The following is a 72,089-nucleotide window of genomic DNA, read 5'->3' as shown; positions in this document are numbered from 1 at the left end:
TGAAAACGAATTTATAATTGATAATGTTTCCTTCTTTTGTGCGACTAAATTGATCTTCCGTACTTCCCCCGCATGGGCAGCATTTGAGATGTTTCACCTCATTTTAACCCCTTGTGTCCCGTTCTGTCTGATTTTGCTGCTCAATGTTCTGACTGTCAGGCGCATTTTAATGTCCAGTCGAGTCCGCAGGGGACTCCGGGGCTGCAGCAATGGAGAGAATCAGAGTGATCCAGAGATGGAGAACCGAAAGAAATCCATCATTTTACTCTTCAGTATATCGGGCAGTTTTATACTGTTGTGGCTGACATGGGTTGTCTTTTACATTTATGTGCGAATTGCAGACATTCGGTATTATTACTCCTACACTGACCCTGTTTTGCTCACAGAACACACAGCAAAGTTGCTGCAGCTTCTAAGTTCCTGCACAAACACGTGTATTTATGTCCTGACTCAGACTAAATTCAGAGAGGAGCTGAAGAACGCGGTGAAATACCCATTCAATTTAATTGTTAAATTAGTGAAATCATAGAACGAGCTGAAGGGTTTCAAGCACTCGAACTAAATCCCATTTCATACTCCGTCCCCGACACTTCCTGGTGAATTGAAAGTACATTTTATATTAGCAGCACAGAATCACGAAATGATCATAAATCAGATTCTGATATATTTTATTGACAATCTTTCTTATTGAGCCAGGATTTACTCTGCAGACGACACATGAATTGTTGCTCGAAATGGCGGCTCTAAAGAGCTCAGCTGGACTTCAACCAATTGGCCCCCGGGCAAATTTTGAAAAGCTGGTAACAAAAGTAGCTGCTGTGGGCCTGATCAGAATGGATACAGTCCACATAAATGGAAAAGGAGAGAGCGAGAGAGAGAGAGGGAGAGAGAGAAAAAAAATGACAGAGATTTAGAGAAAGAGGGAGAAAGAGACATAGGTGGGGGAGAGAAAGAGAGGGAGAGGGAGAGCGAGACAGGGGAGGGAGAGACACACACACAAACAGCGGGAGAGAGAAACAGAGAGAAGGGGGAAAAAGAGAGCGATTTAGACAGACGGGGAGAGAATACAGGGACAAAAGAAATATAATGATTAAAAAAGCGCAGAAAAATTTCAGACAGATTCACATAAAAGCGAGGGGGTGTGTGTGTGATAGAGAGAGAGAGACACAGAGAGAGAGAGAAACATAGAGGGAGAAAGACAGAGCTACTCGGCAAAGGAGAGATATAAAGACAGTTTGTAAGAAAGGAGAGAAAAATAAAGAGTGAAAGAAATCATCTATATAATGAGAGAGAGCAAGCAGACATGGATGGAAGGACAGAGAGAGACTGACAAAAAGTTACAAAGTGATGGAAGTGGAAGTGGAAATAATAAGATAGAAAAACAGGCAGAAAATAAACAGAGACAAACGACATAAACAGAGAACAGATACATTGAAAGACGGACAAACACATAAAGAGATAGGAGGGTAGAGACAGGAGTGAGAATAGAACACAGAAAGCATTAAATAACCAAACAAACTGTGTAATCAGCCTGGAGTGTGTGAAAGTGCTGACCAGCAGAACAGCAGCAGATGAAGCAGGCCAGACAGTTCATGTTTGTTCTGGGGTAACACTCTTGTGGATTTAATTTTGACATTTGTAAAGGTGATGCTTGGAGGCTGCACAATAAAGTCACTCAGCCTTGTGTACCTGACCCTGACCATTACTTACTGGAGGAGTTTCCCAGCTGCTCTGTGTAGTATAAAATCATCTGATAAACGAAAGCCTGAGAATAAATCGGCTTCAGCATGTCATTCGGAAAAGGACTCTTCAAAGGTGGAAGGTGTGTAAAAAGGATTGTTAATGACGTATTGTAAAAGATCACACAGCAGAGGATAGATCACCATAGCAATAAGAACGATTCCAGGAGGGCGAGAGCTGGTTTGAACATCTGCCGACTTAACTCGGTTACGTTGTGGACACTGTGAGAAAACAAGTGAAATGTCAATCAATCGTGGGTTGTATTTTTATGAACCTTTTGTTGATAAGTCACCGTCCCAGAGATGTGATTCTGTGTTAAAAATCTGTTTAAAAGCTGGGCAGAAGTTGAGTGGAGAGAGACACAGATCCACCATAACTGTTCCAACCTCACCTTTCGCTTCCTGGCAGCACCACCTCACCTGGAATTTTCCTGACGACCCGCTGCCTCCCAGCTTGTTGCCATGATGCAGGTTTACAGATTGCCTGTGAAGCGGATGACCTGGATACAAGAGAAAGCCTCGCTACATTACACCTGTATCCATCAAAATACCTGGAATCTTCCTGGCAGGCTTGAGCCAACCATGAGGATATAACTTTCATTATGGGCTTATTCTAAGATAGACATTTGATTTCCAAACGGTGATGCATTTTAGGAATTCAGAATGTGTTGTTTTATTGGTGCTAAAGCAATTCTAAATCAGATATAAACCCAAGGTGCTGTTTAAATTTTAATGCCAATTTTTCCAGTGTATTAATAATAATAAATGATTGTTTTCTTTATGAAGCCATGGTTTGTGCCTGAAGTTTCTTTAAGAAAAAGAGCTCATCAAGTTAAATGTAAAATTAAATTTCGTGGAGATAAAAAGTCATTGCCCCAAATTAAAGTGTAAAATCACTTTGCACCTTTTTGCTCCTCCATCTGCACCATGTGTAACTTTCCCAGTGAGCTGCTGGATTCTGTAATAAATCACATTGTACTCTTACCCCTTCTGCTGTGTTACTAAACTGGACAGGGTCCTGCAGCACTCTCCTGATCTGTTATTGTTACAAATACTGTTACTGTTTCAGATTAAAGAAAAATATGAACAAAGGAGAAATTAACCAAATCCCAGATCAGAACTACATTCAGATTGAGTCCAATTTTACTCTGATTTATTCAATAGAAGCTCGAATTACATTTTCGACACAAAATGGCTAATTGGACCTTCCCTCCAAATGTCTGGTCTCTCCTTCTCCAAAGCATTACGTCCAAATAACCAAATGCTAATCCAATTTTTGCTGAAATTCACTTTTTGGTGTTTAATTCCCTCACTGCACCGCTGTCTTTGTGTTAAACACCAGCCAATGCGAGTTTCACACAGTTTGTATCTTTAACTATAGTGCAACAGTGATATAACAGCAACAGCAAATGAACCCCCTCCGTCTCTCTCAACACAACAAGCTCCACCTTGCCCCTCACCCTGACTGCTGCCCATTTTACTTCCGGTACAATGCAGCCATTTTGAATGAACTTCATGGCCGCCATTTTGCTGACGATGCCCTCCTTGTCCCTCACTAAGATGGCCGCCCCTCCCGTCATGAAGATGGCTGCCTTACTGGAGGCCATTTACTTTTAGGTTCAGGGCAGCCATTTTGTTTAAGCTTCAGGGCAGCCATTTTGTTTAACATGGTTACCTTGACCCCAATAAGATGGCCACCTTGGCTCCAATTATGATATCCAGCTTGCCCCTCAGTATGATGTCTGCCGTAGAGGCGGCTATCTTGTTTCCTGTCCCAGACTTTGAAGTTGTTGTTCATGGTATCATAGTGGGTTCAACGCAGGAGAAGGCCATTCGGCCCACTGTGCCTGCGCTAACTCTTTGAATGGGTGATCTCATTTCCCTCTCAGCTCTCTCCCCACAACCCTTATCTGGGCCATGTAGTAGTGGTAATGTGTAAATATATATATTTATATATCCAAGTTGTTGTTGTAGTTGCTGTAATATATAAATACAAGTTGTTATGTCTATAAAGATTGTCTCTCAATCTTTACATTTATCTACTTTATAAACTGGGCTTTGTTTCTCTGTAAATGAATGTTGCTGAGAGATTGTCCCTGTAACTGAGTGAGGGATCTTGCTGTCTATTTGGTTTTTTTTAAGTTCTTTGCTTCAGCTGTTTTAAATGATATGAATTCATTTGAACACTTTGGCAAATTGAAAAAGTCACAAATTGTGAGTTGACCACAAACTACAGGCTTTTTATCCACTGCTAATTAAAACAAGAGAAAAGAGCAAAGGGAAAGTTCGTTCACCTTTTTGTTCCCTGTTCCAGGAACAGAAGAGAAAACGAACTCGGGGTAGTTTGGATCCTGCAGCAAATATTGACCAGGACAAAGAGTCAGACCGGCACCTTTTAGGGGGAATGAGTGAGTGGCAAAGCAGGAGAGAAAACCCTGAAAACTTGTATTGGAGAAAGAGTGAAACAACATGCGCTCTTCAGTCTGTCCCGAGTCTCTCTCTCTCCCAACATTCCTCTCTTCTCTTTCGAGTCTCAGATTTGTAACTGGGGATTTTATCAATGGTGTTTGCTGAGAGATTGCCTGTGGAACGGAATGAATATGAGTGAGTGTGAGTGTGAGTGTGAGGGAGCTCTGGGCTCTCGCTGTGCTTTTTTCATCTCTTGCTTTGTTTTTAATCAATTCCTTATTTATCTCTCTCTGGTGGATTATTTTTGTGGAAATGCCGTAACATGAAGATGTCGAAAGAGAAATTTTGGGAGGAGGGGCTCACGTGAGTTGTGTCTGGGTTACTGTGGGATCACTGGGAGCACAGTGTGATCACTGTGCGAACTCTGTGGGGTATTGAGCGATCACTTGGTCACTGTGATCACTGGGTCACTGTGGGATCATTGGGTCACTGTGGTGTCACTGGGTCATTGTGGGATCATTGGGTCACTGTGGGGTCACTGGGTCACTGTGGGATCATTGGGTCACTGTGGGGTCACTGGGTCACTGTGGGATCATTGGGTCACTGTGGTGTCACTGGGTCATTGTGGGATCATTGGGTCACTGTGGGGTCACTGTGCGATCTCTGTGGGGCATTGAGGGATTACTTGGTCACTGTGATCACTGGGTCACTGTGGGATCATTGTGTCACTGTGGGGTCACTGTGCGATCTCTGTGGGGCATTGCAGGATTACTTGGTCACTGTGATCACTGGGTCACTGTGTGATCATTGGGTCACTGTGGTGTCACTGGGTCATTGTGGGATTATTGGGTCACTGTGGTGTCACTGGGTCATTGTGGGATCATTGGGTCACTGTGGGATCACTGGGTCACTGTGGGATCATTGGGTCACTGTGGTGTCACTGTGCGATCTCTGTGGGGTATTGTGGGATCATTGGGTCACTGTGGTGTCACTGGGTCATTGTGGGATCATTGTGGGACACTGTGGGATCACTGGGATCACTGTAGGTTCACAGTGAGATCATTGGGTCACCGTGGGATGACTGTGTTTTTGAGGAATCACTGTGGGTCACAGCGGGATCACTGGGACACCATGGGATCACTGGGGCTCAATGGTATCACTGGGTCATTGTGGGATACTGTGGGATCACTGGGAAACTGTGCGATCCCTGGGACATTGTGCGATCACTGGGACATTGTGGGATCAGTGGGTCGCTGTGAGATCTCTGTCGAGCATTGAGGGTTCACTGGCCTCACTGAGTCACTGTGGCCTCCTCCTGTTCCTGTGTAAAAGTGTTGAGGGGCTGAATGGCCACCTCCTGTTCCTACTTAACCGGCTCGAGGCGCTGAATGGACTCGACTTTCAAGTGCATTTGGCTCGAGGGGCTGAATGGCCTTCGGTTCCGGTATAACACGCTGGAGGGGCTGAATGGCCTCCTGTTGCGAGCGAACAAGCTGAGTGGCTAATTGGGCTCAGCCTACTCCAGTGTAACAGGCCCAAGGTGCTGAATGGCTTCCCCCTGTTCTTATGCGACAGGCTCGAGGGGCTAAATGGCCTCCTCCTGATCCTACATAACAGGATCGAGAGGTTGAATGGGCCTCGCCGTTCTACAGTCTAATATTCGCGAGGGCCTGAATGGCCGCCTCCGATTCCGATCTAACAGGCTTGAGGGGCAAAATGGCCTCCTCCTGTTCCTACGCGACATGCTCGAGGGGCTGAATGGCCTCCTCCTGCTCCTATGCGACAGGGTTGAGGGGCTGAATGGCCTCCTCCAATTCCCGTGTAACTGGCTCGAGGGCTGAAGGGTCTCCTGCTGTTCCTGTGAAACAGCCTTGAGGGGATGAATGGCCTCCTCCTGTTCATTTGTAACAGCCTTAAGCGGTCGAATGGCCTCCCCCTTTTCCTATGTAACAGGCTTGAGGGACTGATTGACCTCCTGTTCCTGTGTAACAGCCTTGAGAGGCAGAATGGCCTCCTCCAAGTAACTGTGTTAAAGCCTTGAGGGGCTCAATGTCCTCCTCCTGATCCTACATGATAGGCACGTGCAGCTGAACGGCCTTGTCCTTTTGAAGTGCAATTGGCACGAGGGGCTGAATGGCCTTCAGTTCATGTATAACAGGCTCGAGGGGCTGAATGGCCTCCTCCTGTTCCTGTGTAACAGACCCTATGGGATGAATGCTCTTCACCTGTTCCTGTGTAACAGTTTTGTGGGGTTGAGTGGCCTCATCCTGCTGCTGTGTAACAGGCCCTAGGGGCTGAATGGTCTCCTCAAGTTCCTATGTGACTGTATCGAGGGACTGAATGACCTCCTCCTGTTCCTGTGTAACAGGCTCGAGGGGCTGAATGCCCTCCTCCTAATCCTACATAACAGGATCAAGGGTCTGAATGGCCTCATTCTTTGCCAGTGTAATAGGGTCCGAATTGCTTTCAATTCCCACATGACAGACTCGAGGGGCTGAATGGCCGCCTAATGTTCCTATCTAACAGGTTTGAGGGGCTGATTGCCCTCATCCTGCTCCTGTGTTACAGGCTCCAGGGGCTGAATGGCCGAGTCCTGCCCCTGTGTAACAGGCTCCAGGGGCTGAATGGCCGAGTCCTGCCCCTGTGTAACAGGCCCTAGGGGCTGAATGGACTCCACCTGTTCCTATGTGACAGGCTTATGCGGTTGAATGGCCTCCTCCAGGTCCTGTGTAACAGGCTCGAGGGGCTGAATGGCCTCCTCCTGTTCCTATGTAACAGGCTTGAGGTGCTGAATGGCCTCCTCCTGTTCCAATGTAAAAGGTTTCAAGGGCTGATTGGCCAACTCTTCCTGCATAACAGCCTTGAGGGGCTGAATGGCCTCCTCCTGTTTGTGCTTAACAGGGTCGAGAGGCTGAATGGGCCTCGTCCTTTTCCAGTGTAATAGGCTCGATGGGCTGAATGGCCTTCAATTCCTGTATAGCAGGCTTGACGGGCTGTATGGCCTCCTCCTGTTCCGATCTTACAGGCTTGAGGGGCTGTATGGCCTCCTCCTGTTCCCGTGAAACAGCTTTGAGGGGCTGAATGGCCTCCTCCTGTTCCTGTGTAACAGATTTGAGGGGCTGATCGGCCTCCTCCTCTTCCTGTGTAACAGGCCTTCGGGGCTGCATGGCCTCCTCCTGTACCTACGTGACAGGCTCGAGGGGCTGAATGGCCTCCTCCTGTTCCTATGTAACAGGCTCGTGGGGCTGAAGGACCTCCTCCTGTTCCGATGTACCAGCCTAGAGGGGTTGAATGGCCTCCTCCTGTTCCTATGTAACAGGCTTGAGGGGCTGAATGGCCTCCTCCTGTTCCTACATAACTGGTTCGAGGCGCTGAATGGCCTCGTCCTGCTCCTGTGTAACTGCCTTGAGGGGTTGAATGGCCTCCTCTTGTTGCAGTGTAACACGCACTAGGGGCTAAATGGTCTCCAACTGTTCCTAAGTATTAGCGTTGAGGGGCTGAATGGCCTCCTGCTGTTCCTGTGTAACAGCCTTGAGGGGCTCAATTGCCTCCTCCTGATCCTACATAACAGGCTCAAGGGGCTGAATGGTCTCGTCCTTTTCCAGTGTAATAGGCTCGAGGGGCTGAATGGCCTTCAGTTCCTGTATAACAGGCACGAGGGGCTAAATGACCTTGTCCTGTTCCTGGGTAACAGGCCCTTGGGGCTAAATGGCCTTATCCTTTTCCTGTGTAACAGACTCGAGAGGCTGAATGGCCTCCTCCTGTTCCTGTCTAACAGCCACGAGAGGCTGAATGGCCTCCTCCTTTTCCTGTGTAACAGGCTCGAGAGGCTTAATGGCCTCCTCCTGTTCCTGTGTGACAGCCACGAGGGGCTGAATGGCCTCCTCCTTTTCCTGTGTAACAGCCACGAGGGGCTGAATGGCCTCCTCCTGTTAAAATGTAACAGGCTTGAGTGGCTTATTGGCTTTCTGTTCCTGCGCAACAGCCTCGATGGGCTAATGGCATCCTCCTGTACCTCTGTAATAGGCTCTAAGGGCTGAATGGCCTTCTTTTCCTGTGTAACTAGTTCGAGGGTTGAATGACCTCCTCCTGTTCCGATGCCAATGCCTCGAGGGGATTAATGGCCGGCTTCTGCTCATAAGTACATAAGAAATTGCAGCAGCAGTTGGCCCTCAAGCCTGCTCCGCCATTCAATATGTTCATGGCTGATCTTCAATCTCAACTCCACTTTCCCGCCCAATCCCCATATCCCTTGATTCCCCTCGAGTGCAAAAATCGTTCGGTCTCAGCCTTGAATATAGTCAATGACTCAGCATCCACAGCCCAATGGGGTAGAGAATTCCAAATATTCTCGACCCTCTGAGTGAAGAAATTCTACCTCATCTCAGCCCCAAATTGCCGACTCGTTATCCTGAGACTATGCCCCCTTGTTCTAGACTATCCAGCCCTGTCAAGCCCCCTCAGAATCTTATATGTTTCAATGAGATCACCTCTCATTCTTCTAAACTCCAGAGAGTATAGGCCCATTCTACTCAATCACTCCTCATAGGATATAAGAACATAAGACATAGGAGCAGGAGTCGGCCATCCGACCCCTCGAGCCTGCTCCGCCATTCAACTGAATTCCACTGATCTTCTACCTCAACGCCATTTTCCTGCATTATCCCCAAATCCCTTGTTGCCTTTAATATCTAGAAATCTATCGATCTCTGTTTTGAATGGACAACCCTCTCATCCCAGGAATTAATCTCGTTAACCTTCGTTGCACTGCCTCCAAGGCAAGTACATCCTTCCTTCGATAAGGGGACCAAAACTGTCCGCAGTACTCCAGGTGAGTTCTCACCAAAGCCCTGGACAATTGCAGAAATACTTCTTTAGTCTTGTACTCCAACCGTCTTGCAGTAAAGGCCAACATTACATTTGCCTTCCTAATTGCTTGCTTTGCTTGTATGCCAACTTTCTGTATTTCATGTACGAGCTTTACTCTGTATCAAACCCGTGCTGTAACTGCCCTGGGAGTGTTTAACAGGACAGTGTAGAGGGAGCTTTAGTCTGTATCGAACCCGTGCTGTAACTGCCCTGGGAGTGTTTGACAGGACAGTGTCGAGGGAGCTTTACTCTGTATCTAATCCATGCGGTAACTGCCCTGGGAGTGTTTGACAGGACAGTGTGGAGGGAGCTTTACTCTGCATCTAACCCATGTTGAGGGAATAGTTTATCGTGCCCTTAACAGTTGTTGTAGTGTTGGACAGAGTATAAATCAGGAAATTAGAGGAGCATGCAATAAGGGTAATGCAATAATCGTGGGGTTCTTTAATCTTCATATAGACTGGGCAAACCAAATTGGCAAAAGTAGTTTGGAGGACGAGTTCATGGAATACATTCGAGACAGTTTTCTCGAACAATTTGTCGAGGAACCGACATGGGAACAGGTTATTTTAGATCTAATATCCTGAAATGATAGTGTTTACTGGTTAATTGAAATGCTCAGTCGTCGAACATATTCAAGGCTGAGATTGATAGATTTTTGGCCACTGAGGGAATCAAGGGATATGGGGATCGGGCGGGAAAGTGGAGCGGAGGTAGAAGTTCAGCCCTGATCTTATTGAATGGGGAACAGGCTCGAGGGACCGTATGGCCTACTCCTGCCCCTATCACTTACGTTCTTATGCACCTGCCCAGGAAGTGTTTGATGGGACAATGTGGAGGGAGCTTTACTCTGCATCTAACCGATGCTGTATCTGCCCTGGGTGTGTTTGATGGGACAATGTAGAGGGAGCTTTAGTCTGTATCTAACCCGTGCTGTATCTGCCCTTGGAGTGTTTGACGGGACAGTTGTATTGGGAGCCTTTCTCTGCATGTAACCCATGTTGCACCTGCCCTGGGAGTGTTTGATGGGACATATAGAGGGAACTTTATTCTGTATCTCAGACGCACTGTACCTGCCCTGGGAGTGTTTGATGGGACAGTGCAGAGGGAGCTTTATTCTGTATCTCACACGTACTGTACCTGCCTTGATGGGATGGTGTAGAGAGAGACTTACTCTGCATCATACCCGTGCTGTGGGATTAGTTTATAGTGCTCCTAACAGTTGTTGTAGGATTTGAAAGTTTAAATCAGGAAATTCGAGGGGAATGTAACAAAGGCAATGCAGTAATCGTGAGGCAATTTAATCTTCATATAGAATGGGCAAACCAAATTGTCAAAAGTAGTTTGGAGGACGATTTCATGGAATACATTCGAGATAGTTCTTTAGAACAATATTTCGAGGAACCGACTAGGGAACAGGTTATTTTCGATCTAATATTGTGTAATGTCAAGGTTAATTAGTAATCTCAGAGTTAAGGATCCTCTGGGACACAGTGATCATAATATGATGGGATTTCATATTGAGTTTGAGAGTGATGTAGTTATATCCAAAACTTGGGTCTCAAATTTAATCAAACCCAATTACTTTGTTACGAGGGGCGAGTTGGCTAAGGTAGATTGGGAAATTAGATTAAAAGATATGACAGTAGATAATCAATGGCCAACATTACAAGAAATAATTCATAATTCCCAATGAATATACATTCCCTTGAGGAATAACAACTCGATGGGAAAAAAATATTCAACCTTGGCTAACTGGAGAAGTTCAGTTTAAAGAAGAGACATACAATGTTGCCAAAAAGAGTAGTAAGCCTGTGGATTGGGAGAGATTTGGAAATCAGCGAAGTATGACCAAGAAATTGATAAAGAGGGAGAAAATTGAATATGCAAGTAACTTGCAGGAAATATAAAAAACAGATTGTAAAAGCTTCTGCAAGACTGGAGAAAGGAAGAGATAAGCGAAGGTAAACGTTGGTCCCTTAGAGGCTGAGACAGGAGAAATTATAATGGGGAATAATTTCAAAATTTGCAGATCACACAAAGCTTGCAAGTATACTAAACAGTGAGGAGGATAGTAATAGACTTCAAGAGGACATAGACAGGCTGGTGAAATGGGCGGACACATGGAACATGAAATTTAACGCAGAGAAGTGATACATTTTGGCAGGAAGAATGAGGAGAGGCAATGTAAACTAAATGGTACAATTCTAAAGGGGGTGCAGGAACAGATAGACCTGGGGGTGTATGCACACAAATCTGTGAAGGTTGCAGAACAGGTTGAGAAACCGGTTTAAAATTATAGAGGCATAGAGTATAAAAACAAGGAGGTTGTTGACATAGGAACAGGAGGAGGCCGTTCAGCCTCTCGAACATGTTACGCAGTAACAGCAGGAGACCATTCAGCCCCTCAAGCCCATTACACAGGAGCAGGAGTAGCCGTTCAACCCCTCGAGCCTGTTACACAGGAACAGGAGGAGGCCATTCAGTCCATCGAGTCTGTTACACAGGAACATGAGGAGGCCATTCAGCCCCTCGAGTCTGTTACAGAGGAGTAGGAGGAGGCCATTCAGCCCCTCGAGCTGCTGACACAGAACAGGAAGTGGCCTTTCAGCCCCTCGAGCATGTTATACAGGAAGAGGAGAAGGCAATTCAGCGACTGTATTATGATTTGTAGAAACAGGAGGAGGCCATTAAGACCATCGGGCCTGTAACACAGGAACAGAAAAAGGCCATTCAGTGCGTCGAGCCTGTCACACTGTAACAGCAGGGGACCATTCAGTCTCTTGAACCTTGAACTCAAGAACAGAAGCACACCATTCATCCCCTGGAGTCTGTTACACAGGAACAGGAGGAGGCCATTCATCCCCTGGAGTCTGTTACACCGGAACAGGAGGAGGCCATTCATCCCCTGGAGTCTGTTACATAGGAACAGGAGGAGGCCATTCATCCCCTGGAGTCTGTTACATAGGAACAGGAGGAGGCCATTCATCCCCTGGAGTCTGTTACATAGGAACAGGAGGAGGCCATTCATCCCCTGGAGTCTGTTACACAGGAACAGGAGCAGGCCATTCAGCCCCTGGAGTCTGTTACACAGGAACAGGAGGCCATTCATCCCCTGGAGACTGTGACATTGGAACAGGAGGTGGCCATTCAGCCCATGGAGTCTGTTACACAGGAACAGGAGGAGGCCATTCAGCCCCTCGAGCCTGTTACATAGGAACATAAGGAGATCATTCGGCCCCTCGAGTCTGTTATACAGGAACAGGAGGAGGCCAGTCAGCCCCTGGAAAGTTTTACTTAGGAACAGGAGGAGGTCATTCAGCCCCACGTGCCTGTTACATGGTAACAGTTGGAGGCCATTCCTCCCCTGGAACATGTTGCACAGAAACAGGAGGAGGCCATTCTGCCTCTGGAGGCTGTTACGTAGGAACAGGAGGAGGCAATTCAGCCCCTCGAGGAAATGATTTTAAATAAGACGAGGTCATTCAAACCTTTGAGCGTGTTACACGTCAGAAGCAGACTTCAGGAGGACATAGACAGATTGTTGAAATGGGCAGACACAAGACAGATGCAATTTTACACGGATAAGTATGAAGTGATGCACTTTGGGTGGAACAACATGGAGAGACAGTATAATCTAAATGGTATTTTGAGGGAGGTGGAAGAACAGAGGGACCTGGGGGCGCATATTCACAAATCTTTGAAGGTGACAGGGCAAGTTGGTAATGCGGTTAAGAAAGCGCCTGGGATAATTGGCTTCGTAAATAGGGACATTGAATACAAAAACAAGGAAGCCATGCCAAACCTTTACAAATCATTGTTTCGGCCCCAGCTGGAGTATTGTGTACAATTCTGGGCACCACACTTGAGGAAGGATGTCAAGGCCTTGAAGAGGGTGCACAGGAGATTTACCAGGATGATATCAGGGGTGGTGGACTTCAGTTATGTGGCGAGATTGGAGAAGCTGGGATTGTTCTCTTTCGAGCAGAGAAGGTTATGGGCAGATCTAATTGAGGTGTTCAAAATTACGAGGGGTGTTGACAGAGCAAATAGTGAGAAACTGTTTCCTTTGGCAACTTGGTCAGTGACCAGAGGTCATCGATTTAAAATAATTTCAAACGAACTGGAGGGGAAATGAGGAGAAATCCTTTCACACAGATATTTTTGAAGATCTGGAACGCGCTTGCTGAAAGGAACTTTCAAATGGTAATGGATCATGCATTGGAAGAGAATTAGTTTTCAGGGTGATGGGGATAAAAGTGTCAGTAATAGTGTTATTAATAAACACTGTACATTAGTATTAGTATCAGTAATAGTGTTATTGATAAGCACTCTATATTATTAATGGTATCAGTAATAGTGTTATTAATAATCACTGGGGATTTACATTGATTCCTGTTATTCCGCTCTCTCTGATCCCCAACAAATGGGATGTCCGTCTTACAGATTCTTGCACCAAGGATCTCTCCTCCGCTTTCAGTACAAACCGGTCACTGACGGATCTGAACCTGGCTATTAATAAACTGGGAGATTCAGGAGTGAAACTATTGTCTGCGGCTCTGAGGAACCCGAACTGTAAAATACAGAAACTGCAGTAAGTGTCAGACTGTGTGAGATAGTGTTTGTAATAACTGGATGACGAACACAGTACATTATTATTAGTATCAGTAAGAGTGTTATTAATAAGCATTGCACATTATTATCAGTATCAGTAATAGTGTTATTAATAAATTCCGTTCACTATTATTAGTATCAGTAATAGTGTAATTAATAAGCACTGTACATTATTATTAGTATCAGTAATGGTGTTATTAATAAACACTGTACATTATTATTAATATCAGTAATAGTGTTATTAATAAACACTGTACATTATGATTAGTATCAGTGATAGTGTTATTAATAAACACTGGGGATTTACATTGATTCCTGCTATTTCGCTTTCTCTGATCCCCAGCAAATGGGATGTCGGTCTTACAGATTCTTGCGCCAAGGATCTCTCCTCCGCTCTCAGTACAAACCGGTCACTGACGGATCTGAACCTCGATATTAATAAACTGGGAGATTCAGGAGTGAAACTATTGTCCGCGGCTCTGAGGAACCCGGATTGTAAAGTACAGAAACTGGGGTAAGTATCAGACTGTTTGAGATTGTGTTTACAATAACTGGATATCTGACACTGTATATTATTATTAATATCAGTAATAGTGTTATTAATAAACACTGTACATTATTATTAATATCAGTAATAGTGTTATTAATAAACACTGTATATTGTTATTAGATCAGAAATAGTAATATTAAACAGTGTACATTATTATTAGTATCAGTAATAGCGTTATTAATAAGCATTGCACATTATTATTATTATCAGTAATAGTGTAATTAATAAGCACTGTACATTATTATTAGTATCAGTAATGGTGTTATTAACAAATTATATTCATTATTATTAGTATCAGTAATAGTGCTACTAATAAACTACGTTATTGTTAGTATCCGTAACAGTGTTATTAATAAACACTGTACATAATTGTTAGGATCAGTAATAGTGCTACTAATAATCGACATTATTATTAGTATCAGATATAGTGTTATTAATAAACACTGTACATTATTATTAATATCAGTAATAGTGTTATTAATAAACAGTATATATAATTATTAGTATCAGTAATAGTCTGATTAAACGGTGTACATTATTATTAGTATCAGTAATAGTGTTATTAATGAACTCTGTGCATTAATATCAGTCATAGTGTTCTTAATATACACTGTTCATTATTGTTAGTATCAATAAGTGTTATTAAAAAACAGTGTACATTATTAGTATCAGTAATAGTGTTATTATTAAACACTGTACATTATTATCAGTATCAGTAATAGTGTTATTAATAAACATTGTACATTTTTATTAGTATCAGTAACAGTGTTCTTAATAAACAGTGTACATTATTATAAATATGAGTACTAGTGTTATTAATACGCACTGTACATTATTATTAGTATCAGTAATAGTGTTATTAATAAACACTGTATATTATTATTAGTATCAATTAGTGTTATTAAAAACAGTATACATTATTATTAGTATCAATAAGTATTCTTAAAAACAGTGTACATTATTAGTATCAGTAGTAGTGTTATTATTAAACAATGTACATTATTATTAGTATTTTTTTTTTATTCGTTCACGGGATGTGGGCGTCGCTGGCAAGGCCGGCATTTATTGCCCATCCCTAATTGCCCTCGAGAAGGTGGTGGTGAGCCGCCTTCTTGAACCGCTGCAGTCCGTGTGGTGACGGTTCTCCCACAATGCTGTTAGGAAGGGAGCTCCAGGATTTTGACCCAGCGACAATGAAGGAACGGCGATATATTTCCAAGTCGGGATGGTGTGTGACTTGGAGGGGAACGTGCAGGTGGTGTTATTCCCATGCGCCTGCTGCCCTTGTCCTTCTAGGTGGTAGAGTTCGCGGGTTTGGGAGGTGCTGTCGAAGAAGCCTTGGCGAGTTGCTGCAGTGCATCCTGTGGATGGTGCACACTGCAGCCACAGTGCCCCGGTGGTGAAGGGAGTGAATGTTTAGGGTGGTGGATGGGGTGCCAATCAAGCGGGCTGCTTTATCTTGGATGGTGTCGAGCTTCTTGAGTGTTGTTGGAGCTGCACTCATCCAGGCAAGTGGAGAGTATTCCATCACACTCCTGACTTGTGCCTTGTCGATAGTGGAAAGGCTTTGGGGAGTCAGGAGGTGAGTCACTCGCCGCAGAATACCCAGCCTCTGACCTGCTCTCGTAGCCACAGTATTTATGTGGCTGGTCCAGTTAAGTTTCTGGTCAATGGTGACCCCCAGGATGTTGATGGTGGTGGATTCAGCGATGCTAATGACGTTGAATGTCAAGGGGAGGTGGTTCGACTCTCTCTTGTTGGAGATGGTCATTGCCTGGCACTTATCTGGCGCGAATGTTACTTACCACTTATGAGCCCAAGCCTGGATGTTGTCCAGGTATTGCTGCATGCAGGCTCGGACTGCTTCATTATCTGAGGGGTTGCGAATGGAACTGAACACTGTGCAGTCATCAGCAAACATCCCCATTTCTGACCTTATGATGGAGGGAAGGTCATTGATGAAGCAGCTGAAGATGGTTGGGCCAAGGACACTGGCCTGAGGAACTCCTGCAGCAATGCCCTGGGGCTGAGATGACTGGCCTCCAACAACCACCACCATCTTCCTTTGTGCCAGGTATGACTCCAGCCACTGGAGAGTTTTCCCCCTGATTCACATTGACTTCAATTTTACTAGGGCTCCTTGGTGCCACACTCGGTCAAATGTTGCCTTGATGTCAAGGGCAGTCACTCTCACCTCACCTCTGTAATTCAGCTCTTTTGTCCATGTTTGGACCAAGGCTGTAATGAGGTCTGGAGCCGAGTGGTCCTGGCGGAACCCAAACTGAGCATCGGTGAGCAGGTTATTGGTGAGGAAGTGCCGCTTGATAGCACTGTCGACGACACCTTCCATCACTTTGCTGATGATTGAGAGTAGACTGATGGGGCGGTAATTGGCCGGATTGGATTTGTCCTGCTTTTTGTGGACAGGACATACCTGGGCAATTTTCCACATTGTCGGGTGGATGCCAGTGTTGTAGCTGGACTGGAACAGCTTGGCGAGAGGCGCAGCTGGTTCTGGAGCACAAGTCTTCAGCACGACAGCTGGGATGTTTTCGGGGCCCACAGCCTTTGCTGTATCCAGTGAACTCAGCCGTTTCTTGATATCACGTGGAGTGAATCGAATTGGCCGAAGACTGGCTTCCGTGATGGTGGGGATATTAATAAACATTGTACATTATTATTAGTATCAGTAATAGTGTTATTAATAAACACTGTACATTATTATTAGTATCAGTAAGAGTGTTATTAATAAACACTGGGGATTTACTCTGATTCCTGTTATTTCTGTCTCTCTGATCCCCAGTCTGGATGATGTCGGTCTCACAGATTCTTGTGCTGAGGATCTCGTCTCCGCTCTCAGTCCAAACCGCTCACTGACGGATCTGTCCCTGGGATCAAACTCCTTCACAGACCGATCTGTCCCCGCTCTCCGCTCCCTCATCCTGACCTGCAGGAGTCTGGAGTGGATCGGGTGAGTGTTTGTGTTAATGTTTAATGTAATAAATAAAATATCAATGGGATTCAGTCCCTTTTATGGGTAATATTTGTCTGTAATTATTATTGAAATATTAACCCCAGTCTCCCTGTTATTTACACTGTTGTTCAATCTGTTTATTTCCTGTTTAATCTTTAATCTGTTTCAGGCTGAGGGAGAATCAGTTCAGTTCAAACGGAAAGAGACACCTGGTGTCACTGCGGGAATCCAGACCCGGACTGAATGTGGAAGTGTGAACATTTCAATTTATAACCATTCCTGGTCTCATTATATGAACATTTCAATTCATAGCCATTCCTGGTCTCATCATATGAACATTTCAATTGATAACCATTCCTGGTCTCATAATATGAACATTTCAATTTATAACCATTCCTGGTCTCATTATATGAACATTTCAATTGATAACCATTCCTGGTCTCATCATATGAACATTTCAATTTATAACCATTCCTGGTCTCATTATATGAACATTTCAATTGATAACCATTCCTGGTCTCATTATATGAACATTTCAATTTATAACCATTCCTGGTCTCATCATATGAACATTTCAATTGATAACCATTCCTGGTCTCATCATATGAACATTTCAATTTATAACCATTCCTGGTCTCATTATATGAACATTTCAATTGATAACCATTCCTGGTCTCATTATATGAACATTTCAATTTATAACCATTCCTGGTCTCATTATATGAACATTTCAATTGATAACCATTCCTGGTCTCATTATATGAACATTTCAATTTATAACCATTCCTGGTCTCATGATATGAACATTTGAATTTATAACCATTCCTGGTCTCATTATATGAACGTTTCAATTTATAACCATTCCTGGTCTCATTATATGAACATTTCAATTTATAACCATTACTGGTCTCATTATATGAACATATTTGGCCGATTTTCTGTCCCTCCCCTTTAACCGGCCGCGCTCCAGGTTTAAATCCGAACGGCCCTTGAACGGTTTCCAGCTCGAGCTGAGCGAGCGCCGTCTCCCACTGTGACGTCAGAGGCCCAGCGACAGGGTCACGAGACTCAGTCACCCGGTCCCACAGTGATGATTCTGCAGGATATCCGGGGCTGGATGATCACCAATGGGGCACTGGGTCAATGTGCAGACAAAAGGGCCCAGAGTGGGGCTCAGTCTGGGCTGCAGTGGGATACTGGGTCCATGTACAGACAGGAAGGGCCCAGGGTGGGGCTCAGTCAGGGCTGCAGTGGGACACTGGGTCAATGTACAGACAGGAAGGGCCCAGGGTGGGGCTCAGTCTGGGCTGCAGTGGGACACTGGGTCAAAGTACAGACAGGAGGGGCCCAGGGTGGGGCTCAGTCTGGGCTGCAGTGGGACACTGGGTCAATGTACAGACAGGAAGGGCCCAGGGTGGGGCTCAGTCTGGGCTGGAGTGGGACACTGGGTCAATGTACAGACAGGAAGGGTCCAGGGTGGGACACAGTCTGGGGTGCAGTGGGACACTGGGTCAATGTACAGAGAGGAAGGGCCCAGGGTGGGGCTCAGTCTGGGCTGCAGTGGGGCACTGGGTCAATGTACAGACAGGAAGGGCCCAGGGTGGGGCTCAGTCTGGGCTGGAGTGGGACACTGGATCAATGTACAGACAGGAAGGGTCCAGGGTGGGACACAGTCTGGGCTGCAGTGGGACACTGGGTCAATGTACAGAGAGGAAGGGCCCAGGGTGGGGCTCAGTCTGGGCTGCAGTGGGACACTGGTTCAATGTACAGACAGGAAGGCCCAGGGTGGGGCTCAGTCTGGGCTGCAGTGGGACACTGGGTCAATGTACAGACAGGAAGGGTCCAGGGTGGGACACAGTCTGGGCTGCAGTGGGACACTGGGTCAATGTACAGAGAGGAAGGGCCCAGGGTGGGGCTCAGTCTGGGCTGCAGTGGGACACTGGGTCAATGTACAGACAGGAAGGGCCCAGGGTGGGGCTCAGTCTGGGCTGCAGTGGGACACAGTGTCAATGTACAGACAGGAAGGGCCCAGGGTGGGGCTCAGTCTGGGCTGCAGTGGGACACTGGGTCAATGTACAGACAGGAAGGCCCAGGGTGGGGCTCAGTCTGGGCTGCAGTGGGACACTGGGTCAATGTACAGACAGGAAGGGTCCAGGGTGGGGCTCAGTCTGGGCTGCAGTTGGATACTGGGTCAATGTACAGACAGGAAGGCCCAGGGTGGGGCTCAGTCTGGGCTGCAGTGGGACACTGGGTCAATGTACAGACAGGAAGGGTCCAGGGTGGGGCTCAGTCTGGGCTGCAGTGGGATACTGGGTCAATGTACAGACAGGAAGGCCCAGGGTGGGGCTCAGTCTGGGCTGCAGTGGGACACTGGGTCAATGTACAGACAGGAAGGGCCAGGGTGGGGCTCAGTCTGGGCTGCAGTGGGATACTGGGTCAATGTACAGACAGGAAGGGCCAGGGTGGGGCTCAGTCTGGGCTGCAGTGGGATACTGGTTCAATGTACAGACAGGAAGGCCCAGGGTGGGGCTCAGTCTGGGCTGCAGTGGGATACTGGGTCAATGTACAGACAGGAAGGGCCAGGGTGGGGCTCAGTCTGGGCTGCAGTGTGATACTGGGTCAATGTGGGGACAGGAAGGCCCAGGGTGGGGCTCAGTCTGGGCTGCAGTGGGACACTGGGTCAATGTACAGACAGGAAGGGTCCAGGGTGGGGCTCATTCTGGGCTGCAGTGGGATACTGGGTCAATGTACAGACAGGAAGGGCCCAGGGTGCGGCACAGTCTGGGCTGCAGTGGGACACTGGGTCAATGTACAGACAGGAAGGGTCCAGGGTGGGGCTCAGTCTGGGCTGCAGTGGAATACTGGGTCAATGTACAGACAGGACGGGCCCAGGGTGCGGCACAGTCTGGGCTGCAGTGGGACACTGGGTCAATGTACAGACAGGAAGGGTCCAGGGTGGGGCTCAGTCTGGGCTGCAGTGGGATACTGGGTCAATGTACAGACAGGAAGGGCCCAGGGTGGGGCTGTGTCTGGGCTGCAGTAGGACACTGGGTCAATGTACAGACAGGAAGGGCCCAGGATGGGGCTCAGTCTGGGCTGCAGTGGGACACTTGGTCAATGTACAGAGAGTAAGGGCCCAGGGCGGGGCTCAGTCTGGACTGCAGTGCGACACTGGGTCAATGTACAGACAGGAAGGGTCCAGGGTGGGACTCAGTCTGGGCTGCAGTGGGACACTGGGTCAATGTACAGACAGGAAGGGCCCAGGATGGGTCTCAGTCTGGGCTGCAGTGCGACACTTGGTCAATGTACAGAGAGTAAGGGCCCAGGGCGGGGCTCAGTCTGGACTGCAGTGCGACACTGGGTCAATGTCCAGACAGGAAGGGTCCAGGGTGGGACTCAGTCTGGGCTGCAGTGGGACACTGCGTCAATGTACAGACAGTAAGGACCCAGGGTGGGGCTCAGTCTGGGCTGCAGTGCGACACTGGGTCAATGTACAGACAGGAAGGGTCCAGTGTGGGGCTCAGTCTGGGCTGCAATGAAACACTGGGTCAATGTACAGACAGGAAGGCCCAGGGTGGGGCTCAGTCTGGGCTGCAGTGGGACACTGGGTCAATGTACAGACAGGAAGGGTCCAGTGTGGGGCTCAGTCTGGGCTGCAGTGGGACACTGGGTCAATGTACAGACAGGAAGGCCCAGGGTGGGGCTCAGTCTGGGCTGCAGTGGGACACTGGGTCAATGTACAGACAGTAAGGGCCCAGGGTGGGGCTCAGTCTGGGCTGCAGTGCGACACTGGGTCAATGTACAGACGGGAAGGATCCAGTGTGGGACTCAGTCTGGGCTGCAGTGGGACACTGGGTCAATGTCCAGACAGGAAAGCCCAGGTTGGGGCTCAGTCTGGGCTGCAGTGGGACAATGGGTCAATGTACAGACAGGAAGGGCCCACGGTGGGTCTCAGTCTGGGTTGCAGTGAGACACTGGGTCAATGCACAGACAGGAAGGGCCCAGGGTGGGGCTCAGTCTGGGCTGCAGTGCGACACTGGGTCAATGTACAGACAGGAAGGTCCCAGTGTGGGGCTCAGTCTGGGCTGCAGTGGGACACTGGGTCACTGTACAGACAGGAAGGGCCCAGGGTGGGGCTCACTCTGGGCTGCAGTCGGGCACTGGGTCAATGTACAGAGAGGATGGGCCCAGGGTGGGGATCAGTCTGGGCTGCAGTGCGACACTGGGTCAATGTACAGACAGGAAGGGCCCAGGGTGGGGCTCAGTCTGGGCTGCAGTGGGACACTGGTTCAATGTACAGAGAGGATGAGCCCAGGGTGGGGATCAGTCTGGGCTGCAGTGCGACACTTGGTCAATGTACAGACAGTAAGGGCCCAGGGTGGGGTTCAGTCTGGGCTGCAGTGCGACACTGGGTCAATGTACAGACAGTAAGTGCCCAGGGTGGGGCTCAGTCTGGGCTGCAGTGCGACACTGGGTCAATGTACAGACAGGAAGGGTCCAGTGTGGGTCTCAGTCTGGGCTGCAGTGGGACACTGGGTCAATGTACAGACAGGAAGGGTCCAGTGTGTGGCTCAGTCTGGGCTGCAGTGGGACACTGGGTCAATGTGCAGACAGGAAGGGCCCAGGGTGGGGCTCAGTCTGGGCTGCAGTGCGAAACTGGGTCAATGTACAGACAGGAAGGGCCCGGGTGGTGCTCACTCTGGGCTGCAGTGAGACACTGGGTCAATGTACAGACAGGAAGGATCCAGTGTGGGACTCAGTCTGGGCTGCAGTGGGACTCTGGGTCAATGTACAGACAGGAAGGCCCAGGGTGGGGCTCAGTCTGGGCTGCAGTGCGACACTGGGTCAATGTACAGACAGGAAGGGCCCCGGGTGGTGCTCACTCTGGGCTGCAGTGCGACACTAGGTCAATGTACAGACAGGAAGGATCCAGTGTGGGACTCAGTCTGGGCTGCAGTGGGACACTGGCTCAATGTACAGACAGGAAGGGTCCAGTGTGGGGCTCAGTCTGGGCTGCAGTGGGACACTGGTTCAATGTACAGACAGGAAGGCCCGGGGTGGGGCTCAGTCTGGGCTACAGTGGGACACCGGGTCAATGTACAGACAGTAATGGCCCAGGGTGGGGCTCAGTCTGGGCTGCAGTGCGACACTGGGTCAATGTACAGACAGGAAGGGCCCAGGTTGGGGCTCAGTCTGGGCTGCAGTGGGACACTGGGTCAATGTACGGACAGGAAGGGTCCAGTGTGGGGCTCAGTCTGGGCTGCAGTGGGACACTGGGTCAATGTACAGACAGGAAGGGCCCAGGGTGGGTCTCAGTCTGGGTTGCAGTGTGACACTGGGTCAATGTGCAGACAGGAAGGCCCAGGGTAGGGCTCAGTCTGGGCTGCAGTGGGACACTGGGTCAATGTACAGACAGGAAGGGCCCAGGGTGGGTCTCAGTCTGGGTTGCAGTGTGACACTTGGTCAATGTACAGACAGGAAGGGCCCAGGGTGGGTCTCAGTCTGGGTTGCAGTGAGACACTGCATCAATGTACACTCAGCAAGGGCCCAGGTTGGGGCTCAGTCTGGACTGCAGTGAGACACTGGTTCAATGAACAGACAGGAGGGGCCCAGTGTGGGGCTCAGTCTGGGCTGCAGTGAGACACTGGGTCAATGTACAGGCAGGAATTCTCCAGGGTAACAAGTGTCCCTCTGTACAGTGTGTGTCACTCCCAGTCAGGAGTCGATATCTGCAACAAGTGTCCCTGCACCCCTCCAAAATCTCTTAGCTCCTCCAATTCTGGCCTCTTGCACATCCCCCACTGCCATTGCTCCACCATTGGAGGTCGTGCCTTCAATTGTCCAGGCCCTAATCTCTGGAATTCCCTCCCTGAACCTCTCCGCCTCTCTCTCCTCCTTTAAGACTCTCCTTAAAACCTACCTCTTTGCCCAAGCTTTGGTCACTTGTCCGAATCCCTCCTTTTGTGACTCGGTGTCACATGAATCGCTCCTGTGAAGCGCACTGTGATGTTTTCGTAATATAAAGGTGCAATTTTAATGTAAGTTGTTGTCTGTGTGCTGTGTTTATAAAACTCCACCGCTTACTTCAGCTCAGGCCTGGTCTCGTTATTTTTTTTATAAATGATGTTTGTGTTTTAAAACATTGAATAAAGCATCGTGGAAATTACATCCCACCTTCTCAAAACGGCATTGCAGACGTGACTGTTTGGTCCAGTGAACCGTCTGTGTCTGTGTGTGTTTGTGGTCGGGGTCTTACTCGGGAGGCTGGATATGCAATTTACACAAAATGGTGAGATGGACTGTGAGCAAAAGAGCTCAGCTGGGACCCCACAAACTGGCCTCCCGACATGCAAAGCAAAATGCCCGACGTGAACCCGCCGCAAAATGTTTCTGAAACTCTCCCAATCTCCAGGCTTATTACTCTTCTTCGCAACATTATAGGCCTCTTCTTTCAATCTAATACTCTCTTTAACTTCTTTACATTCCCACGGGCGGATCACTTTTCACGTGAAGTATTTATTTCTCAACGGAATGTGAATATTGAAATATGTCTTCAATGTTTGCCATTGATTTTCAACTGTCAAACCCTTTAATTTTATTTCCCTCTTTTTCTTTGGCATCTCGCCTGTCATGCCTATGTAATTGGCTTTATTTCAGTTTAAGACTCTAGTTTCTGACCTTAGTATGTTTCTTTCAAACTCAACGTGAAATTCTATCATATTATGATCACTCTTCTCCAAAGGTTCATTCACTGTTAAATTTCTAATTAACCCTATCTCATTACATAACACAAGATCGAAAATAAAATGTTCCCTGGTCGGCTCCATGAAGTATTGCTCTTGGAAACCGTCTCGAATACATTCCATGAACTCGTCTTCCAAACTACCTTTGCCAATTTGATTTGCCCATTCTATATGCAGATTAAAGCCCCCCATTTCCTTTGTTACAAGCTCCTATTATTTCATGATTAATACTCTGTACAATGGTATTGCTACTATTCGGGAGGGGGCAATAGAATACTCCCACCAGAGTTTTCTGCCCCTTGTTGTTTCTAATTTCCACCCATATTAATTCCATTTCCTGATCTTCCGAGCCAAGAGTCTTTCTCACCATAAGACCAAAAGGCCATAAGTGATTGGAGCAGGAGTAGGCCATTCGGCCCCCCAAGCCTACTCCCCCATTTTATGAGATCATTGCTGATCTGATTTTTACCTCAACTCCACTTTCCCGCCTTTTCCCCATATCCTTTGACTCCCTTGCTGATCAAAAATTTGTCTAACTCAGCCTCAACAGCTTTTTGGGGTAAAAAATTCCAAAGATTCACGACCCTCTGAGAGAAGAAATCCCTCCTCATTTCCGTCGTAAACAGGCGACCCGTTATTCTGAAACTATGTATGTTTCAATAAGATCTCCTCCAATGAGTATCGACCCAACCTGTTCAATCTTTCCTCAAAAGACAACCCTTCCATACCCGCAATCAACCTAGTGAACCTTCTCTGAACTGCTTCCAATCCAAGTACGTCCTTCCTTAAATAAGGGCACCAGAACTGTACGCAGTACTCAAGGAAAAAGGAAGCCATTCGGCCCATATTGACGGTGTCTGCTCTTTTAAAAAGCGAAGCAGATAGTACCATTACCCTGATATTTCCCCGTGGCCAACACATTTTTCCTTTTCTAGTAATTATCTAATTCCCTTTTGAAAGTAACTATTGAATCTGCTTCCACCTCCCTTTCAGGCCGTGAATTCCAGATCATCAACACTCGTTGCATAAAAAATAATCCTTCCACATGTCACCTCTTGCTCTTTTGACAATTATTTTGAACCTGTGTCCTCTGGTGACCGACCCTCTGCCACTGGAAACAGTTTCTCCTCATTTACTCCCTCAAAGCCCCTCAAATGGCCGCTCTATCCCCTCAAAGTTGTCCCATCTTCCCGAAACCCAAGCATCATTTTGAGATTATAACAAACCCTCGAAGCCCGGACAGGGGTTCACGTTTCCGACATTAATCTCCTCTCGGCCCCTATTTGTCTCACACTGTGTTAACGTGTTTGTGTAACATTGCAGGCCGGGCTACTTTAACCCCAGGCTTTAACCTGGTTAAATCACAACGGTCACAATCGAACAGGAACATGTTAAACCGAGGTCCCAAAACCAGGGCCCAGAGAGGAAATTAAACCCCAGGGCAATAAACAGACCGAACTCTCGTGGGCCCTGTTTGGGTGCAGCCTGTGGAGGAGGCCTCGGTCGGTCCCCCTCTGGAGAAGGCGAGGTCAGTCCCCTCGAGGCGGAGGCAATTGGCACCCCAGAAAGATCCCGGAGTGGCAGTCGTTATATTTAGATAACCACCACAATAACTACTACAACAACAACTTCTATTTATAATATGTTTTTGTGTATTTACACACGGCCAGCACGGCGGTATCTTGGACAAAATGGCAGAAAGTACGACGGCCATCTTGGAGAAAATGGCGGCAAGAACGGCGCTGAGTGATCCCACAGTGATCGCAGAATGCCCCAATGAACTCAGAACGGACACCAGAATGCGCCCAATCACTTCTGAGTGGACCCAGAGTTCACCCTGGGATCCCAAAGAGCGCCCAGTAACCCCAGCGTGATCCCAGAGTGCACCCACTGATCCGACAGTTCACTCAGTCAACCCAGAGTAATTTGAAGTGCACCAGGGATCACAGAGTGCACCCAGTCACCCCAGTGGTTTCCAAGAGTATTTACACGCGACCAGCATGGCGGCAAATACGGCAGCCATCTTGGGCAAGAAGGCGTCAAATGCAGCGACCATCTCGGAAAAAATGGCGGCAAGTACGGTGGCCATCTTGAACAAAATGGCGGCAACGACGGCGGCCATATTGCAAAATGGCGGAAATTAACACGCAGATTGTCGACAGTGATACTTCAGTGACCCCAGAATGTCCCAGTGAACCCACAGTGACCCCAGAGTGCACCTAGTTCCCACAGGGTGATCCCATGGTGCACCCAGGGATCGCAGAGTGAACCCACTCACCCCAGAGTGATCCCAGAATACACCTACGGATCCCAGAATGCACCAAGTCACCCACAGTGATTCGAGAGCTGTGGAAAATATGGCGGCACTCTGGGACAAAATGGCGGAAATTACCATGCAGAATGTCGAAATTGATACTGAATATTCCAGTGAAGCCACAGTGACCCAAGAGTGCACTCAGTCACCACTGATTGATCCCAGAGTGCACCAGGGATCCCAGAGTGGCAGACTTTATATTCAGACCACCACAACAACTATGACTACAACAACAACAACTTGTAAATATAAGATATGTATCATATATATATATATATATATATGTGTGTTTTTACACACGGCCATCTTTGAAAAAATGGCGGCAGGTACTGCAGCCATCGTGGAAAAAATGGCAGCAAGTACGGCGGCCATCTTGAACAAAATGGCTTCAAGTACGGCGTCCTTCTTGGGGAAAATGGCCGCAAGGAATGCGGCTGTCCTGGTCAAAATGACAGCGGGTACGGCAGTCATCTTGGATGAAATGGTGGAAAGCGCCTCAAAACTGTTCGACAAGAACAGATGGAGGCCATTGAGCCCTTCGAGCCTGTTACGCAGTAACTGGAGTCCAATCAGCCCATCAAGCCTCTTAGATAGGAACAGGATGAGGCTTTTCAGCCCTTGGAGCCTCTTATACAGGAACTGGAGATCATGCAGCCCCTCAAGCCTTTGACACTGGAACAAGACGAGGCCATTTAGCCCCTCGAGCCTGTTACACACGAACAGCAGGCCAATCTACAATTCAAGCCTGTCGGATAGGATCAGGAGGAGGCCATTCAAGCCCTCGGGCCTGTTACTCAGGAAGAGGAGGCCAATCAGCACCACAAGCCTGTTAGATCGTATCAGGAGGAGGCCATTCAGCCCCTCATGCCTGTTATACAGGAACTGAAGGCCATTCAGCTCCTCGAGCCGATTACACTGGCAAAGGACGAGGCCATTCAGCCCCTCGACCCTGTTACATAGCAAAAGGTGGAGGCCATTCAGACCCTCCAGCCTGTTACACAGGAACAAAAGGAGGTCATTCAGCCCCACGAGTCTGTTACATAGGAAAAGGAGTGGACCATTCAGCTCCTTGAACCCGTTCTGCCATTCAATTAAATCATGGCTGATTTGAATCTTAACTCCATCTACCCACCTTGGTTCCTTAATCCTTAATACGCTTGCCGAACAAAACTCTATCAATCTCCGTTTTGAAATTTCGTATTGACCCCCAGCCCCAACAGACTTTTGTGGGAGAGAGTTCCTGATTTCCACTACTCTTTGTGTGAAGAAGTGTTTCCTGACATCACCCGTGAACGGCCTGGCTCTAATTTTAATGTTATGTCCCCATGTTCTGGATTCCCCACCAGGGGAAATAATTTCTCTCGATCTACCCTATCAACTCCTTTAATCATCTTAAACACCTCAATTAGATCACCCATTAATCTTCTATATTAAGGGGAATACAAGCCGATTCTATGCAACCTGTCCTCATAATGTAACCCTTTTCGCCCGGATATAATTCTGGTGAATCTGCCTGCACCCCCTCCAAGGCCAATATATCCTTTCTGATCTGCAGTGCCCAGAACTGAATGCAGTCCTCCAGATGGGCTCCAACCTGAGCTCTGTACAGCTGGAACATAACTTCCTCCCCTTTATATTCCAGCCCTCCTGAAATAAAGGCCGAAATTCTATTAGCCTTTTTAATTATTTTTGTAACTGTCCACTAGCTTTTAATGATTCCTGTACTTGGACCCCTAAATCTCTCTGCTCCTCCACAGTTCCGAGCTCCACACCATTTAGAAAACTCTCTGATCTATCTTTCTTAGATCCGAAATGGTTGACCTTACATTTCCCCACATTGAACTCCATTTGCCACAGTTTTACCCACTCACATAATCTCTCAATGTCCTGGGGATGCTTGGTACTTTTGTTTGGATGGGGAATGCTTTATCTCAGATCGTTATTTTAAAAAGATTACAATTGATTTTTATTTTGTACAGTTTGAACAAGATCATTATTCCCCGATCAGTAAAATGTCGGTTTTTCACATGGTGGCGACAGTTCAGAGACAGTTGCCTTTTTGCCGACTTTAATTTGTTTTTTATTCGTTCATGGTATGTGGGCATCACTGGCGAGGCCGGCATTTATTGCCCATCCATAATTGCCCTTGAGAAGGTGGTGGTGAGCCGCCTTCTGGAACCGCTGCAGTCCGTGTGGTGAAGGTTCTCCCACAGGGCTGTTAGGAAGGGAGTTCCAGGATTTTGACCGAGCGACGCTGAAGGAACGGCGATATATTTCCAAGTCGGGATGGTGTGTGACTTGGAGGGGAACGTGCAGGTGGTGTTGTTCCCATGTGCCTGCTGCTCTTGTCCGCCTAGGTGGTAGAGGTCGCAGGTTTGGGAGGTGCTGTCGAAGAAGCCTTGGCGAGTTGCTGCAGTGCATCCTGTGGATGGTACACACTGCAGCCACTGTGCGTCGGTGGTGAAGGGAGTGAATGTTTAGGGTGGTGGATGGGGTGACAATCAAGCGGGCTGCTTTATCTTGGATGGTGTCGAGCTTCTTGAGTGTTTTGGAGCTGCACTCATCCAAGCAAGTGGAGAGTATTCCATCACACTCCTGACTTGTGCCTTGTAGATGGTGGAAAGGCTTTGGGGGGTCAGGAGGTGAGTCACTCGCCGCAGAATACCCAGCCTCTGACCTGCTCTCGTAGCCACAGTATTTATATGGCTGGTCCAGTCAAGTTTCTGGTCAATGGTGACCCCCAGGATGTTGATGGTGGGGGATTCGGCGATGGTAATGCCGTTGAATGTCAAGGGGAGGTGGTTAGACTCTCTCTTGTTGGAGATGATCATTGCCTGGCACTTATCTGGCGCGAATGTTACTTGCCACTTATGAGCAGAAGCCTGGATGTTGTCCAGGTCTTGCTGCATGCAGGCTCGGACTGCTTCATTATCTGAGGGGTTGCGAATGGAACTGAACACTGTGCAATCATCAGCGAACATCCCCATTTCTGACCTTATGATGGAGGGAAGGTCATTGATGAAGCAGCTGAAGATGGTTGGGGCTAGGACACTGCCCTGAGGAACTCCTGCAGCAATGCCCTGGGGCTGAGATGATTGGCCTGCAACAACCACGACCATCTTCCTTTGTGCCAGGTATGACTCCAGCCACTGGAGAGTTTTCCCCCTGACTCCCATTGACTTCAATTTTACGAGGGCTCCTTGGTGCCACACTCGGTCAAATGCTGCCTTAATGTCAAGGGCAGTCACTCTCACCTCACCTCTGGAATTCAGCTCTTTTGTCCATGTTCGGACCAAGGCTGTAATAAGGTCTGGAGCCGAGTGGTCCTGGCGGAACCCAAACTGAGCATGGGTGAGCAGGTTATTGGTGAGCTTGATAGCACTGTCGACGACACCTTCCATCACTTTGCTGATGATTCAGAGTGGACTGATCGGGCGGGAATTGGCCGGATTGGATTTGTCCTGCTTTTTGTGTCTGAGATTTTTGGACTGATATGTAATGCACTAATATAATTGATACTCTATCTTTAAATCTCATTCTACGAGTACATTCTGAACAGGTATCTAATTTGTTTCTCAGGTTTACTATCTTTCAATATTTCTCAATCTGATACTCTACCTGAGTTTTGGACTTGTATGCAATTTGTATCATATGATACACTTTTCGAATGGATATTGCATGTATTAACCTCATGTGTGTCAGAGTTCTGGGCTAGTATTCAATTTGAATCTCGGGGTACATTATTGGGATTCATTCTGTACCTTTGAATCGGGTACCATGTGTGATTTCTATCTGGTATTTAATTCGTAGCTAATGTTGCCCTATTGTGAGATTGACACAGTGCCTTTCACTCCGAGAGTGCGATTTTGGACTGAGGTTTTTGCATCTACCTGTCAGCGGGACTGAGTTAGTGGGAAATGGAACAGTGTCTGCCTCACCTACTCTGCTTGACTGTTGGATTGAAAATGTGTCTCTGGAAATTGTGATCAGTGTGGGACTGACTACTTCTGCTGTCTGAGACTGTGGAACTGATGACCTGTCTGTGTCTCTCTGCTCTGTGAGTGATAATATACTTACTGTGTGTAAGAAGGAGCTGGCTGCACTGTTCCTTCTGCCTCCGGTGGAGGAAGCATCGCATTTGTTCTGGATCGTTCAAGGGTTTGCCTGGAGAAATAAAATTATCTCTTGTTACTCAGGAACATGTGAGGTCGAAAATACAGATGTGATCAGTTTAATATCTCTGTTAATGATCATTTTGAATATCCACAAATGAAATCCAGTGATACAAACAGTGTCAGTGTCTGACTCCACTGCAGTACTGCAGCACTCAGCTTCTGCATACCAGGTGTGTTGGACTGTTTTACAACAATTTAATGACATCCAGACACGGCCCAACCCCTGCACTGATCCATGAATGGGACTACACGATGGGGCAGGGACCTTTGTACAGGTCAGGTTTCTAATCCCCTCTCCCATGGGACTAACCGTTCAACCGAAACCAAACAGCCGCTGTTTAAAATGTGTCCTTCACACTTCTCACCTGATGCCTGCAATAGATGCTCTTTTTATAACTCCCCACATCCTTACTGTCCGGCTCTGTTTCCACTCTTCACTATCCAATAACAATAAACAGGGTGAGGCTGGAACTAAACCAGGACCATTCACTACTGGTTTGGGGAGAGAAAGCAGCAATGACTTTAATAGCAGGTCCTTCCCATTCTCTCTCCCCTCCCCTGGACACACCCTGTACACACACAGCCCGAGAATGACCTTTCCTTCCCCCCTCTCACTCCATGTTCCGGGACCAGTTCCTGATCCACTCCGCCTCTTATAAACAGCCCCCGGACTCCCCCTGAACTTCCCCCGGACTCAATGCCGATCTCTGAGCCCATCTGCGGACACGGTCCCGAAGCGATGATCTGCTGTAACGAGGCTGCTCTTTGCTCCCTTCCCCCTGGGGCCGTGATCTCTCCATTCCCGGCTGTTTTAAACCATCTTCTTCCGCTCACTGAGGGAATGGCGCCCACAATTCCCAATCCAAAAATCGATGGAAACTTTCCCCAATTGGAATTTTTCCGAGTCTGAGCAAAGTAAGTGGGTCTGGGGGAAAGGTCAGAGGGAATGGGGTCCACAGGCAGTGCAGGAACAGGCACGAGAATGGGAAACAGATGGGATTCCACCAGTGCCTAACGCTGGAATACAGACAAATTTTACAATCTCCAAGTATTAAACTAGATGTTTCCATCCCTGCTGTTTCTCTCGGGGTCTTTTGATGGTAAATGCCTTTCAGAGATAAAGTGAGCGGCTGTGAAATCAGCCAATGGATTCTCTTCATTAATGGCCCCTATAATGTGTGACTGGGAGAGGATTTCTCAAACCAATCCTGGAGAAACATGGGAGGAAAGTGGGAGTCGGTGTATTTGCTGGGACCGTGTAGGGTTAATATCAGGCAGCAACAGTCGCAGATTAATTTAACCGGAGTGAAACTGTAGGTCACTGAGAGTAATATCGAACAGCCCTGAGCTGTAAAACTGCAGCTCGTACAACAGGCATTAGAGGGTTAAATGTGACCCATTGTTTCTGTCCCTCTCTGTACTGTCCCTGAGTGTGGGATTAATAGTGTTTCTCACCCGTGTACAATATCAGTGAGAGATGAGATTGCATCTTCTGTCTCTCCAACGCGATCTTTCTGGATAAAACGGCACTTTACCGGTCAGTCTGGAACTAATACTGTTAACGTCTGTCTGTCATTGTGTCTCACCGCTCTCTCTGTCTCTCTCACCGTGTCTGCCTCCCTCTCTCTCTCTGGTGCTGTATATGAAGGTGGATACTGCTATTGAGCGTGATTTGGACACAGATAGGGAGTGTAAGACTGATACTGTCTCTCTCTCTCTCTCTCTATTGCTGGACATGAAAGTGGGATACTGTCTGATATAAAATAGAGAGAATGAGATGTCCGGGCCGGGCCTCACTGTAACTGGGGATGTGTTCGGCTCCAGTCCCAGTTCATGGTCATAATCTTTTCACAGATTCAGGGCGAGAGTCTCTGTGAGACGGTAACACTGGCGGAGAAACTCCGCGTCATAACTCAAACCCCAACACATGAGATTCTCCAAATAAGCTGGAATAAGGTGTTTGTAAAACGCTGAACCCGTCTGGGAGGTGATGTGTGGGGAGATTGAACAGGGAAACAGAGTTGACTTGTTATTGAACGGACTGTATTTAGGCAGGAATATTAACGATTTCTCGTTGTAACGGGGCTTATTTGAAAGCTTCGGGTTTTGGGAATCCTTGAATATGAAGCCCGGGTCTGTCAGGGTTTGTGCGGAGCGCTGAGATTCGGTTCTATTATCGATAAACGGTTTGAAACTGTCGGATGGAGAGAACTGGAGGTGGAGCTGGAAGATCAGAGGCCGCTCTCCGCTCTGTCACTCTGACTGTCTCCTCCCCTCCCGATTTCTCTGTTTAATCCCCCATATGGAACCAAAGCGGGTCGGTGGACTCTAAACACGGTTTACTCGTTAACAGGACGAAAGGCGAGTAATGTTCCTGATCTCCTGGGCACCAGGCAATTCACTGTTATTTGTTTCTGTACAGAGTTACATCTCAGTGATTCCCCAGTGAGTTTGATGTGTTATGTAAATAATCCAACAAAATAGAACAGAAACGGAGCGAAGCGCTGAATTCCACAGATGTAGAAAGGTTAGTTGAGCAGTTCTGGTGATTCTTTATGAGCCCAGCATGGCAAGTAGTTTAAATAAATACAAGAAATCTGGTGATGTGTGGGCTGGGGTCTATAAGTCATCGTTTAAAGTACCGGACTGTTGTCACTGCCCCGACTCCAGTCCCATTAATACCTCATCTCGTCCACAACGAGACAAAAGCAGCTCAAAGCCACACTGGTAGCATGATATCAGGGTCTCCCTTCAGACAGTAACCAGCCCTTTCACAGATACAGAGGGTGGCTCTGAAAAGAGCCTTTACATCGAGTTACATTGAAACTACAGCACAAGAACAGGCGATTCGGCCCAACTAGTCTCTGCCGGCGTTTATGCTGCTCAGGAGCCTCCACCTTCCTTACTTCAACTAACCCTATCGGCATATCCTTCTATCCCTTTCTCCCTTATGTGCTGATCTATCTTCCCCTTAAATGCTCCTATGTTAATTGCCTCAGCTACTCCTCGGAGTTGCAAGTTCCACATTCTAACCACTCTCTGGGTAAAGCAATTTCTCCTGAATTCCCAATTTGATTTATTAGCGACTATTTTATATTTATTACCTGAAGTTTTGGACTCCCCACAAGTGGAAACATTTTCTCTACATCAATCCTGACAAACCCTATCATTATCTTAAAAACCTCGATCAGATCAACCCTCAGCCTTCTCTTTTCTCCTGAAACGAGACCCAGTCTGTTCAGTCTTTCCTGATAAGAATATCCTCTCATTTCTGGTATCATCCTTGTGAATCTTGTTTGCACCTTCTCCAATGCCCCAATGTCTATAATATGGAGACGAGACCTGTTCGCAGTATTACAAGTCTGGTCTAAACAAGGTTCTATACAAGTTTAACATAACTTCTTTGCTTTTCAACTCTTTCCCTCCAGAAATGAATCCTAGTGTTTGATTTGTCTTTTTATGACCTGATTAACCTGGGTCGCTACTTTCAGTAATTTGTGTATCTGTACCACTAGATCCCGAGCTCCTCTATCCCGTTTAGACTCTTATTATCCAAGCAGTGTGTGACCTCCTGATTCTTCATTCTGCATGTTTATTAAAGCCCTCTTGCATTTTGATGCATTCTTCCTTTGTATTAACTAAATCCCCCAATTTGGTGTCGTCCACAAATTTTGGAATTGTACTTCCGATTCCCGAATCCAAATCGTTAATGTAAATTGTGAAGAACAGTGGTCCCAGCAACTGGAACTCCACTTCCCACCTTTTGCCAGTCTGAGTAGCGACCCTTAACCTCTATTCTCGGCTTTCAGTTTTGCAGTCAACTTACTATCCATTCTGCCACCTGACCCTGACTCCACGTGCTCTGAACTTAGCCATGAGTCTACAATGTGGTACATTATAGAAGGCCTTGGAAAATCCAAATATATCACATCTACTGCATTAAACTTGTCTACACTTTCTGATCCTTCTTCAAAGATTTCAATAAGTTTGCTCCTGTCCTTTGGGTTATCAGATTAAGCCTTGGCCGGTTTACTTGCTCTTGGAGCTCACAATGCTGGTTTTCTTCGGCAGCAGCACGGCCTGGATATCAGTCAACACCCTGAGTGATGGTCACCCGTCCCAGCAGCTTGTTGAGCTCCTCGTCGTTGCGGATGGCCAGCTGCAGGTGTCTGGGGATGATGCGGGTCTTCTTGTTTGTCCCGGGCCGCGTTGCCGGGCAGCTCGAGGATTTCAGCCGTCAGATACTCGATGCACAGCAGCCAGATAGACCGGGGCTCCGGCACCCACACGTTCAGCATAGTTCCCCTTTCGCAGGAGCCTGTGAACACGGGTAACAGGGAACTGCAGTCAGGCCCGGGATGAGCGAGACGTGGCCTTGGACCGAGCTTTGCCGCCGGTTTTTCCTCTTCCAGACATTTCCACAATCTCACAAACACTTTCACAAAGAATGAAGAAATCCTCCCGCACTCGCCCTTCTTATACCTTCTGGAGGAGTACAGTGGGGGCACTTGTGATGGGTCTCTCTCAGAGTGTTTACACTGGCCGCTCGCCCTCACTGATATTCTATATTTGAACTGCTGTAATATTGTCCTTCAGTAATATTGCTGCTCCTCCTCCTTTCCTGATTTCCCTGTCCTTTCTAAAGATCTTATAGACTTGAATATTAAGCTTCCATTCCTACCCAGTTGGTCGTCAGGTCTCTGAATTAATGGAATTATTTAACTTTACTCAATGGCTGATGTGAGCTGTGGTAAAATGTATTTCCAGCTGGTCAAGTATTGCAGGTATCGACTGTCTCTTCAGTCTGATATCAGGTGAAGAATTACTGGCTGGTGTGGAATTTCCATTGATTTGGGGTTGGCGCAATCTACTGGGCGGAAACAGGAACTGCAACAGAGCGAGAAAGGATCCGTCAGAAACCAGTTCAAATGAAGAACAAAATCCAACAGCCTGCAGTGTCTGGTCAGGATCTGATGTTTGGGAACTATTTTATTGTTGGCTATTTTCAGCGATGGTGGTATCGTGGTGAGCATAGCTGCCTTCCAAGCAGTTGACCCGGGTTCGATTCCCGGCCATCGCAATTGAGTGTTCTTATTAGTTTATTTCCATCAGAAACTGTGAAGTTTATAATCGAATTTGATGCAGTTCAGTTTGATATTGTTTCCAAAACATCATCGGGTGCAATTATAGTAAAATATTTTCAACCTTCATTTCTTTTCCCGAAAGAAGCAAAAGAGGAGTAACATGCTGGAAATACTGATTTACTAAGTGTCGAATGAGAGTGAGGAAGGGAAATGATATGTTAGCCTTTATTGTAAGGGTGTTGGAATATGAGAGTAAGAAGGTCTTGCTGCAATTGTAGTATGAGGAAATATTGTGTAAAATTGGCCAATATTCGGTGGACTTTAGAAGAATGAGAGGTGATCGCATTGAAATGTATAAAATTCTTAGACGGCTTGACAGTGTAGATGTTAAGAGTCTGATTCCCCTGGCTGGAGAGTCAAGAACTCGAGCTCATAGTCTCAAGATAAGGGCTCGGCCATTTAGGACCGACATGAGGAAACATTTCTTCACTCAAAGGATTGTGAATCTTTGGAATTCTCGGCACCCCAGAGGGCTGTGGATGCTCAGTCGTTGAGTTATATTCAAAGCTGAGATCGATAGATTTTTGGACTCTTCGGGAATCAAGGGATATGGGGATCGGACGGGAAAATGGAGTTGAGATCGAAGATCAGCCATGATCTTATTGAATGGCGGAGCAGGCTCGATGGGCCATATGGTCTATTCTGCTGCTATTTCTTATGTTCTTATGTGGAGAGTTTTATTTCCAAGTGTGCTGACGACAACAATTTAGGTAGCACAGTAAACATTGTGGATGGGAGCAGAAATTTGCAAAGGGAAATTGATAGATTAAGTGAGTGGGTGAAACTGTGGCAGATGGAGTTCAACGTGGGGAAGTGTGAGGTCATCCCTTTGGACCATAAAACGATAGATCAGTGTATTTTCTAAATGGCAAGAAGCTACGAACTGTGGGGGAGGAGAGCGATTTAGGGGTCCAAGTACAGAAATCAATAAAAGTGATTGCTAAATCACAAAAAAAATGTTGAAGTGGAGATTACATTTTGATCTTTATCTCAAGGGAATTGGAATAAAATCAGTGGAAGTTATGTCATAGTTATACAGAGCTCTGGTTAGGCATCATTTAGAGTTCAGTGCTCAGTTCTGGGCACTGCACTCTCTATAATGGCTTGGAATGAGAAGGGGTTTTTCATTAAAGGAAACTCACTGAACTGCAGGGTTTTTGAAGAGGTATGCTCAGAAATGGGAGCGGAGCTCATTTACTGCTTCACACTCTTACAACACATTGAGGAGAACAGCATCAATGAAGATAAAGGGAATGAAATGAAATGTGTCACACAGTTACATCTCGCTGCTCTGTCTGACCGTTTTAGTCGATACTTCCCTGCAGAGGGATTTGAAAAATTGAAGGAAAAGCGTTTGGTGAAAGATCCTTTTGCTTTCGAAAATCCTGAATCAATAATGAGGCTAAACTTGATGCCTGAGCAAGAAGACGAGCCGGTGTGACTCACCTGTGAGCACACTGAAAACACGCCACAAGTCATTCAGTTTGTCATCTTTTTGGATCAGTGCTTTCAAAGAATATCCTCTGTTATGATTACTGCTCTGTTGTTGCTGCCGTTCACAACAACCTACATGTGGGAACTGGGATTTTCGACTTTGACAAGGTTAAAAACAAGAGAAAGAAACTCAACAGCGCACCTGATATGCGTGAAGCACTTTCATCCTGTGATCCAGATTGGAACGAGATCATGACCAACTGACAGACCCACCCCTCACATTGAGTAAGTGAAACTCAACCTGATCTTCTTTTACTGTATTTATACTGTATTTAAAATGTTTTTCAAGCAGCGTCGATGTCAAGTTTTAGTTATTACTTGAAGTGAAGTGAAGAGCGAGCATGGACTGACCTTTATTGGGATTTGATGAAAACTCCAGTCTGAAGTTATTATTGTTTGGGGTCCCTGGGGGAAGTGTTTTTCTTCCACTGTGTCACGAGTAAAATAGTTTGAGAAACTCTGTTCTACATTGTACGGTCAGTGTCTGTTCATCAAACCCGCTCTGAATTCCTCAGTCTGTATTTCCAGAAACCGTTCTGTGGGCGACGCGCGCAATAGAACACTGACCCACAACCTGCGAGTAATGGCGGCCGGAGGGTCCACAATCCCCCGCGACCCAGAAACCCCTCTATCTCTCCAAGGCGCTGATTTCTCCAGCCAGCGGCCCTTGCGCGCCTGCGCATTGCGCCCCTTCGAATGGAGATAGACCGTATTCTACCGCGCGCGGCATTCTGGGTAATGTCATCAGCCATTGTAATCCCCCCTTGCTGATAATTCTCTGATGGGGTTTAGAAGGGCGAGGTTTCTCTAATCAAAAGCAAAATAATGCGGATGCTGGAAATGTGAAATATAAAGAGAAAATGCTGCAAATCCTCAGCAAGTGAGGCAGCGTCTGTGGAGAAAGAAACAGAGTTAACGCTTTAGGTTAGAATTAAGGTATCGTCAGAACTGGAAGAAGTTAAAGTTTTAACAGTTTTTAAGCAAGTAGAGAGCCAGGGAAAGGTGGGGGGAGGGAAAGAACAAAAGGGAAGGTCTCTGATAGGGTGGAGGGCAGGAGTGATAAAGCGACAAAAGGGCCGATGGTGCAGGGGAAGGAGGGTGTTAATGGGTCAAGTAAAGAAACAAAAGATGGGTCGAGAGGAGCTTTAAATGGTTCCACTCAGTTAGATGTGTAAAAGAGACTGTGAGCCGACAGAAGCACATTTGAAGTGGAGAGAGATGAACACGCTGTGTACCCGGGCGCAAATACTCACCCACAGCCCAAACAAAATTTGTTTCCCACTTGGCGCGAAACAACAATCCATGTTATTTGATTTTAATTAGTTTTGTTTCTAAATTGTATCATGTTTTTCCAATTGTATTTCCCAACTCAGGGTCAAGGCCTCCAAACCAACACAAGTGTTGGAGATGGTGTGATGGGTTTGGATTTAAGCAGAGGGAGAAGTGTGAATATGTGGGACAATGATTTACAGCCTGGGGGAATGAGCAAGAAGAATGTTCCTTAGAAACTAGATTTGCCTGTTCTGAATTTATATCCTGTATTCACTATGAGAACTTTTGTTATCTACTTTTACAGGGTCTTACAAGGGGAGGATTTGCAGACAGGAATCTCAGACCAAACATCACATCAAGATCAGACAGTCACTCAATTCACCAGCACCTGAAGATCATCGGCCTTTGAATATATAAGGAGAAATGTTCATCGGTTCTGTCTATGGGAAAAGATTTCAAACATCAGTGTAACTGGAAAAGCACCGAGACACAAAAACCCGAGTGAGAGTGTTCCAGTACACTGACTGTGGAAAGAGCTTTAACCAGTTCCACAACCTGAAAAAACATCGCACCATTCACTGCGGGGAGAAACCGTACACGTGTTCTGTGTGTGGATGAGGCTTCAACTGATCATCCAACCTGGAGAGACACAAGGACACCCGCACCATTGAGAAACCGTGGAAATGTAGGGACTGTCGGAAGGGATTCAATTATCCGTCCCAGCTGGAAACTCATCGACGCAGACACACTGGAGAGAGGCCGTTCACCTGCTCCGTGTGTGGGAAGGGATTCACTCAGTCATCACACCTGCTGATACATCAGCGAGTTCACACTGGAGAGAGGCTGTTCACCTGCTCCGTGTGTGGGAATGGATTCACTCAGTCATCCCACCTGCTGAGACATCAGCGAGTTTACACTGGGGAGAGGCCATTCACCTGCTCCGTGTGTGGGAAGGGATTCACTCAGTCATCCCACCTGCTGAGACACCAGCGAGTTCACTCTGGGGAGAGGCCATTCACCTGCTCCGTGTGTGGGAAGGAATTCACTTGTTCATCCAGCCTCATTGAATATCAACTTGTTCACACTGATAAGAGATGTTCCAAATATTTTGACTGTGACAATAATTTTAAAAGCAGAAATGAGCTGCTGACACACCAACGCATTCACACTGGGGAGAGGCCGTTCAACTGCACTGAGTGTGGTAAGGGATTCATTCAGTCGTCCAACCTGCTGACACACCAACGTATTCACACTGGGGAGAGGCCGTTCACCTGCACTGAATGTGGGAAGGGATTCATTCATTCGTCCAACCTGCTGACACACCAACGTATTCACACCGGGGACAGGCCGTTCACCTGCTCCGTGTGTGGGAAGGGATTCACTCAGTCATCTCACCTCATTGAAAATCAACTTGTTCACACTGATAAGAGACTTTTTAAATGTTCTGTCTGTGAGAAGAGCTTAAAAAGAAAAAGTGACCTGCTGACACACCAACGTACTCACACTGGGGAGAGGCCGTTCAACTGTTCCGTGTGTGGGAAGGGATTCACTCGGTCATCCAACCTGCTGACACACCAGCGAATTCACACTGGGGAGGGGCCGTTCACCTGCTCTGTGTGTGGGAGCGGGTTCACTCAGTCATCTCACCTCATTGAACATCAACTTGTTCACATTGATAAGAGACCCCTAAAATGTTCTAACTCTGAGAAGAGCTGTTAAAGAACATGGGACCTGCTGAGACATGAACATACTCACACTGGGGAGAGGCCATTCACCTGCTCCATGTGTGGGATTGGATTCACCCGATCATCCCACCTGCTGAGTCACCAGCGAGTTCGCATGTGACTGCAGGTGTTGGATTCTGCTGTTATTACTGCTGTTATTGCTGCATCCAGGACTGAACCATGTTCATTCTGACAGTTGGGGGTTTGTTTCTGATGTAAATGACACCCTTCAACTGGGCTGGAGTTTCGTATTCTGTAGAAGTGTCAAATAAATCAGCTTTCTTTTAAACACAGTGTTTCTAGTCCTTGATATCTCGATGATAAGAGAAACAGTTTGAGGACTTATGATGAAGTGAGTGGAATCCATCTTAGAACTGAGTTCCTCCACCTTTTTAAAAGATGGATCTACAAGATGACCAAGTCTGACAGGACAGAAAATTCTATTATATCACAGGGCCCACTTTAATCAGCCTGAGCAGATTTCCACTACCCTTGTGTGAAAAGGAGCTTCCTGATTTCAATCCTAGACACCCTAGCTGTAAATTTAAGGTTGTGTCCTCTTGTTCTGGATTCCCCCACCAGAGAAAATGGTTTCTATTTCTACCATATCGAATCCCTTTATCATTTTAAATATCTGGATCAGATCATCCCTCAACCTTCTGAACTCAAGGGAATGCAAACCAAATTTATGCAACCGGTCCTCATAAATGAACCCTTCAAGCCCCAGTATCATTCTGGTGAATCTGCACTGTCCCCCCTTCAAGGCCAATATATCCTTGGTGAGGATCAGTACTCCAGATGGGCTCTGACCAAGGCTCTGTAGAACTGAAGCATCACTTCCTTCCCTTTGTATTCCAGCCCTGGAGATAAAGGTCATGAGTCTGTGATTGCTTTTTGTATCTGTGCACTAGCCTTTAGTGTTTTTTTTACATGGACACCCAAGCCCCTTTGCTCCTCCACCATTCCCAGTCTCTCACTTTAAGAAAATACTCCAATGCTTCCTTTTTATATCCGAATTGAATTATCTCACACTTCCCCACATTGAACTCCACCTGCCACAGTTTGTCCATTCACTTAAACTGTCACTTTGGAACTTCCTGCTCCAATCTACACCACCGACTGTGCCTCATAACTTAGTGTCATCTAGAAACTTGGACCGATAACTCTCTATTCCTTCATCCAAGTTATTTATAAACATGGTGAAAAGCTGAGGCCCCAGTACTGATCCCTGGGGACACCACTTGTCATATCCCCCCAATCAAAGAACATTCCCTTTATCCCTACTATTTTCTCCTGCCTCCCAACCATTTCTAACCCGAATCACAAGGTCCCTTTCTTTTTATTTATTCTATTAATCTCTTGTGCTGAAACTTATCAAATGCCTTCCGTAAGTCCATATGGACAACATCCATAGACACTCCCCTGTCCACCTGTTTAGTGACCTCATAAAATTTAAATAGATTGGTCAGACATGACCTGCCCTTCACAAATCCAAGTTGACTCTCTTTGACCAACTCATTTTTTCTCTCATGATAGATTTCAGTAAGTTCCCCACAATCGACTTTAAAATGACAGGTCTGTAATTTTCTGGTTTCTCCCTCCCTCCTTTCTGAAATAACGGAGTAACATTTTCAACATTCATATCCAAAGGCACAATTCCTGAGTCTAGAGAGCTTTGGGAAATTATGACTAATGCATCTGCAATTTCCCGAGCTGTTTCCTTAAATACTCTGGGTGGAAACCATCAGGTCATGGAGATTTCATTCTTTGTTTGCAGTTATTTATTTATCTGACTGTGTATAACAGGACTGAGTGTCCCAGCACTGACTGTGTGTATAACAGGACTGAGTGTCCCAGCACTGACAGTGTGTATAACAGGACTGAGTGTCCCAGCATTGACTGTGTGTGAAACAGGAATGAGTGTCCCAGCATTGACTGTGTGTAAAATAGGACTGAGTGTCCCAGCATTGACTGCGCATATAACAGGACTGAGTGTCCCAGCACTGACAGTGTGTATAACAGGACTGAGTGTCCCAGCACTGACTGTGTATGAAACGGGACTGAATGTCCCAGCACTGACTGTGTGTATAACAGGACTGAGTATCCCAGCACTGACTGTGTATGTAACGGGACTGAATGTCCCAGAACTGACTCTGTATGTAACAGGACTGAGTGTCCCAGCACTGACTGTGTGTTTTACAGGACTGAGTGTCCCAGCACTGACTGTGTGTTTTACAGGACTGAGTGTCCCAGCAATGACTGTGTGTTTTACAGGACTGAGTGTCCGAGCACTGAGCGTAGAGTGTACATTGGCTGCGGGAGGGAATATATGGGTGCGGTCGAATCCATGATTGGGTGGAGTGACATGGGGTTGTCGGTTGAGATTAAATCGGTTGGAGGAGGGTAGAGAGTCAGGGGTTGAGGGCCTTGGAGGCTTTAGAACACGAAGATGAGAATTTTATAATCGAGGCATTGCCATACCGGGAGCCAATGTAGTAACACACGAACAGAACAAGACACACACAGAGATCTCACAACAGAGCATGGATGGTCTCAAAGACCACCTCCCTCCGAGGGTTGCGGTCCACCGTCCCGGGGTCGCGGCTCCTCCCTCTCGGGGTTGCGGAACCTCCATCGCGGGGTCTCGGTCCCACTGTCCCGGGAGTCGCAGTGCGACCGTCCCGGGGTGGAGGCCCCTCGCTCCTAGGGTCGCTCTCCCGCCGTCCCGGAGATCAAGGTCCCTCCATCCAGGGGTCACGGTCCCTCCATCCTGGGGGTCACGGTCCCTCCATCCCGGGGTCTCCGTCCCTCCATCCCGGGGTCTGGGGCCCTCCGTCCTGGGGGTCACGGTACCTCCATTCTGGGGTCTCGGTCCTTCCATCCCGGGGTCTCGGTCCCTCTGTCCTTGAGGTCTCGGTCCCTCCATCCCAGGGGTCATGGCCTCTCCATCCCGGGGTCTCCATCCCTCCGTCCCGGGGGTCGCGGTCGTCCCTCCATCCTGGGGGTCACGGTCCCTCCATCCCGGGGTCGCGGTCCCTCCATCCCGGGGGTCACGGTCCCACCATCGCGGGGTCTCAGTCCCTCCGTCCCAGGAGCCACGGCCCTTCTGTCCCGGGGGTCACGGTCCCTCTATCCCGGGGGGTCACTGTCCCTTCATCCCGGGGTCACGGTCCCACCGTCCCGGGGTCTCAGTCCCTCTATCCCGTGGGTCATGGTCCTTCCATTCCGGGGTCTCAGTCCCTCCATCCTGGGGGTCACGGTCCCTCCATCCCGGGGTCGCGGTCCCTCCATCCCGGGGGTCACGGTCCCACCATCGCGGGGTCTCAGTCCCTCCGTCCCAGGAGCCACGGCCCTTCTGTCCCGGGGGTCACGGTCCCTCTATCCCGGGGGGTCACTGTCCCTTCATCCCGGGGTCACGGTCCCACCGTCCCGGGGTCTCAGTCCCTCTATCCCGTGGGTCATGGTCCTTCCATTCCGGGGTCTCAGTCCCTCCATCCTGGGGGTCACGGTCCCTCCATCCCGGGGTCGCGGTCCCTCCATCCCGGGGGTCACGGTCCCACCATCGCGGGGTCTCAGTCCCTCCGTCCCAGAAGCCACGGCCCTTCTGTCCCGGGGGTCACGGTCCCTCTATCCCGGGGGGTCACTGTCCCTTCATCCCGGGGTCACGGTCCCACCATCGCGGGGTCTCAGTCCCTCCGTCCCAGGAGCCACGGCCCTTCTGTCCCGGGGGTCACGGTCCCTCTATCCCGGGGGGTCACTGTCCCTTCATCCCGGGGTCACGGTCCCACCGTCCCGGGGTCTCAGTCCCTCCGTCCCGGGGGTCACGGTCCCTCCATTCCGGGGTCGTGGTCCCACTGTCCGGGGGTCTCAGTACCTCAGTCCGGGGGTTCTCAGTCCCTCCATCAGGGAGTACAGGTCCCACCGTCCCGGCGACTCAGTCCCTCCGTCCTGGGGGTCGCAGCCCCATTAACGCCGCTCAGCCTGGAGTCAGAGGAGCTGTAGCTCGGGCCGCCCTCACTGCGCCGTTCCCAGGCACGGGGTCTAATCCACTCCAGGGTGCGGACCCTCCCTGTGTCGGCCTCGCCCCCGCCCACAGCAGCGGCCGCCCACCTGCCAACCCGAGCCCGCCATCATCATCCTCCCGGCGCCCGCCTGTTGCTGAGGGAATGTGGCACAGGGACCACGCGGCGCATGCGCGGCGTCCCTCGGGCCGGAGATGCACGGACGCGTCGCGATGTCAGCGCGCAAATGTGAGAGATGGTGCCGCGTGTCACGTGATGGGAGGAGTCAGCCCAGGACGAAGTCGGGCGGAGGTGAGAGCTGTCAATCAAAGGGCCCGGAGTCAGCACTCACTGCGCACAGGGTTTGGAGAATTTGTTCAAAATATAAAAATAGAAATGTACAAAAAAATGAAAAAATTGCAAATACAATAATCTGAATTAAAACCAGAAATGTCCAATCTCACATGAGGCTGATGGTCTGGGTCCTCCCGCCACTATTAGTCTTCTCTACCTGGGGCATCGGATGAGCAGAATGCTTGAATGGAACTTTCTTAATGCAGAGGGTGCTGCTGGCTGTATGGAATGGACCAGCGAGGTAGGCAGTGGGGCCTGATTGTGTCAGCAAATTCTAGAGAGTTGGCTGAGTACCTGATAGCGATACCTTGGGATATGACAGCCTCGAAATTGGGATCTTTCATTCATTTTTTATCCTTGTGCACTTATTTTTATTGATTGCTGTACCTGGACATCCAAACCCCTTTGCTCCACTACAGTCCCTAGTTTCTCACCATTTAGAAAATACTCCATATTTCTCACCTGGTGCCTGCAATAGATGCTATTTGTATAACCTCCCACATCTTTACGATCCGGCTCTGTTTCCACTCTTTGGTGTCCAATAAGAACAGACATAGTGAGACTGGAACTTTCTTAAAATATTTCAAAATATACTTTATTTCGTAAGATTCATGGATACACACAGTTCAATGTAAACATTACGATTCAAAACAAATACATTACACATCATACGTTTCCATTATTACAATTCAAAACACAGTACATATCTTGTAATACATGCTGTATAATACAAGGTGGGATAGCCTTAAACGGTTGCCTTTCCCCATAAAGCCTTTGTGTAGGCCGCACCTCGCTTCAGTGTGCACCTCAGCATGTAATACTGGATCTTGGAATGTGCCAGTGGCCAACACTTAGCCACGGACCGTTCCCTCGGCTGGAAGACCAGCAGGTTTTGGGGGAACAAAGGGCCTCCTTGACCGAGTTGATGGTCTTCCAGCAGCAGTTAATATCTGTCTCGGTGTGCATCTTGGACAACTGCCCAGACAGCACAGCGTCCTGTGTTACCGAGCTGTTGGGGATGAACTCCTCTTCGACTCTACGGTATAGGGGATGAGTCTCCGTGGAGAGGGATTATCACCTTTTACATGAATACAAGGATCCAATCTCCCACATTCATGTCAGTGTTTGGCAAACACTGTCTGAATGGCTTTCACACACCTGTCGAACCTTGGGGTCAGAGACGTGGGGGTAATTTCACCTTCACTGCTTGGACGGAGCAGAAATTAAAATCGGGCCGTTTCTATGAGAGGCGGGTGATCCGCTCTCCCAGATCAGCCCCAAGCAATGGTGAAAATTTCCCTCCACGTGTTGTGAACCGGTGGCGTTTGAGACAATGGACCAGCTTGTGGGCTTCGAAGATTGATACCAGGGCGTAGGTCAGGAAAGGTGTGGCCGATTTTAAGTATCCCCGCCTGGCGGAAATGGGGTGGTAGAGGCTAGTAAATGGTGTCAGTTCACTAACAGTCCCTTTATTGGTGACGTTCCTGCCTCCATCATCGTGGGTAGGGTCCTGAGAGGAGCGGCCGGACCTACGCCCGAGTATCAATCTTCGAAGCCCACAAGCTGGTCCATTGATTCAAACTGCATCGGTTCAAAACATGTGGAGGGAAATATTCTGGTCAGGTCACGTGTAATATGTAAATCAGAGTATTATGACGTACGTGGGACACCATTTAATGTTGGGCACAAATGGGTGGATGAGCCGCCCTTTCGATGGGCATTGAATGGTCCAGAACACTGAGGAGTTTCTTTTTAACTTATAATTTGTTGAGCAAGGAGAAGCAGGAGAGCTTTCCCTTGGCCTGCTGCGGCCGTGCGAAATCTCCCGGCTCCTGATCGTCTCGGAAATGTATGAGGAGGTTTCCTTTAAAATCTGTGTAACCAGGTCCAGCCTCATGTCCCATTAATCTCGCTTCAGTTATTAAATATTGCTGTACAACAGCTCAGAGAGGAAACAATCTCCGGAACTCCCCACTGGAGTTTGAAAATACATTAATATTTTACCGGTTAGTAACGGTCCGGGTGTTGGTCCATTATTACTCTGTTCCGGTCAAAACAAATGTCCCAATGAACAGGACGCTGTCTGACCCTGACAGCTCACCCTCAGTCCATCCCACCGGGCAGTGAGTGTGATGGGAAATAATCATCAACGGAAAAGGAGGATTTGATTTTATTCATTTCAGGATTAAACATTTCATATTGAAATATTTAATATTAAAATTACATTATTTCCAGACTAAAAACAATTTCATGTTAGAATCACATCTTGTATCATTTCACAATACCGTAATTGTCGGGTAAAATATAATTCCTGTCTGGTATTTTCGAATCTATTTAAAGCATTGGATTGATATCAGTTACTTTATTAAACTTTTCGTTGTGAATGAATCCTAAAATTAGGCACGGTGAATAACGGGCTCCCGAACCACTACCACCCGTCTTATGCGAACGCGAAATGTGAAAATCTACTCGAATTGACTTTTTATTTAATATCGGAGGAAAGTGTTCAGACATTTCTATGATTTAACGAATGTAACAATTAGATTCAGTGGGCATTTCACCCAGTTCTTCAGCTCCTCTCTGAATTTAGTCTGGGTCACAGCATAAATACACGTGTTGGTGCAGGAACTGAGAAGTTGAAGCATGAATGCGGCTGACTCAATGTCACTGGCCGTATAATATTGGGCGTTTGTTACACGCAGAGAAATAAAATTAAAAACGAATGTACTCCATAACAATAAAAAACTGCCTGATATACTGAAGAGTAAAATGATGGATTTCCTTCGGTTCTCCATCTCTGGATCCTTGTGATTCTCTCCATTGCTGCGGCCCCGGAGTCCCCGGCGGACTCTACTGGCCGCTAAAATGTGCCTGGCGGTGAGAACATTGAACAGTAAAATCAGAATGAATGGGAGACAAGGCATTAACACAAGACTAAACAAGTCAAACGCTGCCCATGCCGGTGAAGTGAAAAATGTCGGTTTCCAGACACAACCCCGGGGTACATTGTCCATTATATATTCCGGGTGAAAGGCAAAGTACCAGGGAATGTTTAGTAAACAGCTCAGCGCACTCACCACCCCGATAACAGCAGCCGCAGTTTTCTCGGTGCAATAATTTGTTTTCAGTTTCTGACAACAAATGGCCACAAATCGATCAAAGGTGAAAACTACCGTGAACCAGACAGAGGCCGCTACGGCTGCAAAACTCAGGGTGAGAATGAGACGGCACACGGGGGTAATGGTCAAGAATGAAACTGGGAAATAAATCTGAATAATACGCATCAATATAACATCGGTAATAACGACCAGAAGATCGGCCGCCGCCATTCCCACCAGGTAGCGAGTGACACATTTGGAGAGACCGCACTTTCCTCGGGACAGGATCACAATCGCCACCAAGTTAACTGTAAGAGAGAGAAACGGAAGCAGAGAAATTACTGATCAGACCTGTTGTCAAAGCAGCAGTTTGACAGGATTTGCGGTGAAATTTTCAGCTTTGTTTTTGCATCAAGCGGTGGAAACTGATTCACTGAGCTGGGCAGCACTTTCGGGCAGAGAAATGGTTTAAAACACAATGATCAATAATGAATTGGGAAATTGATGCATAAAGTAAATGAAGTGATCACGGGATCCACTGGAAGAGCCGAGTGAGGGCGCAGGTGCACGTGGGGAAGGGAGAAGGGGTTTGACCGAGCGGGAATCCAATGGGTTAATTCCAGATTTGGGCTCCAGGTGGAACGGAAAGTGAGCGAGGGCCGGTTCGGTGGCGGGGGTGGGGGAACAGTGGGAGGTGCTGCTGGTTTGTTGCTCTGGGTTGAGACAGCTGACAGGGGCTGGCTCAAAACCGGAAAGACCGCGATCAGCGGCGGTGAGTTTGAGGCTTCGAATCGGCATGGAAGAGGCAGCTGCAGGCGGAGTCGGTGAGTGAGTTTGTGAGGGAGCCAAAGAAAAATGATATGTAGGAGCTGGAGAGGAGTCAGGAGCAGATGGTTTGGGAAAACGAATGAAATGAAGCAACGGATGAGGAGACAGAGGATTCAATGCAGTGGGAGGAGAGGCTGGGATTCACAGGGAGAGACTGGAGCAGAGTGTTAGAGGAAATCTAATCTATAGGTCCCACTAACACAATCCAATCAATAAATTCAACCTTTAATATCTGTGGTGATTGGTGTCAGGGAACGTCTCCTTTTTCACATAACGTGGTCAATAAATTTACTTTGCATATTGAATTAAAATTAAATTCAAAAACACTAAGTAAATTGGCCATGTTCTTTATTGAATGAAGCCGTCACATAACTTTTAGCATACAATATCCTAATAATTCAATGCGGTCAAGAATCACTGATTTTAATCTTTAATTACATTTCAGTTATGTTTATTTATTCAGTCAGTAAACCAGTAATAGGAATATTCACATAAACAGACTGAGGACCTGATCGTGATAAACACACCCGGCGAGAGAACAATCAAACTCTCACAATCTGACAACATCCTAATAACACCTTCAAGTCACATTTGCTCTTCATAATTGAATTGGAAGTTTCAGCAGTTCATTCCGAAGAATTGTTCACAACGCTGCCGCTCTCTCTGTCTCTCTCTGTCTCTCTCTCGTTGCTACTCCCCCTCCATCTCGTTTTCATTCTCTATCTCTCCTCTCTATCTCCCCGCACTCTCTCTACTCTCTTTCTCAAAGCGCATTTTCACATCCGAGTAAATCCTAACATTCTGCGCCTGCTTTCTCTTCACCAGCCCCGTGTTCCAACGGTCCTATTCTTAGTGTCAGTTTATTAAATTGTGAAGCCACTGTGAATAGTTTAACGTATCTACAGATCATTCAAGTCTCCACCTGTTCACCTACACTGTTCACTTCATCTACAATGCATGGAATAAACAGAATTGAATCCCTCTTCCAGACACACCGCATAATAATTGAAATTCCTTCTCCTGTAATTACAAAGTACAGCGTTAGATGGCGGCATTGTTCAATTAACAAAACAGCAACATCACCGCTGCTACTTGTAATCGACAGATAAATCGAAGGGCTCGTGATTCCAACAGATAAAGTGCAAACTGATACAACATAACCTCAAAATATTGCATTTTACAGTGAATTCATCCACAGTTAATCAGAGAATGAGATTGAAAGAATCAGCATCAAACTCAGTTCAGTAACCAGACATCTGAAGCGGCGTCAGATACACACACAATGAAATAATATTTCATAACAGTGACATCCAAAAAATACATTGAAATCCCTGTTAAACTGAAGCATGTTATCTGGGAGAGAGGACATTGCGCTGCCTCCTTGTAATACCGAGGCCCTGAGCTGTCTCATGACCAATCACTGAAAACACATTTATGAAAAAATATTCCAGGAGAGGTTAGTTCCACAACATGAGACTGTTAACAGCTCCTGGTGGTCTGATACCAGCTATTAACCCAGACACCTGATTCCAAAACATTCAGTACAGAGAATATTTCAGTAAGAATGCCAAGGTTAGATATACAAGATCATAACGCATACAATGCAGCTGCTGCAAGACAAAAAGACAAGAGACTTAGGACAGTCGATCAACTGATAGAACAGAACAGTCCACTGCGTAATACACAATGGGAGAAAAATAGTGCCAAGTACAGCAGCAGAATTCATATCGATTTACACCATGAACAGCTGAGATAATGGCTTACCTGGAACCCCAACGGCTGCAAGAACTGGATAATAAATACATTCTATCTGATACATTACTGAATATCCCATTTCTGTGAGAAGCAATGACTTCTGTTGGCCTGGAAACCGCAGCTCCGGCAGGCAGTCTGTGTGGATTCATTACAGCGATCCCTGATTTATACAGGGGGTAAATCTCCACTGACACGGTTATACCCCTGATCATTGCTATTAGTTACACTCACCTGAACAAACACATTACATCAGCAGCTTTGCCTCCGATGTTAATGATGACGTGGATATATCACAAACATCCCAAAGTTCAGAACCTTGTCTTAATGAGACCTCTCTCAGGAATAAAGTGAAAAGCTGTGCTCAGAAAGGACTGGTCCAACAACAATCAGCGGCTTCATTTACAGTTTTCATATAATTGTATTGACCATGTTCACTCCTGCTGATTCATTTATACATTTTACAGATTTCTCCATATTATACATTGAATCCATGGACACAAGCAGACCCGTTTCACCTTATTCCTGCAGTTTCCCAGTTTAGATATGAATTTGGAGTCTCTGACACGAAGGCAGCCTCTAAAAGGGACCCATCCTTTCAGGAAATGCTCAACAACTCTCTGTGTGTGAAAACTATTCTCCTCACATCCCCTCTCGTTGCTTTGCAAATTATTTTAAACCTATGTCCTCTGTTTACCAATCCAGTTGCCAGAGTAAACAGTTTCCCATATTTGCTCCATAAAAATCCCTCATTATTTTGAACACCTCTATTAGGTCTCCCCTTATCCTTCTCTGATCGAAGGAGAACAATCCCAGCTTCTCCAATCCCTCCAGATAACTGAAGTCCTTCATCCCTGGGATCACTCTGGTAAATCTCCACTGAACCCTCTCCAAGGCCTTGACATCCTTCTTAAAGTGTGATGCCCAGTGTTGTACACAATAGTCCGGCTGAGGCCTAACCAGTCTTTTGTAAAGGTTTAACATGACTTCCCTATTTGTGTATTCAATGCCCCTATTTACAAACCCATTTCTCCCTTACACTTGCTTAACCGCCTTATCAACTTGTCCTGCCACCTTCAAAGTTTTGTGAATATGCGCCCCCAGGTCCCTCTGCTCTTCCACCACCCTCAAAATAGTACATTGACTTACATCGAAACTCCAGCACGGAAACAGGCCATTCGGCCCAACTGGTTTATGCCAGCTTTCATACTCCACACGAGCCCCCTCCCTCCCCACTTCATCTAACCCTATCAGGATACCCTATTCCTTTCTCCATCTTGTGCTTATCTAGCTCCCCCTTCAATGCCTCTATGTTATTTGCCGCAACTACTGCTTGTGGTAGCGCGTTCCACATTCTTACCACTCTTTAGTAAAGAAGTTTCTCCTGAATTCCCCATTGGATTTATCAGTGACTATCTTATATTTATGTCCTCTAATTTTTGACTCCTTCACAAGTGGAAACATTTTCTCTACGTCTATCCTACCAAACCCCATCATTGTCTTAAAGGCCTATATCAGGTCACCCCTCAGCTTTGTCTTTTCGACAAAAAAGAGATCCAGCCTGTTCAGCCTTTCCTGATAAGGATATTCTCTCAGTTCTAATATCATCCTTGTGAATCTTTTTTGCACTCTCTCCAATGCCATTATTTCTTTCTATAATATGGAGACCAGAACTGTGCGCAATGCTCCAAGTGTGGAAAACCAAGGCTCCACACAAGTTTAACATAACTGCTTTGCTTATCAATTCTATCCCTCTAGATTTGAACCCCAGTGCTTGATTTGCCTTTTTAACCTGTGTGGCTACTTTTAGTGATATGTGTATTTGTGCCCCAAGATTTTATTCTTCGAGTATATTCTGTGCAATACAAGCTGAAATGGCCTTACACTATGGCCTTTCCCTATAGACCCTTTCCATAGGTCGCACCTCGCTTCATTACGTCCCTCAGCACGTACTCCTGGATATTGGAATGTGCCAGTTGGCAACACTCGGTCATGGACAGCTAAATTAGCTGGAAGACCAGCAGGTTTCGGGGGGACCAAAGGGCCTCCTTCACCGAGGTGATGGTCTTCCAGCAGCAGTTGATATCTGTCCCTGTGTGCGTCCTGGGGAGCTGCCCGTAGAGCACAGCATCCTGTGATACTGAGGTGTTGAGGATGAACAGGGACAGAAACAAACGCATCTGTCTCCATACATTCTGCGCCAAGTGGCAGCCCACCAGGAGGTGGACGACGATCTCCTCCCCGTCGCCGCCTCGAGGGAAGCTCACGGTGGTGCTCAGGGCAGTGAACCTACTGCTGATGGAACCAAACGTCGTCCATGTATTCGGAGGCCTTAACCTGAGAGCATCCGCTGCCTATGATAGTCACCCCCCTGATATCTGCATCCTACCTGATCAACGCAGCAAACTGCTCGATGCAACATACGATCAAGGCCGCGGAGAGAGGACAGACCGGCCTGACTCCAGATCTGATTGGAGGGCTCTCCGACTCCTGCCCGTTGGTTAGGACTGCGCTACGGATGTCTGTGTAGAGCAGTCAGATACAATCGCGGATTCCATCCCCAAAACACATTTTGGAGAGCACGTCCATCATTTACGTGTGGGATACTCTGTCAAAGGCCTCCTCCTGGTCCAGGCTGATCCCTGAGCAGCACAAGGCTATCAGAGATCTCCCTGCCGGGTACAGTACAGGTCTGATCCGGGTGGATCACCAGCTCCACAGCAGACTTGAGCCTATTGGCGATGACCATAGACAGAATCTTGTAGCCGACATTTAGCAAGGAAATAGGTGACCAATTTCTGATTTCTTCCCTCTCCCGCTTTCCCTTGTTGATAAACGTTTTGATGACTTTCCTCATGGACTCTGACATGCTGCCTGGCAGAAGCAAACCCCCGAACACTTCCAGCCGGTCTGGGCCTATCCAGTCCTTCAGAGCCGAGTACAACTCAACCAGTAAGCCATCGCTCCCGGGACTTCTACTCTTCTCGAAGGACCAGACGGCATTTGTCAGCTCGTCCAAGGTCAGTGGCCGATCCATGCCCTGCAGCTTGCTGTCCTCTAAGACCTCCGTGATGGAGGACAGGAAGGACTGGGAGGCCGTGCTTCTGTGGGCCTTGAGTCGTACAGCCCGGCATAAAACGATTTGCTGATCCTCAGTATGTCGGCCTGTGAGCCGTCTTCCTCCTTCAGGCTGCTGATCTCAGTGGTCTCTCTGTGCAGCTTCTGGAAGAAGAAGCGCGAGCTCTTCTCGCCCTGCTCCACGGAGCGGACACTGGGCCGGAAGATGATCTTTGAGGCCTCGGAGGTGAAGAGCGAGGCTTGCTGGCCCTTCACCACTCTGAGATCCCTCCGACATCAACCACTATTTACTGCAGCTGGAGCAGATTCTACATACTTTTCTTGAATTGTGTCACTTCCCTCTGTCTCTCTCTCGCCTTCTGATCACCTTTCTGGATGAAGAACCTCTTGATATTGGCCTCATTCGCTTCCCACCAGTGCACCGTGGAGTCGAAGAGGGGTTTCACGGTCCTCCAACCTGTGTAATCCCTCTTTAGATCCTCGATTTTCTCCGGGGTCAACAGTTTCCATCTACCCCTGCCCGCCCTCTGGTCCTCCTGCGATTAGCAGTCAGTCAGTGGAGGCAGTGGTCAGAGAGGAATACCGGTTGGACGTCGGTGGATATGACCTTGAGCGATGGGGACACAAACAGGAAGTCCCGCTGGATCGTCCAGCGTCATCGATGATGCAGTTGAAGTCTCCGGCGAGAACGACCGACCAGGAGGTCGCCAGCGGCATCGGGAGATGCTGGAAGACCTCCAGCCGTTCGCTTCTGAGCTTCGGGTCGTACACATTACAATCACAGAAAGGTTACAGCATGGAAGGAGGCTATTCGGCCCATCGAGTCCACGCGCACTCTATGCAAGAGCAATCCAGCTAGTCCCATCCCCGCCCTATCCCCGTAGCCCTGAACATTCTTTCCTTTCAAGCACTTATCCAGTTCCCTTTTCAAGGCCATGATTGAATCTGCCTCCACACCACCTCGGGCAGAGCATTTCAGATCCTAACCACTGGCTGTGTAGAAAAGGTTTTCCTCATGTCACCTTTGGTTCTTTTGACAGTCACCTTAAATCTATGCCTTCTGGTTCTTGACTCTTCCGCCAATGGGAACAGTTTCTCTCTATCTACTCTGTCTTGACCCTTCATGATTTTGAATACCTCTATCAAATCTCCTCTCAACCTTCCCTGTTCCAAGGAGAACAACCCCAGCTTCTCCAGTCTATCCACGTAATTAAAGTCCCTCATACCTGGAATCATTCTAATAAATCTCTTCTGCACCCTCTCTAAGGCCTTCACATCTTTCCTAAAGTGTGGTGCACAGAACTGGACACAATACTCCAATTGTGCCCGAACTAGTGTTTTATAAAGTTTCAGCATGACTTCCTTGCTTTTGTACTCTATGCCTCTATTTATAAAGCACAGGATCTCGTATGATTTGTTAACCACTTTCACAACTTGCCCTGTCACCTTCAATGATTTGCGCACATATACCCTCAGATCTTTTTACCCTTTTAGAATCGTGCCCTCTAATTTAAATTACCTCTCCTCGTTCTTCCTACCGAAATGTATCAATTCGCATTTTACGGCGTTCACTTTCATCTCCTACGTGTCCGCCCATGCCACCAGCTTGTCTATGTCCTATTGAAGTCGATCATTATCCACCTCACTGTTCACTACACTTCTAAATTTCGTGGCATCTGTAAATTTTGAAATTATGCCCTCTGCACCCAAGTCCAAGTAATTATTATGTATCAAGAAAGGCAGTGGTCCCAGCACCGACCCCTGGGGAACACCACTGTACACCTCCCTCCAGTCCGAAAAACAACCGTTCACCACTACTCTCCGTTTTCTGTCACTTAGCCAATTTTCTATCCATTTTGCTACTGCCCCCTTTATGCCATGGGCCGCAATCTTGATGACAAGCCTACCATGCGCTACTTTATCAAACGCCTTTTGAAAGTCCATATACACCACACTGTTGGCCAGAGGCTGCAGAAACCTATTGAGGTTAATTCGAATTGCTAACAAAGACACTGACCTTTTGAACTGGGGTGACCTGGAGTTCAGTCACTGGTCTGAACTGGCCAGAACCGGTTTGAATTCGTTCCGCTTCTTACAGGGACAAAGGAAATGTGATGTGACACCAGTCCTTATTTAGAAAAGGAGTATGAGGTGATGCTACCTCGGCCCTTGGAACAGAACCAATCAGGGGATGACATCGATCACTCCAGCAACTTTGAGCCAACCAGAGAAGACAGCATCATTCGAAAAGACAGACTTGGGAATAAAACTGAAGAATTGCTGGCTTGGTGCCGGTGTGTTTTTGAGGGAGACTCCGGAGACTAACCCTCGTGGAAGTGGGAACCCTACGTCAGGGACGTAGAGACGACGTCGGGTGTGAGAAAGAGAATTGCCTGGCCAGCAGTATCTCTCTTTTCCGGGTAATATAATATCCTTTCTATTCTGTGACCACTCGGGGAGTGTTCGTCAGAAAAACCTAGTGGGTGTGCGTTTAAATCCTAATACTCAGGGGGTGTTAGTCAGCTGGTGGGTGTGCATTTAAATCCTAGTTTGAGTATAAAACTGTATAACCTGCTGTAAACTGCATGCCTATATCTAACTAGACGTATAAGCGGTATGTACATGATCTAATGACGTTAATAAAGCGAATTGAGAATTAAGAGAGAATTGACTCTTCCTCTGTGTACTAAGCCAAAACCGTTAACCGGTAACTTCCGGTTAACATCTTTGGCGTCCCTGGGTGGGCTCGAGGATAAATCTCTCCGTTGCGTCAGTGGGAGCCTCGAGGCGAACCGAATTTGGCAAAGTATACAGAGAACAGGAGTTTAGGTTAATTCATAGTTAATAACACAAGATGATGAATAAAGTGAAATCACCAAGCCCTGGGGACTTGGACTGTTTTGATTGGAAGGGACTCCTTCAAAAATACGTAATAGGGAAATGGCCGCAATACGGGGAGTATGCGGGTCACATTGGAGACAAGGGAACGCCTGTTGGGGAGGTCCTTTGGAAAATTGCGCAAACAAAGATGTCAGATAGGAAATTTTAAAAGATACAAAAGTCTGTAGCGATCGGATGTTTACTTGAGGAATGGATAGAATGCCGACAGCAGGCTAGGAGAGAGAAAGAAGAGACTCAGAAAATCCAAGACGAATTAGGGGAAGATAATAAAAAATTCCATGAGGAGATAGCTCGCCTTCGTGAGAAGGTAACTGATCTACAGGGACAGAGAAGTGCAGATTTGATGCACATGAACCAATATCAGTTACAGTGCGAAAAATTGACGAATGAAAAGAATAAGAGAGACGGAGAAGCCCAAGCAGTTAAAGCTGAGGTGGAGAGATGGAAACAACAATGTAGTGATTTAAAAACTGCTATGAATGTGATTCACAGAGCAGCTCAGGAAAAGAGGAGTAGTACTGGTGATCACACAACGTGTCAGAAAGTGATAGGGAGTGTTATCAGGAAAACCTAGTGGGTGTGCGTTTAAATCCTAGTTTGAGAATAAAACTGGATAACCTGCTGTGAACTACATGCCTGTATCGAACTAGACGTATAAGCGGTATGTACATGATCTAATAACGTTAATAAAGCGAATTGAGAATTAAGAGAGAATTGAATCTTCCTCTGTGTACGAAGCTGCAAGATCAGCTAGCCGCACAGAGGGGCATATTGTGTGCTTTTGCACCCGGGAGAGGTGAAGAAAGTGGTTTCGGGGATGTAGATTGGGATGATTTAGCAGACAAGGCGGATAGATACAGCAGCGGTGATAGGGAACCTCCACTAGGGGACCCACCGCCAGCATATGCTCCAGAGCAGAAAAAACCGTCTGCCCCAATGGCCCCCCTGGAAACGACTAGAGCACAGATGGGGGAAGATGGTCAGGATATGACATATTCCACCCCACTTGGGGTACAGGAACTGAGGGTTATTGCGAAAGATATTGGAACGTGTGCACCTGGGGATGATCCGAGGGAGTTGTTCCTAGCGGTCAGGCAACAGAGAGCGATACACGGCTTAGACGATGCGGAGGAAAGGAAATTAATCCTAATGTGCCTACACCCACATATACACTCCGCCCTACCGGAGGAACAAAAACTTGGTAGAGGCACGAATGAGGCCTTAAAGGACCAGGTATTATCTGTCATGGGCGATAACAGAGGGGATCCAGTGGAGGCGCTAATGAAATGCTATCAAAGGAAAGGTGAACACCCCACTGCATTTTCGGCCCGCATTTGGCCGGTGTTTCCAAGGGGTCTATGGTACAGACTTAGACAGGGATAATTTACAGCGGGAGGTTAGGAACCGATGGCTGAGAACACTAGTGTCACATGGCACTGAGAAGTCAAGGAAGGCACTAGATCAGTTTGACCCCGCTGATGACACACATACGGTACCCTGGATAATTAGGAAGATGGTTAGAGTATGGGAAAGGGAAATACCAAAACGATCCAAGGCATCCGGGGACAGAGCAATGCCTGTTAAAGATCAGATGATAATATGGAGAAATAAAGGGAGGGGACCTACTCAGGGGGAACCTCCTCCAGCTTATCAGACAGTGGGAAGAGGTAGAGGCAAAGGAAACTTCTCAGGAACGGGGAGAACTCAAGGCGAGGTGTCCAAATGCTATAACTGTGGCCAAGAGGCACACTTCGCAAGGGACTGCCCGAACCCAAGACGAGAGAATGCAGGTAGGGGAAGGAATCAGAGCCTACCCGTGGAAGGGCCGAATAGACCAAGTCCTCAGTGTGATACGATAGAAATATCACCGAGTTCCGGGTTGTACCCCGAACTGCAATGACGGTCTCAGGCCTCTCCGTTATGGGTGTGTGACGCGCGGTTGGATGACACGGGGAGTCCCCTAGTGAATGGTAGGGTCGGAGGCCGCCCTCTTACATTTCTTTGGGACACAAGGGGATCTCGAACCACCGTTAACACCACTCATATCAATGACACAGATTGGAAAATTCAAAACAAAATTATTCTAAGTGGATTCACAGGGCATTCACAAGTGGGATATGTGAGTGTACCGTTGGAAGTCGGTGTGGGAGACATAGTGATAGAGCATTCAGTGATTCTTATTAAATTACCTAGAGAACATAAACATATATTAGGGAGTGACTATATGGCCAAAGCGGGATTCTGCTTCGACCCTGTTAATTGTATGATTTGGCAAATGCCTTTGGGCATGGGCAGTATAAATCACACACTCGTCCCGGTGGGGGAATATCATGATAGGGTATGCACGATCCGGGAAATGTGGATAGAACCAGGAGAAATGAGTAACGATCGTGAAGTACAACAGATTATTGTACAAAACTCAATAGTATTTGCCCGACATAAACATGATTGTGGGAAAATGACCGGGAGTGTGTGTTTTCAAGGTCCAGATCCCAAACCACAGAAGCAGTATGGTTTCCCAAAGCAAGCAGAAGAAGAGATAGAGAAGGTGATACAGAGTCTGCTGCACCAAGGGATATTAAGACCAATAGCTTCTACTAATAACGCACCTATTTGGCCAGTAAGGAAACCCGACGGTAGCTGGCGACTAACGATAGACTACAGAGAATTAAATAAAGTCACCCCGTTAACAGCGCCTACAGTAGCAACTAGCCCAGAGACAGTAGTTCGACAAAATGAGGATGCGCAGTGGTTTACGGTTTTGGACATAAGTAACGGTGTTTGATCTATTCCGCTGGAGAAAGAATGTCAATATAAATTTGCATTTACTTTCCAAGGACAGCAATATACATGGACCGCCCTGCCGCAGGGGTTTCATAATTCCCCGTCCATATTTCACCAACGACTGAGGGAAGGGTTAAAAGGATTCTCAAGGCCTGAATGTCCAGTGCAGTATGTAGACGACTTACTCCTACAAACTGAAACCAAGAAGGAACATTATCAACTGCTAAGTGAATTACTGCAGTTGTTACATGACTTGGGATTAAAGATTAACCCTAAAAAAGCGCAGATCATGAAACAAAAAGTTACTTTCTTGGGAATGATTCTGACGCCGGGACTAAGGGACATTGACAAGCGAAGGGCAGAGACAGTTGGCAGACTCCCTGTTCCGCGGGATGTAAAAGGTTTAAGGTCCTTCTTAGGGTTGGTGGGATATTGCAGGGACCATATTGATGGGTTCGCCACAAAGGCGGCCCCGCTGATGGAATTATTAAAAAAGAATGTGGCCTGGGAGTGGAAAACAGAACACAGCCAGGCCATGACTGATCTAAAGCAAGCACTAGCTGCCGCGCCTGCTCTAAAAACCCCAAATCCAACTGAGCCGTTTGCATTGGAGGTGGCTACCACAGACACCACCCTCTCGGCAGTTCTATTACAGGAGACACATGGGAAATTACGACCAGTAGCGTACGCCTCACGTATGCTCTCATCAGTAGAGCAGGGGTATACGGTATGCGAAAGACACTTGCTAACTGTCTTTTGGGCAGTGCAGCATTTTACTTATATAGTGGGACTAAACCCACTTACAATATTAACAGAACAAACCCCAGTACAGTTACTGTTAGATGGAAGGATTAAGGATGGTTCAGTTAGCCAAAATAGAATCGCTAGATGGACATTGTTGCTGCAAGGGAGAAATATAACCGGAAAGGGGGTAAAAAACACTGCTATGTTAGCAGACAACTTAGTTTATCAGGGAGAAAAACATGAGTGTCAATTGATGATAGCAAATGACCCCAAGGGCCCATTTGTATCAAAACAAACAGGAGGGGGTACGACGGGGCCTGAAAGTAGAAAGACAAAGGAAACAGGAAAGGAAGAACCCTATTTTAAAATTTTTGTGGATGGCTCTTCATCAGTACAGGATGGGGAAAGGAGAACTGGCTGTGGGACATACATAGAGTTGAGCCCTGGACAGAGAGTAATGATTAGAATATACCAGCCCGCCTCATTCTTGAGTCCAAAGTTTGCCGGTCCCTATGAGATAGTAGACAAAGCTAGCCCATCTGTATACAGGATATTAACGGCACCAGATAAGAGTGGCTGGTACCACATTAATCAGCTAAAGTTGGTAGGAGGAAAACAAGATAATCATCATTGGCATGTGCTGCTCGATGCTAACGATCTTCTGAATTCTGAAGGTCAGGGAGATCACGAACTGGACCAGTTACAGGTCCAAGAGGAGGTGATCGAAAACAAATTTGACACTGTCCGTTCGCATGCAGAGGCGAATCCAGGAACAAAACGAAAGGAAAATAAAACAAAAAGGGGGAGTAAGTGGGTTCGCAGAAACGGACGGTTAGAATCTGAAACAAATTGGGAACAGGATTTGGACGGTCTGGCTCAGTATATGGAGAGACTGGACTTATGATAGTACCTAAAAGAAACTGTACATAAGAGCAGAAATTACACTTGTTTATTCCAGGTCCAGCCTAGAATGAAGGGGATAATGCATTTTGTTGCTATCGGATTGATCATCATCAGAACTGTGGTTGAACCTGCCTCGGAGTCGTCACGACGAATGAACATGCCTGAAGCAGTGTCGACGACGGAGGGATATCCCGAGACCAGGGACAACTTTGCTCTGCAGAATAAGACAGTCCGAACCAACAAAGGGAAAAGAGGGGATTTAAATTTGTATTATACGGGAGTGAATGGGTTAGCGTGTGGAGGAAAGACTTTGGGTATACCGGAGGGAGCGGGAGTACGGTTTTCATGTAACACAGTTCTAGAGGTGACATTATCGGTAATCCCAGAGGGAAATATTATTAATCAATTTGTAGGTCCATTTATGGAGCGACCATCGGGGAGCGACGGTCGAGGTAAAATGTGGTCCACTGGGACCACACCTATGTAAATATTGACTGGAGTAGTGACTCATAAAGGGAAATATTACGTTGGGGCGGTGTTTCATATTCCCCGGCACGGAAGCAATTTGACCTATCCGTTAAAAAGAGTTCATAACGTGGGCAAGTATCATGAGGGTACTTGGATCTCTTTGAGCAATCCACCATCTCATGCTATTGTAATGGACGGTGCTGAGAAAGGGGTAGATTTGTCAAAGTGTCACCAAGGAGGGAATCACTGGGCCTGTCCAGAAGAGATAACGAGACAGAGACTTACTAATTGTGGGTTCAGTACTTATGAAAACTGTTCATTGTCCATTTTGCCAGTTAACAACCAATCCTTTTTACAATACGCCCTTGTGGGACAAACGTATTACATAGCCACAGCGGCTATGAGCTGCAACAAAGGATGGAAACTGTGGCCTCTGGAGGGACACAATGTGGCCATTAACAACGTGACCTCAGACCTGGTTGTCGGTGGACATGTTCTGCCTAAGCCAATAATGAGGATGGTAATAAACGAAAACCTCACAGTCCAACGTACCGATATAGACCAAGATCTGTGGAAATATGTTCCTACCGAACTACCACCCATTCCGCACCTGACTGCAGATTGGATGCAAATAGCGGAGGAAGCCAATGAGATAATTCATCAATGGACTAAACACACTAAAATAATTAAAACGCATGCTGATAAAGCAGGTGAACTGTTACGGGACCCTGGGTTCTGGAATAAGTTTTGGAATTGGGGATCGAATGTTCAAATACATCCATGGGTCAGGATTTTATCACATGCTGCTGTAATTTTGATTTTATGTGCATTAATACTTGTCATATTCAATGTATATCAGCTTAGAAGGTGGAAAAATGAAATTTTGCAACAATTGAGTGTTAGTGCTATAATGAAACAGAAGAAGCGATTATCAACATAAGGACAGTGTGTGAAGTATATTTTATACGCTTCCTTTTTGTATTATTTATATAACCATTTATATTGTTTTTTCTATAATCATATGAAATCGCGGATGTAACATACCCATTGGGGGACAATGACGGCCTCAGGAGTGGTACCTAGAAAGGGAGAATAATGATCCTAAGATAGGCATCTTTGGATAAAAAGGGGGGAGATGTTGGCCAGAGGCTGCAGAAGGCTGCTGAGCTGGATTCAAAGTGCTAACAAAGACACTGACCTTTTGAACTGAGGTGACCTGGAGTTCGGTCACTGGTCTGAACTGGCCAGAACCGGTTTGAATTCGTTCCGCTTCTTAGAGAGACAAAGGGACGGTGTGCGACCTGAGCCCTTGGAACAGAGCCAATCAGGGGATGACATCGGTCACTCCAGCAACTCTGAGCCAACGGAGAAGAAAGCATCGTTCGAAAAGACAGACTTGGGGAATAAAAACTGAGGATTTGCTGGCTTGGAGTCAGTGTGTGTCTTTGTTTGTTTGTGAGCAAGAGAGAGAGAGTGTGTGTGTGTGTTTTTGTTGGTGTGTCTTTGTTTGTGAAGGAGGCTCCGGGAGACTCTGGAAACTAACCCTATCGGAAGTAGGAACCTTGCGACCGGGACGGAAAGACTGCGTCGAGGACGTGGACACGACGTCGGGAGTAAGAGGGAGAATTGCCTGGCCAGCAGCGTCTCTCTTTTCTGGGTAATATAATATCCTTTCTATTCTGGGACCACTCTGGGAGTGTCGTCAGAAAACCTAGTGGGTGTGCGTTTAAATCCTAGTTTGAGTATAAACCTGTATAACCTGCTGTAAACTACATGCCTATATCTAACTAGACGTATAAGCGGTATGTACATGATCTAATAACGTTGATAAAGCGAATTGAGAATTAAGAGAGAATTGACTCTTCCTCTGTGTACTAAGCTAAAACCGTTAACCGGTGACTTCCGGTCAACAAAAGGGAGGTTGGAGATCGAGGCGATAGTTTGCAAGGACAGAAGGGTCAAGGGTGGGTTTTTTGAGGAGGAGGCAATGATGGCAGATTTGATGGGGAGGGGGACAGTACCTGAGGATAGAGAACCGTTAACAATATCAGCTAGCATGAGAGCCAGGAAGGGAAGTTTGGTGGTCAGCAGTTTAGTGGGAATAAGTTCGAGGGTGCAGGAGGTGGATCTCATGGTCAAGATGAGCTCGGAGAAGGTATGAGAGGAGACAGGAGAGGAACAAGAGAAAGATGTGAGTTCAGGGCGAGAGCAGGGGGGAACCATAGGGGAAGTTTGGTTTGGTGGGCTAGAGGAAGGGAGTCAGCTGAACGGATGGTCTCAATCTTAGTGACAAAGAATTCCATGAGCTCCTCGCAATTTTCGTTGGAGGTGAGGATGGATGGGGCATGGGTGAGGGTTTTAAGAAGATGGTTTGTAGTGGTGAAGAGAAGCCGAGGTTTATCTTTGCATTCCAGGATGATCCTGGAATAGTGAGCAGTTTTAAGCAGAGGAGAGCAGGACCCGATAGTGCCCTAAAGAAGGCCCAAAAGAAGGAGATATTAGGAGGAATGACAAAAACTTGGAGCAAGAGATGGGTTTCATGGTCCGGACATCTGAAAGAATCATAGAATCATAGAAGTTACAACATGGAAACAGGCCCTTCGGCCCAACATGTCCTTGTCGCCCAGTTTATACCATTAAGCTAGTCCCAATTGCCTGCACTTGGAACATATCCCTCTATACCCATCTTACCCATGTAACTGTCCAAATGCTTTTTAAAATACAAAATTGTACCCGCCTCTACTACTGCCTCTGGCAGCTCGTTCCAGACACTCACCACCCTTTGAGTGAAACAATTGCCCCTCTGGACCCTTTTGTATCTCTCCCCTCTCACCTTAAATCTATGCCCCCTCGTTATAGACTCCCTACCTTTGGGAAAAGATTTTGACTATCTACCTTATCTATGCCCCTCATTATTTTATAGACTTCTATAAGATCAACCCTTAACTTCCTACTCTCCAGGGAAAAATGTCCCAGTCTATCTAACCTCTCCCTATAAGTCAAACCATCAAGTCCCGGTAGCATCCTAGTAAATCTTTTCTGCACTCTTTCTAGTTTAATAATATCCTTTCTATAATAGGGTGACCAGAACTGTACACAGTATTCCAAGTGTGGCCTTACTAATGTCTTGTACAACTTCAACAAGACATCCCAATTCCTGTATTCAATGTTCTGACCAATGAAACCAAGCATGCCGAATGCCTTCTTCACCACCCTATCCACCTGTGACTCCACTTTCAAGGAGCGATGAACCTGTACTCCTCGATCTCTTTGTTCTATAACTCTCCCCAACGCCCTACCATTAACGGAGTAGGTCCTGGCCCGATTCGATCTATCAAAATGGAAAGAACTTGCCTTTATATAGCGCCTTTCAATGCCTCAGGACGTCCCAGAACAGTCAATGAAGGACATTGTGAAGTGTAGTCACTGTGGTAATGTAGGAAACGTGACAGACAATTTGCACACAGCAAGATCCCACTCACTTCACTGAGATAAATGGCCAGAAAATCAGTTTTAGTGATGTTGGTTGAGGGATAATTATTGACCAGGACACCGGGGAGAACTCCCTTGCACTGTTTTGGATATTGCCGGGGAATCTTTTACACCTACCTGAGAGGGCAGATGTGCCCTCGCTTTAATGTGTCCTACAAAAGTCGGCACCTCCAACAGTACTGCGCTCCCTCAGTACTGACCCTTCCACAGCACTGCGCTCCCTCAGGACTGATTCTCCAACTGTACTGTGCTCCCTCAGTACTGACCCTCCGACAGCACTGCAATCCCTCAGTCGTGCTCCTCTGACAGCACTGCGCTTCCTCAGTACTGACCCTCCCATAGCACTGTGCTCCCTCAGTAGTGATCCTCCGACTGTACTATGCTCCGCCAGTAATGACCGTCCGACAGCACTGTGCTCCCTGAGTAGTGACCCTCCGACAGCACTGTGCTCCCTCAGTAGTGACCCTCCGACGGCACTGTGCTCCCTCAATATTGACCCTCCGACAGCACTGCAATCCTTCAGTAGTGACCCTCCGACAGCACTGTGCTCCCTGAGTTGTGATCCTCCGACAGCACTGCAATCCTTCAGTAGTGACCGTCCGACAGTACTGTGCTCCCTCAGTACTGACCAATGTATCCAAGTTTGCTGATGACACAGCAAGTTGGAAATTAAGCTCAGTGGAGGATATAAAGAGTGTGCAAAGGGATATAGACAGGTTAAGTGAGTGGGCAAGAAAGTGGCAGTTGGAGTATAATGTGAGGAAATGTGAGGTTATTCATTTGGTAAGAAGAATAGAAAAACAGAATATGTTTTAAACGGTGAGAAACTATTAAAGGTTGGTGTTCAACGAGATTCGTGGGAACTTGTCCACAAAACGGAAATTTAACATGCAGGTACAGCAAGCAATTAGGAAGGCAATTGGTATGACGGCATTTATTGCAAGGGGGTTGCAGTACAAGTGTAAGGAAGTTTTACTCCAATTGTGCAGGGATTTGTTGAGACCTCGCCTGGAGCACTGTGTACAGTTTTGGTCTTCATATCTAAGGAAGGATATACTTGCCTTAGAGGCGGTGACACGAATGTTAACTAGATTGATTCCTGAGATGAGAGGGTGGTCATATGAGGAGCGATTGAGAAGAATAGGCCCTAATTCTCGAGTTCAGAACAAATGGAGGTGATCTCATTGAAACTTATAACATTCTTAGAGAGCTTTGACAGTCTAGATGCTGAGAGGCTGTTTCCCTTGGCTGGAGAGTCTAGAACTTGGGGTCATAGTCTCAGGATAACTAGTGGGCGATATCGGAGTGAGATGAGGAGGAATTGCTTCACTAAGGGGATTATAAATCGTTGGTATTCTCTCCTCCAGACGACTGTGGATGCTGAATCGGCCGTATGGCCTACTCCTTCTCCATATTCATTATGTTCTTATGACCATCCGGCAGCACTGTGCTCCCTCATTACTGACCACCCGACAGCACTCTGCTCCCTCAGTACTGACCATCCGATAGCACTGTGTTCCCTCAGTACTGAGCATCCGACAGCACAGTTCCCCCTCATTACTGACCAGCCGGCAGCACTGTGCTCCCTCATTACTGACAATCCGACAGCACTGTGCTCCCTCAGTACTGACCATCCGACAGCACTGTGCTCCCTCAGTATTGCACTGCAGTGTCAGCCTGGATTATGTGTTTAGGTCTCTGGAGTGGGACTTGAAATCACAAATTTCTGACTGAGAGGTAAGAGAGCTACCACTGAGCCACGGCTGGCACCTGAAATGGGGAGATGGAGATGGAGGGGCTTACGGAGACCACACTGGAGCGTGGATATGTCTGAAGTCACGGCTGTCAATGGTAGGACAAATGGACTGTGGATGCACAAGTTCCCAGAAGTGGAGGACCGGAGTGGTGAGCGACTCACCAATCAAAAAGCCAGGGGTGGGATGGAATCCGTCGCTTGGACTTCCCAATTTTTAACTGGAGGAAATTGTGTCTCATCTAAAACAGAATGTGGGTTTGACAAACACAAGGACATTGGAGTCATAGAATCATAGAAAGGTTACTGCACAGAAAGAGGCCATTCGGTGAATCGACTCCGTGCCGGCTCTATGCAAGAGCAATCCCTATCCCCGTTGTCCTGCAATTTATTTTCATTTCAAGTACTTACCCAGTTCCCTTTTGAAGGCCATAATTGAATCTGCCTCCACTACCCCATCTAGCAGTGCATTCCAGACCCTAACCACTCGCTGTGTAAAAAAGTTTTTACTCGTGTCATCTTTGGTTCTTTTGCCAATCTCCTTAAATTGATGTTATCTGATTCTTGACCGTTCTGCCAATGGGAACAATTTCTCTCTATCTACGCTCTATCTCGAACCTTAATGATTTTGAACACCTCTATCAAATCTCATTGCAACCTTCTCTGTTCCAAGGAGAACAACCCGAGCTTCTCCAGTCTATCCACGTAACTAAAGTGTCTCATCACGGGAATCATTCTGTTAAATCTGGTTTGCACCTTCTCTCAGGCCTTCACATTTTTCCAAAAGTGCGGGGCCCAGAACTGGACACAATACTTCAATTGTGGCCGAACCAGTATTTCATAAAGGTTCATCATGACATCCTTGCTTTTGTGCTGTTTGCCGCTATTTATAAAGACCAGGATCCTGTATGCTTGTTTAACCGCTTTCTCAACTTGCCCTGTCACCTTCAACGATTTGTGCACATTTCACCCCAGATCTCTCTGTTCCTGCACGAAGGGTTAAGGGAGGTGATCGTTTTGTCAGCGTCCATTTGAAAGCTGGTCCGTGTCTGCGGACTGCGTCACCAAAGGGAAGCATGCAGATGAGGAAGAGGAGGGAGCCACGGATTGAACCTTGAGAAACATCAGAGATAACGGTGATAGGGTGGGAAGAGAAGCTTCTCCTGGCTCTGATCAGATAGGTGAGTGGAACCAAGTGAGGGTCGTCCCAGCAAAATAGTTCCGTACCGATGAATGAGGAGATCATTGGTAGGTTTACTGTGTGTGTGAAGATGGGGAGGGGTGGGCCATGGGGGGTTTTAAACCCAAGGATGAGAATTTTAAATTTAAGTGATATGTAACTGGGAGCGAGTGAGGGTCAGTGAGGCCTAGTAGGACCTGGTGCTGGTTGGACACGGACCACACAGTTTTGGACGAGCTCACGTTTATGGAAGGTGGAGGTTTGGTGGCCGGGCAGGAGTGCATTGGAGGAATGGAGTCTGGAGGGGACAGAGGAATTGATGAGGGTTTCAATGGCAATGGGCTGAGGAAGGAATGAAGGCGGGTGAGGGAGTCACGGGGCCTCTGTGATGGAGGTCAAATCGGGTCATGAGCTGAGCTCGATGTAACACGGGGCCAATTTTACTGGAGCTGTTAACCAATGTAGAATAAACGGGTAAACACCTGCAGTAAAATAGCGGAGAGAGGAATGTCAATGGGACACGTTCAGTGTCCGTCCCCTAATATCACCCACATTCATTTCTGGGCTGCAATCCTCAACCTGCCCTTTAACTTTCCTCGTGTCAGAGACTCACAATTCATATTTTAACTGGGAAACTGCAGGAACAGAGTGAAACGGGTCTGCTCGTGTCTCTGGATTCAGTCTACACTGCGGACAATCGGTAACATTTATAAATGAACCACCAGGAGTGAACATGGTTAATATAATTATATAAATCTGTAAATGAAGCCGTTCATTATTATTGGATCAGTCCTGTATGAGAACAGATTTCAACTTTATTCCTGAGAGAGGTCTGATTGAGATAATGACCTGGACTTTGAGATGTTTGTGTTATATCCACCGCATTATTTACATCGGATTCAAAGCTGCTGATGTAATGTGTTTGTTAAACTGACTGTAACTAATAGCAATGATCAGGGATATAATCGTGTCAATGGCGACTTATCCCTTGTATAAATCAGGGCTTGTTGGAATGGATCAGCTCAGAGTGCCTGGCGGAGCCGTGATTTCCTGGTCAACAGAAGTCACTGCTTCTCACAGTAATGGAATATCCATTAATCGATCAGATAATGCTCATTTATTATCCTGTTCTTGCAGCGGTTGGAGTTCCAGGTAGCCGTTATCCCAGCTGTTAATGGTGTAAATCAGTGTTAACTATTCTGCTGTACTTGGTATATGATTTTTTCTCCTACCATGTTTAACACAGTCACCTGTTCTGTTCCATCAGTTGAATGATTGAATATGTTTAGTCTCTGCTCTTTCCGTCAGTCGGAGCTGCATTATATCCAGAGTGACCCTTTTATATCCAACCCTGGTATTGTTAGTGCATTATTCTCTGTATTGAATGTATTGTTGAATAATGATATCACTTCAACTTCCAAACTTTCGATATTTTAGGAGTTACATTATATCTGTTATGACTTTGTATATATAAAGCTGGCAATGTTACTGGATTAGTCTCTGTATGGAATGTATTGGAATCGGGTGTCCGGGCGAAGAGTTGGTATCAGAATATCAGCAGCTGTTAACAGTTTCATTTTGTGGAACTAATCTGTCCTGAAATATGTTTTCATCAATGTGTTTTCAGTGATTGTATAACAAGACAGCTCAGTGTTACATTGTTATAAAGAGGTAGAGCAGTGTCCTCCCTCCCCAATAATATGCTTCAATTCAACTGGGATTTCAATGTATTCATTGGTGATCACTGTTATGAAATATTATTTCATTATGTGTGTATCTGACGCCGCTTCAGATGTCTGGTTACTGAACTGAGTTTGCTGCTGATTCTTTCACATCTCCTTCTCTGCTTCACTGTGGATGAATTCAATGACTGTCACTGGACTTCACTGTAAAATGAAATGGCTGTTGTTATGTTGTCTCAATTTGCACTGTATCTGTTGGAATCAGGAGCGCTTCCATTTATCTGTAGATCGTAAGTGTGATTTTGGCGTTTTGTTAATTGAACAATCCCGCCATCTATCACTTTACTTTATAATTACAGGAAAAGGAATCTCAATTATTGTGAGATCTGCCTGGGAAAGGCATTCGATTCTGTTTATTCCATGATTTGTAGATGAAGTGAACAGTGCAGGTGAACAGGTGGAGAATCGGATGATCTTTAGAAATATTAAACTACTCCACAGAGGGTTCACTATTTTACAAACCGACACTGAGAATAGGATCGGTGGAACATGGGGCTGGTGAACAGATTGCAGGCACAGGATGACAGGATTTAATCGGATATGAAAATGGACTTGAGAAAGAGAGTAGAACGAGTGATGGAGAGGGCGACTGGGAGGGAAAGCGAGAGGGAGTGGTGTGAATAATTCATCAGAATGAACTGCTGAAACTTCCAGTACAATTAAACAGAGAAAATGTGATTTGAAGGTGTTATTATGATGTGGTCAGATTGAGTGAGTTTTTATTGTGGGACTCGCTCCTCATGTTTATATCCCTGTCAGGTCCTCAGTCTGTTTTTGTGAATGTTCCTTGTTTTCCAACTTAGCACTAAATATAATTGAAATTTACTTCAAGAAGAGCATCAGCAATTTATTTATCGTGATGAATTGTGAGGATGCTGTGTTTTCAAAGCTCGGCTGAATTCAATAAACAACAAGGTTGATTTAATTAATTCTCAACACAGGTTCCCTGACACCAATAACCACAGAAATGAAGAGTTGAATGTATTAGTTGGATTGTGTTAGTGGGACCTATAGATTAGATTTCCTCTCACACTCTGCTGCAGTCTCCCTCTGTGAATCAAAGCCTCTCCTCTCACTGCATTGAATCCTCTGTCTCCTCATCCCTTACTTCAGTTCGTGCAAGTTCCAAATTATCTACTCCTGACTCGCCTCCAGTTCCTACATGTCTTTTTCCTTGTCTACCTCCCAATCTCACTCACTAGGCCGGTCCTCAACCGCCTTTCCCGTTTAGTGCCAGCGCATGTCAGCTCTCTTAACCCAGAGCAACAAACCAGATGCACCTCCCTCTGTCCCCTCACCTTCCCGACACTTCCCTATCTTTGCCGTCAGTCTGGAGCCCAAATCCGGCTTTAACCTCTCTGGATTCCCGGTGTTTAAAACCCCTTCTCCCTTCCCCACCGGCACTGTGCCCTCACTCAGCCCTTCCAGTGGATCAGGTGCTCACTTTGTTCACTTTCTGTATCCATATCCCAATTCATTATTGATCATTGTGTTTAAAAACATCTCTCTGCTCCGAAAGCGCTGCTCAGGTCAATGAATCACTTTTTACCATTCGATGCAGCAATAATGCTGGAAATTTCGCCCCAGATCCTCTCAAACTGCTGCTTTGGCTTCAGGTCTGATCAGTAATTCCTCTTTTTCCTTTTCTTTCTCTTACAGTTAACTTGGTGGCGATTGTGATCCTGTCCCGAGGAAAGTGCGGTCTCTCCAAATGTATCAGTCGCTATCTGGTGGTAATGGCAGTGGCCGATCTCATGGTCATTTTCACTGATCCGATATTGAGACAGATTAATGCGCTGTATCTCCCATTGTCATTCCTGGACATTACTCCCGTGTGTAGTTTTATTATCTTTTTGAGTGAAGCAGCCACGGGGGTATCTGTCTGGTTCACAGTCGCTTTCACCTTTGATCGATTTGTGGCCATTTGTTGTGAGAAGCTGAAAACTAAATATTGCACCAAGAGAACGGCGGCTGTGGTTCTGGGAACAGTGAGTGTGCTGGGCTGTTTGGTGAATATCCCCTGGAACATTTTATATGATCCGTACTATATAATTGATAATGTTCCCTGGTTATGTGAGATTGAACCGAGCTTCCGTACTTCCCCCGCATGGGCCGCATTTGACATGTTTCACCTAATTTTCACCCCTTGTGTCCCGTTCTGTCTGATTTTGCTGTTCAATGTTCTGACTGTCAGGCGTATTTTAGTGTCCAGTCGAGTCCGCAGGGGACTCCGGGGCCGCAGCAATGGAGAGAATCAGAGTGATCCAGAGATGGAGAACCGAAAGAAATCCATCATTTTACTCTTCAGTATATCGGGCAGTTTTATACTGTTGTGGCTGACACAGGTTGTATTTTACATTTAATGCGAATTGCAGACATTCGGTTTTATTACTCCTTCACTGACCCTGTTTATATCACACAACAGACAGCAGCAATGCTGCAGCTTCTCAGTTCCTGCACAAACACGTGTATTTATGTCCTGACCCAGACTAAATTCAGAGAGGAGCTGAAGAACGCGGTGAAATACCCACTCAATCTAATTGTTAAATTAGTGAAATCATGGAAAGAGCTGAAGGGTTTCAAGCACTAGAACTAAATCCCATTTCATACTCCATCCCCTGCACTTCCCGGGGGACGGAAAGTACATTTTATATTTGCAGCACAGAGCTATTAAATGATCTGAAATATGGTTCCAATATTATATTTTATTAAAATCTGACCTATTGAGGCAGGATTTATTCTGCAGACGACACATGCATTTTTGCTCGAAATGACGGCACTAAAGAGATCAGCTGGACTTGAAATAAATTACAAAGCTTGGAATAAAAGTAGCTGCAGTAGGCCTGATCAGAATGGGCGCACTCCACATAAATGGAGAGGGAGAGAGATAGGGAGCGAGAACGGGAGAGAGAGGGAAGAAGAGAGAGAGAGAGAAAGACATAGAGATAGATAAAGAGGGAGCGAGAGGGAGAGGAAGTGAGGGGGAGGGA

The 72,089-nt window shown here is 46.8% G+C and overlaps 1 non-coding gene across 1 annotated transcript; it reads left to right on the top strand.

Annotated features, from left to right (window-relative positions):
- Positions 1 to 35,395: 35,395 nt before the first annotated feature.
- Positions 35,396 to 35,467, top strand: trnag-ucc (transfer RNA glycine (anticodon UCC)). The gene has a single exon. It is a non-coding gene; the product is annotated as a tRNA-Gly (tRNA).
- The last annotated feature ends 36,622 nt before the right edge of the window (positions 35,468 to 72,089 follow it).

This window comes from Heptranchias perlo, unplaced genomic scaffold (assembly GCF_035084215.1).
Source record: "Heptranchias perlo isolate sHepPer1 unplaced genomic scaffold, sHepPer1.hap1 HAP1_SCAFFOLD_59, whole genome shotgun sequence".
Lineage (NCBI taxonomy): Eukaryota > Metazoa > Chordata > Chondrichthyes > Hexanchiformes > Hexanchidae > Heptranchias > Heptranchias perlo.
The sequence above is the reverse complement of the archived record's forward strand: the minus strand, read 5'-3'. Positions and strand labels throughout refer to the sequence as shown.